Below are 70,449 nucleotides of genomic sequence, written 5' to 3'. Positions count from 1 at the left end.
CACACACACACACACACACACACACACACACACATACACAGATGGGATAGTGCAACACATTACCCAGCGTCGGCTGACAGATAGTTGCAGAACAATAAGTAAATCAATGTCAAAGGACCACTCAGTTAGTTTCTGTCACAAATAAACAAAATGATTCATTGTTGCCTCTTCGTCCATGTCTGCTCCCCTCCCTCCACCCTTTTTCCATGCCCGCCCTCTTTCCCCATTCCCCAGCATCCTCCAAAACATCTTGGAGCATTGCTGAAGCGGTCCGTCTGCTAAATAATTAGCCAACATTGCTGAAAGGTTGAACCTTAGTGCTGATGGCAGATGGAGTGAGAGATGTGTGAGTGGTTCTAAAGAAGTGTCTGTCGTGTTGACATTCTTTTGCCTGCATGGCATTCATATATTCGTTTCTGTTTCTAAGGACATCCCATGCGTCTTTGTTCACAAAGGTTGTATGAATGTGTGTGTGCGTGTGTGTGCGCGCTCGCGCGCGTGTGCGTCCGTGTGCATACATAAAAGTACATCCTGAGACCTTTCCATGGGGAGTTCCCCGGCCTTCAAAACCTACAAAGGAGGGGTGCTTAACCTTCCTCCACAATTCACAATTCCTCCCCTCCCCACTTCTCACCATCACTTCTACCTTTTCTCTTTTATTCCCTTTTCCCTCCTCACTGGCTCCCTTTGTTACACGAAGCTCTAACTAGAGTAGAACTGTCTCCGGGGATGAATGAGGCTTTGCTTTTCAATACTCATGAAATATTAGTCATCCAAATATTGTGCCTTGCCTTCTGCTTTTCCCCCGCGCTTTTGGGGAATCATTTATTTATGATTCATTTCTTTAACAGGCTCACAATTGTGCGCCCCATTTAGATGTTGAGCTGAATCAGCCTCTCTTTTACACAATGTTGCCCCTAAATGAGCTCATCTAACAGCTACAATCTTTTAGTGGCGCTCAAGTGCTATGTGATATGAAAATTAAATGTTTCTTTCTGCTTTTCAGCAATTAATATGGCAATGCAAGGCAAGAACTTGGAATATATGTGTCAAATAATTAATTACAAATGTGCCTTAGTTTGTGTTCCATACAATACTGGATTAGATCTGACCACAGCAAAAAAAGGGGGCTCTAAAATAAATTACATTTTTTTTTATTAAATCTAATTTAGTTACTCAATTGCCGGAACTGAGTTTTTGATGTGTGTGGCGCAAACGGACCCTCTCGGCTGCTCAACAACATGCCTGGCCTAAATTAACGTAACAAAGGACTCCTTCAGCTGCCTAAAAACACACCTTTCTAAAAAATTAAGACTTTCTATTTGTCTGTCTATCTAACGCGCTTTCAAGGTTAACGCGATTCCCAAATTCTGGACATCAAAAATTGCGTAAGATTGAGATTTAGGTGTATTATTTGTCTCAAGCGGGGCATAATTTAATAAAAAAACTAACTTATTTTCATCCATTGACATTAAGCAAGGAACTACCATGACAAATGAACTTCATTGATGTTCATTTAACTCTATGCGTATGTGTCCACCCTGCATGACTTCTTCTCCCTTCAAAACCTCACCCTAAAGCGCCTGTGTCATAGTTAAAATATGATCATGAATACATCACCTCTGTGACTTACTTGGTGAGTACTCATGGCCAAATGTGGTGATGTAGCAAACCAGACCCCCACCTTAACCACTCCCCACTTCCTTTCCTCCTTCCTTTTGTCCTTCCCCTTTGCAACCCACCTCTTCTTCCTCCATCCTTGCTCCTGTTGCAGGGCTGCTCCTGGCTATAGCCTGAAGAGCTCCGCCCATCCCGTCCACCCCTCTCCACCCTGGAGTCATCCCCCAGGATGTTGAGCCCCATCCAGGTGCTGTGCTCCGACATCACTACCCTTTCTCTGGAGCCTGAGCCGTTTGCCTCTTACACTGAAGGTGTGTGCTCTCTCCTCTTCTCTGTCCACATGGACAGTATGTCTAAACAATCGCGACATCAGTCTGAGAAATGCGTGGGCGTGTGCCTCGAGGGAATTATTCACTTTGTGTCTGAGCATCACAAATATTTCATACTTCATTTTGTCAGTCTGCATTATTTCTTTTGTGTGCCTCTATTTCTGTACCAGCCATGTTATTTTTATCTCAGACTGTGATGTAGAATGTGTGTATGTGTGTCTGATTGATTTCTTTAAATAGATTGACCAGTCTTCGCTCAGTCTCCTTTTCAGGCTTCCTCTCCCAAGTCAAAGACGCCCATTTAAGTATTTATAAACTGTTGATAATTAATTACAGTTTTCAATATCATAGGGTGCTAAACTGGGCGCAAATCCCTAAGCTCCACATCTTTTGTCACGGTAGTCTGACAAATCTGTCTGAAGTATTTTTGTTTAACATGATGACTAAATTCAGCACTGAACAATCCAAGCTGTCTGAGCAAAATTTGTTGTTTTTCCAGCACGCTGCTTGTAATTGTTTGTGTCAATGACCATTAGGCTCACACCAGTTCTGCTCCACTGTGTCCCAGACCCCATGCTGTGCCATCCCACAATCACTTCTCTCCATTCATGTGCTCCTCCAATACCCACACATGCCGTTTCTTTTTTTGCCAAATAGCCCCTAAACTGCAGGACAGAGATCAATTGAACCCCAGACAGTTATTCCCTTCCTCTCTCCATCCTGTTTATTTATTTTTCTTGAAAGGGTCATTTGAGTACACACGTGTACACACGTACACCGGAAGATACTACATGCTGAGTGCACATGCTGCACACACGTAATAGCCGACATACACAAACATCTCCTGCTGAGCTACGTCTTGTCCTTGCTCTTAAGGAGTGTGTGTTTTTGGCTGGGCTTTAATGGTCGATGTTTTCCCAAAGCTGACATATCCGTAATTGGGACAGTGGGAAGTCTGCTCCCCTCCCTGTCCCTCTTGTATCTCTTCTCATAAAAAAGGAATTCCCCCTTTTTACACCTCCAACACCCACTCTTTCCCCCAAGCCATTGCTTTTTTTTCTTCTTCAAATTAGCCTCATGAGATCTACAGTGAAGTCCTATTTAATATGGGGATAGATTCCAGACACACCCACAATAGGTGAAAAGCCATTATATAGAGACCATTGAAAAAAACTGTTTAAGTTTTAGATTTTTCATTGAAGGTGAAATTTAACTTTTGATTTTTAAATTCAACTAGTTTTAATTAGTTTTGAGAGTAGGTTTGTTCGTTTTTATTAGTTTCATTTGTTTGAAAATTCGTGGGTTTATTTGGATTTGCATTAGTTTTAGTATTAGCTTTAGTTTTTTTAAATGTAGTATTTAAATGGAGTATTTGTCGTGTACAAGATATCGAAAAAAAATCAATATAATGCATATAGTTACAATTCTCAAACTACTGTCTGACTTTTCTTCTTCAGTATGGATGTACAGCAATGCCAAAATAAATACATTTAAAATGAACCCCGAAGCTCATGTATGATATACTAACTTGACAAAGATTAAAACAAAGGGTCAGGATATTTCACTTGTTTATTCTTGCCTTCCCTCTGTAAAAAAATAAAAGAAAAATTCAGTTGAATTGTAAGTTCAATTGTTATAGGTCACTGTGGAAAAAAAATATTTATCTTGGTTTATTTTTTTCAGATTACAAAAAGCCATCAGTCGATCAGGGGTGTGTAGACTTTTTAGATTTGCCATATGGCGTAATCAAGTTGGTGAAGTTGGTGAACGGCGACCTAACCAGGAAATGTTGTTCATAATTTTCCCAATTCACAATGCAGGCTAAATGATGAATTTGTTTCCATGTTACTGGGTTCGCTAGAGTTTGAGTTGTGCTGCCTGTGTGATGTGTTGCAAGTGTGGACACAGCTGTATGATGGTGAGTCACAATAGCTTGCAGGTGCAAATAACTTGCTTGCAACTACACACACATCCACAGTACTGATAACCTTGCAGATATGCATACACCAACACGCACGCACACACAGTTTGCGATGGATCATTTGTCTTTTCTGCCCCTTGACTGAGAATTGAGAAATGAATGAGGTTAAAAGGTAGAAGGATCTTCACTGAATGGTTTGTCAAACAGGGAAAGATGAGGAGAATGTGTGTTGCATATTTTTATACCGCTACAATTTGTGCCATTCTGTCAGTTTTTGCTGATCTTAGCTCTTCTGTGACAAGATAGTTGTCTCACTCTTACACACTGACACATGTTGACTTCCCAGTCGAGCACAGCAGTATGCAACGCAGCCTGCATTCTAATGATTAGCCGCAATAATTTTGTCTGTCACCTGGAATTAATTAATTTGTGTGTGGGCGAAATTGTAGTGGCTCAATTATTTCCCCCATGCCCCTTCTTCCTGGATTGATTTAATCCCACTTCCTCCTCCGCCAGAGTACGGCAAATCGTGTCGAGTAGCGCTACTACTCGCTGGCTCAGCCTGTTACCAAGGCAACCGCGCTCATCGGAGGGACACCCCTCCTTCCCGGCCACCCTCTCCTCCACCGCCTCCGCCCGAGCCCTTCTTCCCTCTCCATCACTCCCATTTCACCGCTGCCAGCATCTCCACCACCAGTGAGTGTACTGCCGAGCTGCAGAATGCTGTGGGGGAGGGATGAGCGTCGAGATAGAAAGACAACCACAAAGATGAGAAAGGAGTGAAATGTGGCCAAAATGACAATATGTAGAAGAAGGAGCAATTAGCCTGGACAATGGTGTGTGAGAGTCTCAGAAGAAAGGGGGCTGTGGGGTGCTTGTGTCTGGAGATGGAAAGGCACAGAAGCAAAGCTTGCCTTCATCATAAATTCAGTGTGAGTCAAGGCTGCCACAAAATTGGCAGTGCTACAGCTTTGAATCTCAACACTCTCAATAAATGCTCCCACTGCGCTCTGCTTTTATTACAACCACAGCTTATTGAGGACTGCTTTCTTCTTTATCAAAACTCTGAGGACTCCTTTGTTGGAAGCACGGAAAGCTCAGCTATGACCCATTTCAATCCATTGTTGGATCATTTGATAGCTTTGTGCTTGTTTTCTTTTCTTACAAATCTTACTGACGAGAATCCATTTCAATTAATGTAAAGAACCCAGATTAGATTACTGATTTTAAAGAGTATTTAAAATAAACAGGTTTTCACTTAGACCGAAAGAGATGTAATAGTTTTACTCAGAAAATAATTATATGATGCCACCTCTACGATACGTGTACTTTGCAGGCATGGACTATAGCCAGTTCAGAACCGTTTTAAGACACCTGTAAGCTTGTAATTCTCATTTGTAATTCATTTTCAGTGCAGTTATGGAGCAATCTGGAATTTAATACCTGTACTGTAATTTCCACTGGAACTCCCCTTTTTCATCGGCAAAATCGATACGTATGTCTTGGTCAACAAGTCACTGAGAGAACTAGAGAAATTCTTTTTTAGTCCCATTTGCCTCCAAACTAAGAATTGCAAAACATCCATTGCAATGCTTTGTCAAAGAAATATAATTTTACGAGAGCAGCCCCTGTATTGGCTAGTGGAGGCGAATATTAAACCATATTCAAGCCTCAGTTGTTTCTTTTAACAATTGACGACATATTCAGCATATTGTATGACAGAGAACCACTCTGTAAAAGAAGTTTCTAATTACAAACGCACTTCACTCGTTGTGGCAAAGAGAACATTACAAAAAATGCTTATTCAAGTGACACTACTCTGGAGTGTTTGAATCAGTGTGTGAATCATAATGACGCAAATTTGTGGCACGTGTTTCTTCTCCATCCGATTGGTTAAACAGGCTGCAGACAGACTGCTTGTGTATGCTCAAATGATGAATCCTTCTCTTGTGCTTGATGCAACACGCACAATGACACACTCGCTGCCCCACCCCCCCCTCCATCATTGTCTCTCTTTCTGTCCCCATGCAGCCGATATCATCTCCACTGTTGAGTTCAACCAAACGGGAGAGCTGCTGGCCACTGGGGACAAGGGAGGCAGAGTGGTCATCTTTCAGCGAGAACCTGAGGTAGACACACCGTAAAGTCTCTCACACACATTTACAGTAGAGTAGTTTCACCTTATGCGCAAGTGAAGTCTGCCCCCCGTCCAGCGAGCGTCTAGTTTGCTAAATAGTTGATGCGCCTGCTGCGTGCATCGTTATACTTGTGCAAAGTCGGCAGCACACTGCTTCCTCAAGATGCTTGACATGCTGTTGGAGCAATGTAATGCTTCTCCTCAGCTCTCCTCTCTTGGTTTTTACACCCATCAACCACTTTTTTCTGTCCACAGAGCAAAACTGAGCTGTTCTCCCAGGGAGAGTACAACGTCTACAGCACTTTCCAGAGCCATGAGCCCGAGTTTGACTACCTTAAGAGTCTGGAGATTGAGGAGAAGATCAATAAGATCCGATGGCTGCCTCAGCAGAACGCGGCACATTTCCTCCTCTCCACCAATGGTGAGTTTTGCCACTGAATCAGGTGGCACTGAAAAGATGCTATTAATTGGCTAGCTATTGCAGCACACCAGTACAAAAGTGATTTTCCCCGAGATGTTTATATAACCCTGTCACGATCCGTCTCCGTTCGTTTCCTTGTTTTAATGTTGCCATGGTTTCTGTTCGCCTCGCCCCTCCCCTCCTGTGTCTGCTCACAATCTATGTAATTGCCGCCACCTGCCTCGCGTTACCTGTCTTGTATTTAAGTCCTGTCGTCGGATTGTTCTGGTCTCATGTCTTCTTGTTTCTAGTCTCCAGTATGTTCTGTTCTAGTCTTGTCCCTAGTCGAGCCTCTAGTCTATCTTTTGAGTTCTTTACTAAACCTTGGTCCAAGCTGCATTTGGTCGCCCAGCTCCAATCACTTCATGACAAACCCCTGGTAGACGATATCTGAGGTCAGCCTGTGTGGACGTGATGAAGTGAAGCGCATTAGAGGGATAAATGGTATTAAGGTTACATTTGAATCAGAGTTACAAAACCTAAGTAGATTTTCCCCTCAGTTAAAGAGGTTTATTAGGTTTCCGTTGTGCAAGCGGATTTAAGAGCTCCTCATACATTGTATATTTGTGTTTCATTTACCAGATAAAACCATTAAGCTGTGGAAGGTGAGTGAACGAGACAAACGTCCGGAGGGGTACAACCTGAAAGATGAAGAGGGTCGGATCAAGGACATTTCCACTGTGACCTCCCTACAGGTAAGTCTGTCTGTTTTGCTCATGCAGATGTGAGTAAGTGACACAATGTATACGACAACAGGAAGCAAACATCCATTGAGTGAACAGCACTGTGACACCTGCCTGCTCTCTTCGAATTGGTCAAATTATTTCCGGTTGCATTTACGTGTCATGGACATGAGTGTGGTTGTGTAGAAAAGAGGTGTCCAAGCTGTTTGCTTCATGCCGAAAAATCAAGGATGTAAGGGTGTTATCAAGCCCGCCAAAACCAATTGAGCAATTATCGATCGCATTATAGTGCTAGTTATTTTTAACCCTATTAAATTTGACGAGGCAAACAGTTTGGTATTTTTTATGATTTTGGGTTGGCCCACGGCCAGGTATTCCTCTATAATAGATCTGCCGCTGCCCTGAGCAGATGTCCACATTTAGAACCAAAGCAAAGGTAACTGGTACCAAGATAAAAAAATATACATTATAATTAGTATTCCTGTGATATGTTCATACAGCAGAAAGTGTAGGAAAGCATTTTTGCTTCTGAATCTGAACTGTCTGAATATATTGGGCATGATAAAAAAATAAATATTGATACGGTTTTAGTAAATTTCTTTGCATATGTAGAAAATCTCAAAGTCCAATTTATTCTTAGTAGTAGGTTTGGACACTACAAATTGTGTGTTAATTGAAAAGAGCCATATAAGCTTTACATTCAAGCTCAGCACTAGAACTCCATTGCTCCATCTAACAAATGAATTTGGGCTTTAGCTTGAATTATTAATGGCAACGGAGGCAGGCGGTTAAATATTAATTTACAATACGATAAAATTGCTTAAATGGAACTTACTGTCTGTATTCATAGCACTACATGTCACATCTGGTCATAAATGGCTATCGGCTTTACAGGTGCCTGTTTTGAAGCCCATGGATTTAATGGTGGAGGTGAGCCCGAGGCGGGTGTTTGCCAACGCCCACACCTATCACGTCAACTCCATCTCGGTCAACTCCGACCACGAAACCTACATGTCGGCTGACGACCTGAGGATAAACCTCTGGCATCTGGACATCACCGACCGCAGCTTCAGTATCCTTTGTTGATTTTATGAAGAGACAAACAGACGCAACATAAATAGTGAACGGCAGTGCTGTAAATGAATGTTTTACTAATGTACATGCATTGAGTGGCACTTTGCTGGACAAAGAAACAGCATTGGGGGAAGGGGATTATTTTACTTGGGGAGTGAAAATGTATCTTAATGAATAATTCAAAGGCCGTATGAATATTTCAGACGCTTTCTGAGCTTTATTGCAGCTCAATAGGTTTCAGTTGCCACATTCCTGACCCGGAAAGGATTTATTTTATTACAAATGATCTGACTGTCAAATGCATTTTCTCACAATTTATATTGTGTTTGGTTTATTTTTCCTTGAAATTATTTTTGTGGAGGTTTTTGTATTTACATAATACTTCCACTGATTGTTTTTATCATGGACTTGAGTGGATTTGTAATCATTTTCCCGGGGACTCAATTAGTGAGTAAATTCAACGGATTAATAGAAGAAAGTGTCAGTCTCTGTAAGCCGACGGTTGTTTCCTTGAGCGATGCCGCCTTTTCTCTCAGACATTGTGGACATCAAGCCAGCCAATATGGAGGATCTGACAGAGGTGATCACAGCGGCTGAGTTTCACCCCCACCACTGTAACCTGTTTGTGTACAGCAGCAGCAAAGGCACCCTGCGCCTCTGTGACATGAGGGAGGCGGCGCTGTGCGACCGACACTCCAAATGTGAGCAAACCTGCTGAGATGCTCTCCAAGTGTCCTCAAAATGTCAGATAACGTATAATCTCTTGTGAAGGACAAATCAAATTATTTTACTTATGACTAACAAGATTATCTGTCTCAAATTTAACTACAAATGAAGAATGGATTGAGTTAGAAAACGTGTGTTTATGTTCGATATCGTAAAACACAGAGCTTGTAAATTCCTGCTCTTTGATCATTGTGACAGCTGGACCAAAGCACCCAATGATGAGGCTTATTCTTACCTGTGTCTATCAATTAATCTCAATTATTCAGTGTGACAATGCACACATTTATCAGGTTTGTCGTGTTTGCCTCGCCCCTAGTGTTTGAGGAGCCAGAGGACCCCAGTGCTCGTTCCTTCTTCTCCGAGATTATCTCCTCTGTGTCTGACGTCAAATTTAGCCACAGCGGGCGCTACCTGCTCACCAGAGACTATCTGACTGCCAAGGTTTGGGACCTCAACATGGAGAGCAAGCCCTTGGAGACCTACCAGGTGACTCAAATGCTTGCAGCGCTCAAATTATTATTTTGCTTCATCTTTCTTTCCAATGAATTGGAACAAGATGGACTAAAGTGCTATTTGGGAATTCATTACATACACCAGGGCTATTACATTATTTTCCTCAACCATACTGTTTTGTCTATAATTCTTTTTAAAAGAATTGAATATCTATTTTGTCATGTGGGGGTCATCATTCCCTCCAAGGGCGTCTGTGTGTGTCTGAGTGTCCGGGGCCACATGAGGACGATGAGGAGCTATTTACAGTCTCATGAAGATTAACAGGAAGAAGGGATACTTCACCCCAGTGCCTGACACCTAGATCTGCAATGCAGCATGGAGGAGGAGGGGGGGGAGAGGGCTGAGGGGTTGGCAAGGAGAGGAACTGCGAGGAAGACTTTTAGGATGTGGCACAAAGCTGGTAGTAACAGTAGCATGGTGACTTGCGGAAATGGGGAGGTTCATTTAAATTGCACAAGATCCCAAGGAAATACATGATGCATACATAAGAATATATTCAAAACCCTCAATGACACAGTAACCCCCACCATCGAAAGAGACCCTCGGTGGGGGGTAACAAAACCGACAGCAACAATGCAGGCTCAGCTTAAGGGCGACAATTTACCGCTGACTCGTTGAAGAATGAGAAGATAGGGCTCAGGGCAGAACATAGTGGTAAGAGATGGTGGATATTTCAGCCCCTCAGTGCGGACACACACTGCTGACACAGGCAGGTTGCATGAAATCACAGCGGGAGGCGGGGGATTATTACTCAGTCAACGTGTGCGTGCGTGAGTGCGTGCGTGCAATACCACGGCCTTGGTGTGTGATAATAGCCAGACGTTAACGACATTTTAGATTAAAACGTACTCCTGATACCTCATATTGCTGAGAGGGGGTATTGTCTCATTAGCGAAACCTTTGGGGAGGGTTAGTGTTACAACTGTGCACAGTTAATGTTTCCTGCATGTGTGTCCCCCATTTTATTTTCTATTTTTAGTTTACCTGTCTAGTAAAACAGATGTGCATTTGATTCATTTTTAATCTGTGTGCTCCTCCAGGTTCACGATTACCTCCGCAGCAAGTTGTGCTCCCTTTATGAAAACGACTGCATCTTCGACAAATTTGAGTGCGCCTGGAATGGCTCGGACAGGTCTGTCTTATAATAGCCAAAGCGCATTCATGACTTGTATTTGATAATTTTGTATTATGCAAAACATAGTTGTTGTAAATTGGGTTTACAGTTTACAATTGGTTGGGTTCACCGGCATCATGCTCGATGCCGGTGAACTCAACCTAACTCAACTCATTTCAGATAGCAAACATTTAAAAGGACAAAATCTCTTCAAAGCTTTGTAATGCCACTTCAACTTTACTGTCTAACTTAACACAAAACAAATATAAACATGATGTGCAGAAAAAAAATAGATTAACACATAAAAAGATGACATGACAATACTCACAGGCATACTGTATATTCTTTATCGTCCGTAAAAAATGACAAATATTACTGCAGCTTATTGAGTTATTTACGGTCGTTGTGGAACTCTTCTTAGTCCTTTGTGGAATGTAAAGTCAAAGTGCAAGCTCACAATGGCAGTCCAACAAGAGATTCACTACATTTGCTGATTCAAACACAAACCACACTGAAGACTTAAATCAATGGAAACGACATTTTCATGTGGCACATTCTTAAGTCTTGCAGCGTACGAAGAAAAAAAGCAAGTCGATGCTGACTTAATATTGATGATCTTGTCTCAATTTATTCACAAATGTACTTACTCAGTGTGAAATCTGGGCCTGCTAAGTTGAACACAAAGCTAAATCAATGAATGCATGAATGGCAACAGGTCCGTTGTACCTTCTGCCGTCTAGTGGCAGAATATTTAATTGTTCTATCTGCCATGATACATTGCTGGCATAGATAGATGAAGAAAGATACGTTATTTGTTGTGAACGAAGGTTTGGGGACCAATTAAGTGAAATTTGATCATTTCTGTGGTGCACCTGATGGTTTTTCATGATATGAACCTTCAATCAGGTCAGCGCAGGTCCTCCCCCATCAGACTGAACCTCCAAAAAATCCATTGAAAATCAACCTGCATGAAATTCATCTCAATGAACCACATCTCTATTAGCCCCACTAGAATGAGTTTTCTTCCTATAACTGGATCTCTCAACTCCTCTCCCATGTGTAGCGTGATCATGACAGGAGCCTACAACAACTTCTTCCGCATGTTCGACCGCAACACCAAGCGTGACGTGACCTTAGAAGCGTCCCGGGAGAGCAGCAAACCCCGAGCCGTGCTCAAGCCACGTAGAGTGTGTGCCGCAGGGAGCAAGCGGCGCAAGGACGACATCAGCGTGGACAGCCTGGACTTCACCAAGAAGATCCTGCACACGGCCTGGCATCCGACAGAGAACATCATTGCCATCGCCGCCACCAACAACTTGTACATCTTCCAGGACAAACTCAACTCGGAGATGCATTCGTGAGCGCAGATCAAGACACAACAGTGCCAGAATGTACGCAATCATACGCACTCAAGGACGGGCATCATACTTTACATACAAACACATTCACCTCTTCATCAACCTCGGACAAATGGAAGGACCTCAAGTAGGCCATGCTGGGATTATGGAGGTGTAGAAACATCAGACTGGACATATGTTTACATGGTCTTTTTCCACCTCATCCTCTTCTATTTTTAGCCATGGGTATACTGCACTCCAATTCAACCCCCCTTGTGTCTACCAGCACCAGTGATGTTAAATGAGGCATTGATCTTACTGGTCATGTGTTTAATTTAAAGTCACCTCCGCCATTTTCACTTTTCTCCCTTCTCTGTAATGATTTAATTGGCAACACGATGATGGTGATCCAAGATCTCTCCAGTTCAGGAGAGTCTCACATTCCTTCAGACAGAAGCAGAAGTATTACTTCACGTGTGGACGCACAGTTATCTCCTCCACATGTTTGCAAACCTCACGGGTTCTGCTTCTGGTCTGTGGCTGCATTTTGCGCTACTTTAATACAAATAAAGCAAAAAAAAAAAAGTTTTTTTTTTTTTTAAATCAGCAATTAAGCAAGACTATGCTGCATGTCACACAGATTTAGCCTACTGTAGACTGACTAACTGACTTGGCTGCCTTTTTAATCATGTAGACCCAGCTGTACAAAATGCTTACAGCACGAAGAAACCACCGATGACCGAACTCTCGTTACCTTTGCGTCTGTGGATGCTCACGCATGTTTACTGATGTTCGGTTCATACGCTTACATGTACCAATTGGAATGAAGCTGTACGGGAATCTGCCCGGTACAGAGGCAAACGGATACTAAGGTTTTGGGTTATTGTTATACTCTAAAAGGGCCTAAATGGTGTATTAACCCTCTTTTTGGACTTGTATGAGATTTTTTTTTTTCAAAATCCATAAACTGACGTGGACTCAATTTACAAGATTGCCTCCAAAGCGACAGCAGAGAGATGCTACTTTTATCTCTAACGCCTTCCACACTGATTACTTTGCTAATGTCAAGAATTGTTTATTTTTGAAGAACAATTTATTCTTTTATTTCACTTTTTTGAATAAAAGAAAATCCAGTTTACTCCATGTGCTGACCAAACTAATGTAAATTTTTGTGCTCATGTGTGTTGAGGACAAACCTGTCAAACAAGCAGGTATTTTTTTTCGGGGAGAATAAAGATTTCAACAATTGCATCCACTGTTATTTCCTTTGTGTTGCGTTTATTCTCTTTTCGTGGAAGTCAGCGTTACTGCAGGCTAGGACTCCACCTATTGTTGTTAGACCGTACTTCAGCGAAATAAGATACTTTAATCCAAATATCTTTATTAACCCACTCCTTTAGTAAGCACAAACAAATGATCCTACTCCAGTATTCTAAAAATATAAACAATTCACTATGTTTTTCACAAGTTTATCAAATTCTAATTAGGGCTACTCCATTCTGTGTAAAGCTTGGCAATACAAGATATTGTTACTGTCATATTTGTATGGGTCACAGAACAAGAAACACTGATGATCCCAATTCAGACATAATTACTCAGGTTTAACATGTTCAATTCCTGCACAGCAGGCTTATAAACAGACATAAAAGGAACAGAAGGCACAATAAATAACTTTTGAAATGAAAAGGATCCCAGAAATGTTTAATGTATCTAAAATGCAATCAAGGCACTTGAAGACAACTTGCTAATAAACTTGATGGTTAAAGCCTTACATCAACGGACACTCCCGTCATTTACTTTCATTTTCAGCTCTCCACAAATGAGGTGCAACTCGGGCAGTGAGCATGAGTACATCTTGAAAAAGATGAAAACGTTGTTCGCATTAGCAAACAAGCCCAACTTAGGAGGTTTGGAAGGTGTCTTTTAGTGTTCACCAAGGAAAATAATATGGAACAATATATTGCACTGACAGCTCACAAACATGAAACAATACTGAAAATCACTCAAATGTTGAATATTCCTGTTTGTGGGGAGTGTATGTATTCTCAGAACTGTTTCTTTTAGAAGAATAAAGCCACAGCTTGTTTAGATTTAGTGTATACTACACCATCACTTCTGTTCCGGTGTCAGTTTCAGTGTCAGAGAGTTGGCGGAGTTGTGCGGTGAGGAAAGGGTTGAAGAAGAAGTCAAAGCCAAACTGCAGGGCATTCTGGGCTGTGCGCCTCCAATCGTGCTCAATCTTGTACTGTCTGCGGCTGGACAGGCGTGCGTTGCCGCATGACAAGCAGTGGATGGCCTTCAGCTCGAAAACGGGCCATTTGGAGCCCAGACGTCCCTCCAGGATGGTGCTGAACTCCACCGTGCTTCCCGCGTTCAAGTGAAGCAACACTGACTTAAACTCGTTACTGGCACGCAGGACGATGTCCTTGGTGGCGTCTTCGTCTTCCACGATGGTCCCGTTCTTGGTCTTCCTCTCTTGCGGCATGCCCATGGTGACTTCAAACTTGTACCGGTCGAAGCGCTTGACGTGGCATTCGTGCTTGGCAAGCTGTTTGAGTTGACACAGGGGATCTTGCAGCGGCGGGGCCAGGAATGGGTGAGGCCCCACGGCGGGGTCTCCCATTCCCTCACACGCAGGGTATGGCTGACCGTACAGGCAACGCATCCAATTGCCCACCAACACAGGAAGCAGGTTGATGACCGACTGCGCCCCGTTCTCGATGTCCGTCACGCGCACGTATTTGAAGCGGCCCGTCCAGGTGACCCTGTGGCCTTCGAGGTGCGAGCAGAGGATCTGAGTTTGGGCCATGTTGGACTCCTTCCATGCCGACGGGCCGCACATGATGCTGTACTGCGGCCACGTGAGGGTGGAGTTGTACACCTTCATGCCTTCTGACCTGTACACGTACATCCAGCAGAAGAGCAGCACGGCACTGAGCCACACCAAGATGAGTTTGACGATGCTGCTCCTGGACAGCGAGCGAAACACCACGATGGGGTTCAAGCTGAAGCGGGTCCAAAGCCTCAGAACGACCGGCACGAAGCACACAGTAAGCGTGACGGCCATTTTGGTGATTTCCAGGGCCACGAACCACTGCATGAGCTGGATGATGAGCATCGCAGCAAGGCCTAGAGAGAGAACGGGCAGTGCAAACAGGAAGAGGAGGTAGCCGGCGCAAGTCCGTATGAGGCCGATGGCCGTGGCGTGATTGAGGAACACCAAGCAGAGCTCACACCACGTGAAGCAAACTAGATATGGCACCAGGCACAGGTAAGTCCCCTTGAAGCCTCTCAGCTGGGCCATGCGAAACAGGAGGTAGACCAGGTGGCCATAGAGGGCACAGGGCACCCCAATGTTCAACGCCACGATGTCGCCCAGAGGCAGCGAGACAAACGTCCTCCCGAAGATCCGGAGCGCCCAAAGGGAGTCCGGCAGCAGGTGAGAGAGAGAGCAGGCCCCCGAGAGTACTTCTGTGAGCAGGGCCTTGCGAGCAAACAATTTGGCGGAGGCGTGAAGACTGAGAAAGGCGGTGACCGTGAAGAAGAGGGCCACCGCCGCCAGCTCGGAGCACGGGATCCACGACTTGTCGGCCACCGGGAAGGAAAACACCACAAAGACCACGGAGAGCAAGAAGTACCTGAGGTAAAAACAAGTATTTTGTTTGTCAGCGGAACATTGGCGCAGCATTGAATCGAAATATAATGGCTGAGTCATGCGGGAAAACTGAGCGATGAAGAAAAAGTGGGACAAAATGTCCTTGAAATAAGCTGTCCTTACAAATAGGGTTCCAAGTGTGTCCATCCAAAGTTGGTCTCAGCTTGCTCCAGATCGAGACCAGGCTCAAAGTGAGCCAGGAGGTCGGTTAGGGCCCGAAAGTTCTCCCAGGCTTTGGAATTCTAAAAAAACAAACAAACTTTTTGAAGATGCGTTCCAATTATCCTCCTCAGATCATGAGAAAAGCAGAATAGGGTGGTCTGACTGACCTGGAACACCCGCAGCGTACAAATAATCATGGAGAAGAAAGAGAGGTAGAAAACCAGCAAAGGAATGAGGAAGATGAAGAACTCAATGGTGAGGTTGGAGATGATGAAGAAGAAGATGAGCGCGTTGACATGGTGTGTGGGGATGAGGGCGCTGAGCCACTGCATGCCCGCCCGCGACGCCCAGTCGATGAGGTGCTCCTTGATCTCCAGCAAAGCGTGAAGTGGGAACTTCAACAGCTGGTGCCAAGACAAACGGAGAAGATGAAACGCTGCCGCAGGACCTGTCTACCTGCCCCTGTGACGCTCCCTCCTACCTTTTGGTGTAGGGGCAGCTCATCCGGATTCCTCACCACCACGTCGTCGTCGTCATCTTCATCGCTGCCTGACACGCCCACCATGGCAGGAGGCGGTGCGATTCCCTGAGCATATTTCTTTGTCATCTCGACAAATTCGTCCATCCCGATGTAGGAGATGGCTACAAACCACAAATGGGATCACTGCTTAGTAGTTTGTTTATAATGCTCTAATTACAGATAAAATGATTATTGGATTTCACTCTGTGGTTGCGGCAGAGGCTGAATAGTTATATGGGTGAAGTTACTTACACTCGCTGGTCACCATTGTCTGCAGAACTCGCCTCTGTTTCTTAACAGAGCTATTTAGTGGGCTTTGGGAGACTGTTTTTTCTGAAAATGGAGGAAACAGATGACGCAATAGATATTAATTTCATTTTTTCCCCATCACAATATTTCAAAGGTTATAGTGCATTATAGGCTATTCTGGAAATTGTAGCCCAACGTTGCTAGTAAGTACTCCCAGCATCATACCCTGATCTGTGTGCACATGTTCTACGTTCTCCAGCATCTCCGAAACAGCTACCGCCCTCTTCTTCTCCGGGTTCAACTTCCAGTACATGAGCAGAGCCGCTTTCCGAACCCCCCTCTCAAAACGAGTTTCCATGCACAACTTTTTCACTTCCTCATAGTTTTCGAGAGTGATGCCTAGAAAAACAGAACGCACACATTAGCATGTTGCTAAATGAATGGCGGAGGTTTTCCTTGTTACCTTGCCTAGATGATAAACATTGTTGCAGCAGCTTCACGGCTTCCTTGCGACCCTGTTTGGCGGCCAGGAGCAGCCAGGTGACCGCTGTGCAGTGGTTCAGTTCCTCATCTCTTTCAAGGGCCAGAGCCAGGAAAAAGCGGCCCATCTGGGAGGGACACATGACACAAGGGCACTTTAGCTGTCCCGTGTACTTTTCTCATTAATTATGTCCCTAGCACAAAAAATCCACCATCTGTTTGACACCGACCTTGGTCTGCGCTCTAGCGTCACCTGACTTTGCTTTCTCAACCATATCCTCGAGACTGACCTCCTCCTCTGGATCCTCTGAAAGGCGAAAGGCAGGACTTGACAAAAATACATTCATAAACACATCATCTTTCCCCATTACATTACACCTGTGTCAATTCGTTACTATTTTTCTTCCTTTCATTTTGCCACATGACAAAGCAGAAATGAAAATGACCATTTCAAAGACTGTCACCTGGTTCAGGCATTGTAGGCTCTGAGGCCGCGTTGAGTTGGGCTCTCCCCAGCTGAGAAGGGCTTCTGAGGGGTGAGCAGTGTGGCGAAGCAGTCGGCGTGGGGAACGAAGACGAGCGGGAATAAGGACGTGGTCCAGGCTGAGAGGAGGTCGGCGGCGGTGAGGTCCCAGGGGTCGGCATGGTGGGTTTAGGGGAAAATCTTGGAGATGTTTCTATACCTGAAACGAACACAAAGAAGAGAGAAATTTCCTCACAACATATTTTTTTAATATCAAACAAATTCCAAAAGGGAGAGCAGTTATTGTGGTTAGCACTTCTCAAAGTTCTTGGTTAAGTGCTGGAACCCCTCCTCTGTGGAGTTTGCGTGTTCTCCCTGTCTGTGTGTGTGGGGGAATATCATAGATTTTAGTTGAACACTCTTAACTGTCCATAGGTAGAAATGTGAGCGTGAATGGTTTTGGTGACTAGTTCAGTCAGCCACAACTCTTACTGGAAATCAGCTGGGACAGGATCTTGCTCACCAGTTATGGTTCAATCGAAAATGGAATGGATGGAAGTTCCGGTTATGTTTCATCTCAATGCCATGGGCTGATGGGTATTATATTTAATCATTTTACAACATTTCTAGGTGACTGTTAAAAATCATAAAAAATAAATATTTTCTTGCCTGTTCTGCAGAGAGTTTCTATTGTATTTGTTAAGCTCTTGTGTTAGTATGCAATTCGCGTTCATTTGTCACAGCCAAATCCAACACGCACTCTGTTCCATCTGTAAAGTCTGCATCCTGTTATAGAGTGGTATGCTAAATCGAGAAGGTGACATCCTTCAAAGTTCCTAAAGAGGAACCAACCCTGCTTTGTCCTTTTCAGAATCCCCCACTCGAAGAACCTAACGACCTCGGATGTAGTTAACAAGTAGCGTGGACCTGAATGCTACTAAACAATCTCGATCCAGATCCTTTTATGAATATTTGATGCAACTCGGACTAACAATGTGACAATAGATCGTATTAGAAGTTGACTGTTTCGTTGTTAATGCTCCTGTATTTTTTCAATATGTCTCACCTTTATGAGAGGATCAATGTGGTCTCCTTATGTTAGCTTCCCTGAAGCGGAAAAACAACCTTCGAAAAGTATTTCTCGTGGTCAAACAACGTCCCGAGTCATGTTGTCCTTTTGATTTAGTTTAAAACCTCAATCCACTCCAAACCCCGTGAGTCTCTGTTGTCACACGCCAGAGTACACGCAACTCTAGCAGCTGTTTCCGGCTTCTCGGATAAACTCTCTCTTACGATTGGACAGAAGTGATTACTAGATTACGTCAAGGGGTTTTAATTGGCTACTTAAACAGGAAGTTTACAGTTGCTTCTCAGACTTAAGCAATCGATCGTAGATCTAAAGGGGAAACGTCTGACGTTTCCGCTGCGTTTGTTGTTTTATGCATGTAGAAACAAGCCCGCGAAATTTAATTGAAATATTTTCTGGAATGTCTTTTGAGTATTGTGATGTTGTCAGTCTTGCCAGAAGGGTATACTTTGTAGCGAGATTAATGTTTTAGAGAGCTATGCTGAGTCTATAGCCAGGATTTCCAGTGTTAAGGTGGCTCTCTTTTAACCTGGCTAGATCACCACGTTAATTTATGTTTAATTTATGGGAAGAGTTGCTTCCAACAACCCAACTAGAGACGCTATGAAGGTCAGGGAGGCCTTCACTCTTTTTTTCTCAACAGAGGGGACGGTTTTATGGCAAGATTCTGTGTACTCGTGATGCACCCCAAAAGGCTCCATTAAGACACAAAATGAGCAAAGTTTCTGCAATATCACTTTATTGGCTCCAGAAGTGTGTTGTACACTTGTTTGTGCACACGTCAATGATCATGCAATATAATGAATCTTTTTTTGTATTTGTATTATCTCCATGATACAATAAATTTTATTTTATACGTATCTTAATTGATTATGAAGTAATATTGCATTCGGTAGGTAAACAAACCTGGTTGTGCACTGGATAAAGGCTGAAATTGTGACTCCCTTGAACTTTTGACATGACTAAAATCGTGGACCTCTTGGCCTATTCACTCTGACGGCGGTAAACAAAAACTCATTTGTTCTCGCTGAAGCTCGTTTGGCCTTGACCCGGAGGACGTGTTGCAGCGGCGTCTTGCTGCCCCCTAGCGTCTATTTCGAGGCCTGCATTGAATCGGGAAACAAAACTGTAATTTGTTCCCGCTGAAGCTCGTTTGGCCTTGACCCGGAGGATGTGTTGCAGCGGCGTCTTACTGCCCTCTAGCGTCTATTTCGAGGCCTGCATTGGAGTAAAAAAACAAAAAACAACAAATGAAGGTTCTAATATGTCATGGGGAGGCAACCGCCTGATGCAACACACCTGATCAGGCTTGTTATCCAGGTTCTGCAGACCTTGCTGGTTATCTGACCATTTGAATCAGGCGTGTTGCAACAGGGAGACATAGAAAACATGCTGGAATGATAGGCGCTCAACTTTTCTGGCCATGTTTTCTCCTTCCTCTGAGCATTCCACAGCATTTGCTAGGCATCCTTTTTTTTTTTGCAATTTCTTTGTGTGATTTTCTTTCTCCTTATGGAGGGAGTCGATCTTTCTTTCTGCACAACCGTAGTCTCTTCTTTCTGATTCTGAAACCTATTCAACCAGACTGAGACCATTTAAGGTTGAGAAAACCCATTGCAGTTGTTTTGATTTTCTTTCTCCTTATGGAGGGAGTCGATCTTTCTTTCTGCACAACCGTAGTCTCTTCTTTCTGATTCTGAAACCTATTCAACCAGACTGAGACCATTTAAGGTTGAGAAAACCCATTGCAGTTGTTTTGCGTTAACAGTTGAGATTTGCTCAGTGTCAAACTTTGTTATATGTATTCAAATTTTGTGAAACACTGGATTTTTATTTTATTTTTTTTAAATGTTCTGTCATTCTACTACTATCAAAATTGGAAGAAAAAAAAAGATTGAACATTTTAAATATTTCAATTCGAGTGTGGTGACCAAATATAATATACAAGTTGTACTTTTTGAAACAAACAACAACTGAAAAGAAGAACTTTCCCTTAGGAGCCAATTTAATTTTGTGGGAGCAAGCACCTGCATACATCACTAGGAATTAAACTAATGGGGGGTGAAGCAGAAATTAAATGAAGGCAGAGAATTCCTTTAACAAACTATGGACTCTGGGGAAAGAGAAAGATTAAAATCCCAAGATTTAAGTGCATGCATAAAAATGAATTAGGGGCAGGCTTAACTGCAGCTGCCATGAGGCAGTTATGTAAATGTATATCCTTGATTAGTAGATTAGCACGATCCAGTTGAGAGGATAAGGAGAGTCCTTATACTGTTTGTGGGGTCACACAGAGTCACTAAGGCAACCTAGCTTTCAAATGGACAACGTGCTCTCCTCTAAAACGAGTTAAAACTGAATATTTGTAACCATGATCTTATTCACAGTCCAAATATTGTGAATGCGATTATGCAAATATTGGTCACTGTGGCTCACACCTTCTTGTGTGTGTGTTTTTTTTCCATCTACCTTTCACATTCCCAAAACATGCATTTTGGGCTATTGAGGACTAATCTTCAATAAATTTGATATGTGGTCATTGTCTCTCCATGGCTCTGTTTTTTTTTTTTTTTTGCTTGTCTGCATTTTCATGTCTGTGTGTACATCTTGTGGTTATTGACAGACTCAATGTAATTATTGACAACAGATCATTGAAACTAAATTTGGCTTTTGACTGAGCATGACACTTGCTTTTGGCTTTTACAGTTTTTGATTTTTGTGAATCATGTATGGTTTTGACTGTTTGTAGTTGTATGGTGTAATTCTTGCTCCATGTACAGCACTTTGTATGCCACGGTGGTTGTTTTACAGTGGTCTACACAGTTGAGTTGAGTTGAGAAACTAAGTTACACTTGGGATCCTTATACAGAGTGTCCCTAAAGTCACTATACAGTATACACTTCCATATTTCTGTTTTATCACTATTCCTATGCGTATTGTGTAACACAACTTATTCAGAAGGTCACTCAAAACTGGGTCTGTTCTCAAGACACCATGCACAAAACTCCTGGAGCAGGTGTTTGCGCAAAGCCAGGAAGAGTCTACATGCAAAGGGCTGTTCTGGATCGCAGCATCAACAAAAGTTCAATTTAGTGAAAATGCTTTGGAGCATAAAGCTTCACTCGTATTGACTTCTGGTTCAATTGTGTCAAGGTGAAGATGATAGTACTTAAAAACCCAAGCCTGGAATTGTTTTACCCTTTAGAGAAGTGCCATAAACCATCTTAAAATACCACTGAAATGCAGTCAGAACCTCTTGCAGCGTATCAATTATCCAATGCTGTTCAAGCTGTGTATTCTGTTGGAATGAGTATTGAGGAAACAAGTAACTTATAGTTTTTGTTTTGTTTTGAAAACAAATGACGCACATCTACTTGGTTTCACTGTCAAGTTGTGGATTATGGGCAATGAAATGATATGCTTACAAAAACTGCAAAGCATAAGCTGTCAAATGTTAATGGCCTTGCATCTGTATGATACCTGAAACAAAATATAAGGCAGTGCACAGCGACAGTTCCCTGCAGGGTTACTCTAAATTTACTTCACAAAAATGACTACACAGGAAATTAGACTCGACGAGGAAGCGGCATAGTCAGACAGTAACCATAGCAACCAGGGCTGTGTGAAATACACTGAATACGCTTGCATCACTATGCTTGATCAATACATCTTCAGAGAGACACTGAAGTTAGCACTTGGTCTTTTTTATGGTAGAATTTACAATTTTCAGTGGCATGTGTGTGTTCTAATTTCAAGAGAAGTGTGCAAAAATGAAAAGCAAGTGGAGAATTCGGCAGATAGTCATGCAGCTTTGTTTATATAATGCTTTCGGGAATGGACATGGAACATACTACTCAACGTTTTTGAGACTCACAGTCGTGACTCATGCACTGGATAATTATCCTCAGCTGTACAAGAATGTGGGCTTACACAGTAAACAAATACATCTCTTTTAAATCATTTTGGGGAAAAAGTCTTTTTTCAAGTTCCAAGTGTGTACCGTATTTTCCGCCCTAAAAGGCGCACCGGATTATAAGGCGCACCTTCAATGAACGGCCCATTTGAAAACTTTATCCATATATAAGGCGCACCGGATTATAAGGCGCATAAAATAGAAGCTATACTGCAACAAACTGAGGTTGACTAGGGTTGCGGTATGCATCCACTAGCCAATAACCAACGAGCCCTCTGTAAACAATCGCGTTTCTCAAACGATCTCCTATAAAATGATCGGAACTGACTAAAGTTCGATCTAACGCATTGGTACTACTTACCTATGTTTCCCTTCCATATCGATCCGTAGATTTACTCGAAACATTAACAGAGCAGCCTATTTTAACATGAAATAGCCTGGTACGTATAGCAGCTATCGTTATAGCATTAGCCATCCGCAAAGTCCCACGAGCCTCAGCTCGCAATCTCCCATGAGCCTCAGCAAAGTGTAAACAATCGCGTTTCTCAAACGATCTCCTATAAAATGATCGGAACTGACTAAAGTTCGATCTAACGCATTGGTACTACTTACCTATGTTTCCCTTCCATATCGATCCGTAGATTTACTCGAAACATTAACAGAGCAGCCTATTTTGACATGAAATAGCCTGGTACGTATAGCAGCTATCGTTATAGCATTAGCCATCCGCAAAGTCCCACGAGCCTCAGCTCGCAATCTCCCATGAGCCTCAGCAAAGTGTAAACAATCGCGTTTCTCAAACGATCTCCTATAAAATGATCGGAACTGACTAAAGTTCGATCTAACGCATTGGTACTACGTCTCTGTTTCTACATTAATGAACGTTGGTGTACTGATGTCACGGTGTTGAAAGAGTTTTGCAGCCCTCTCCTAGAAACACTTTTCATAAACTGCCGGCCGTTCTATTCACCACGGGAGTTCTCCTCGATCGTCATGGCGGCTGTTTACATCCCACCACACGCACGTGCGAGTGAAGCCACGCAGATGCTGGCTGACCAGGTAACAGACATGGAGAAACTTCTACCAAACTCACTAATCATTGTTCTGGGTGATCTTAACAGGGCGAACCTCGCACACGAACTCCCCAGATACAGACAGCACGTAACGTGTCCCACCAGAGGGGCACAGACTCTGGACCACTGCTACACCGTGATCAAGGATGCATACCACTCTGCGGCTCGTGCAGCTTTAGGACTCTCGGACCACTGTCTAGTTCATCTGATCCCGGCCTACAGGCAGAAACTAAAAACTTCTAAGCCTGTGGTGAGGACTGTGAGGAAGTGGACAGTGGAGTCAAGGCAGGACCTCCAAGCCTGCTTTGACTGCACCGATTGGGGAGCTTTCGAAGCTGCAACTTCAGACTTGCATGAACTCACTGACACTGTCACATCATACATCAGTTTTTGTGAGGATCTGTGTGTGCAGACTAAGACCTTCTGCACGTACAACAACGACAAACCTTGGTTTACACCGAACCTCAGGAGGCTGCGCAAAGTCAAGGAGGAGGCCTACAGGAGCGGCGACCGCGACCTGTTCAGGCAGACCAGAAACACACTGAACCGAGAGGTCAGGAAAGCCAAGAGGTGTTACGGGGAGAACCTGAAGAGACACCTCTCTGCCAATCCTGATCCCTCAACAGTGTGGAAAGGTCTGCAGAGCATCACGGGCTACAAGAAACGAACCCCCCGTCCTGTGGAGAGCCCAAGGCTTGCTAACCAGCTGAATAAGTTCTACTGCAGGTTTGATCGGTCCTCCCACACAACGGGACTTCCTGCAGCACAATCTACATACTCACCTCTCCCCACAACTGCTCTGTCCACACCTCTATCATCGTTGTCACCCACTCTCTCTCTTGCAGAGGCCGCACCCGCACTCCAGGTCCGCGAGGAGGAAGTGCGCCAGATGTTCCGGAGACAAAAGACCAGGAAGGCACCGGGCCCAGACGGCGTGTCACCTTCCTGCTTGAAAGTCTGCGCTGAACAGCTGGCGCCCACCTTTGCACGGATCTTCAACCGTTCTCTGGAGCTGTGTGAGGTGCCCTCGTGCTTCAAGAGCTCCACCATCGTTCCAGTGGCCAAGAAGCCCGCCATCACAGGTTTGAATGACTATAGACCCGTCGCACTGACATCTGTGGTCATGAAATCTTTCGAGAGGTTAGTGCTGAACCACCTGAAGGAGGTCACGGGCCCCCTGCTTGACCCCCTCCAGTTTGCCTACCGGGCAAACAGGTCAGTGGATGATGCGGTCAACATGGGACTGCACTACATCCTGCACCACCTGGACACCCCAGGAACGTACGCCAGGATCCTGTTCGTGGACTTCAGCTCGGCGTTCAACACCATCGCTCCTGACATCCTCCAACAGAAGCTCATCCAGCTTGCGGTGCCTGCCCCCACCTGTCAGTGGATCACCAGCTTCCTGACCAACAGGAGACAGCGTGTGAGGCTGGGGGGCATCACATCTGACACCCGGACCACCAATACTGGAGCCCCTCAGGGGTGCGTCCTCTCCCCACTGCTCTTCTCTCTCTACACCAATGATTTCTCCTCAGATGACTCTCCTGTGAAGCTCCTGAAGTATGCAGACGACACCACTCTCATCGGACTGATCCAGGACGGTGATGAGACTGCGTACAGACAGGAGGTGGAGCGGCTGGTCCACTGGTGCAACCAAAACCATCTGGAGCTGAACCCGCTCAAGACCGTGGAGATGACAGTGGATTTCAGGCGAGACCCTTCACCACTTTTACCCCTCACTATCCGCAGTAATACTATTCTCTCCACAGACACCTTCAAGTTCCTGGGAACCACAATCTCTCGGGACCTGAAATGGACCGGCCACATAGACTCTGTCCGGAAGAAGGCCCAGCAGAGGCTGTACTTCCTGAGACAGCTCAAGAAGTTCAACCTGCCGCGAGAGCTTCTGAAGACTTTCTACACTGCCATCATCCAGTCTGTCCTCTGCACCTCCATCACTGTCTGGTTTGGATCAGCCTCCAAACAAGACAAGCACAGACTGCAACGGACAATCAGGACTGCAGAAAAGATCATTGGAATCAACCTCCCATCTATCCAAGACTTGTACCTGTCCAGGACCAGGAAACGTGCAAGGAACATCTCTACAGACCCTTCTCACCCAGGTTGCAGTCTGTTTGAACTACTCCCCTCCGGACGGCGTTATAGAGCTCGGTACGCCAAAACCAGCAGACACCGAGACAGCTTCTTCCCCCGGGCTGTTGCTCTGATGAACTCACACCACTCATAGAGTCTCAGAGGCATTACTGTGCAATAACATCCTGCTCTTCACACCTTTTGAATTTGTCTACACTGTTTTTGCCATTATTCACATGTCCTGAGTGTTGTTAGTCACCTATATGTTGAACAGAGGGTGTGTTTTACCGAAGTCAAATTCCTTGTTTGGCACGCTCAAACATGGCGAATAAAAACTCTTGAATCTTGAATCTTGAATCTTACCTATGTTTGCCTTCCATATCGATCCGTAGATTTACTTGAAACATTAACGGAGCAGCCTATTTTTAAATGAAATAGCCTCGCGGGTACAACAGCTATTCGGTGACGCCCCCTGACTACAGTTGCCGTAATGTTGGGAAGCGATGCGACCTTGTAATTTACTAGTCGTACTAAAACGTACTGAAACATTTTGGCAGAGCACTGTGTACAACCAGTATGGATCAACAAATTCATCAATTGATCCATATATAAGGCGCACTGGACTATAAGGCGCACTGTCGGCTTTTGAGAAAATTTTAGGTTTTTAGGTACGCCTTATAGTCCGGAAAATACGGTATGTTTTTCCTCCACTACGTGGTATGGATGACAGTATATATCATAATGCCTTCCTCGTTTGATTTCCTGGTCCCCTCTGACTACCAAATGTCATTATGATACCTTTAATCTGCCAGACGTCATGAATATGTTAAGCTTATTATGGCCAGCTCTTATGGAATCGGCCCTCACATTCCAAGGAGCTGGAAAATAGGCTTAGTGACATTATACCAAAGAGAGAATCCAATTTTTTTCCACTGACGACATGTGTGTTCAAGGCCATCAATTTGATACTTGATCCTAGCTCTGCATTTTGTTATTCTTTGCTTAAAGACTGTGACACGCATGAATCGTAAAACGCCACAAAAGAGTTTGAAAGGGCAGGTTTGTCCGAGCCACAAAATAGCAGGAAACCGTAAAAATACCTAAGGCAAAACAATCAAGCGAGTTACTCATTACCGCTCTGACATACATTTGCTCTGAGTCAATACTTCACCAAAATTAAACCACCCCTCGCTGCTTTCCACCTCAGTGATTTTCACATCAGGTCTTCATGTGGGTTGACCTCAGCATGCATGAAAACAAAAATAAAACCCTCCATGGTAACACGATGATGCCAATTTATGAATGACACAAGTTGTGCAACCACGATGTTCCGCAGTTGAATAATCATCCTCCCCTCATTGGGATCTTGCACTTTGTTTTCTGCCCAGTAGCCATCGGCCTCATGTGCTTGTGAATGGCCGACATGCAGACACAGTGTTAGGGAAGGTGAGCAGCTGTGCGGAAGTAATGCAACCACCGGAATCTGGGTCACTCTCACTGCATGCATTTTTACGTTGTTACATTATTTCTACTATGCTACTTTCTACTCTTTTCAGTCATAGTCTTGTAAAGAGAGGGTCCACTGGATCTTGAAGTGCTGTCTTAGTGAGTGTATCATTGTCATGGTGAAGATGGTCTTAAAACCTTATGTCTGATGCTTAAAGCAATGTCTGATCTTATGTGATGACGATGATGATTATGTCTGATGTGATGCTAATTATGTCTGATGGCCACTTAGATGTCTGCCTAGATGTCTTACAAGAGTCATCATAGAAATACAAAGTAGGAGTAGGAACGTGCACAATCTAATGAAAGCCAATAAAATAGACTGCATCAAATGTTGCTGTAAAGTGAATATGTATCAATTTTCTGATTTATATAACTGGCACAGGCACAGAATCGGAGGATAAATTATTATTATTATTATAATTATTATTATTATTATTAGTAGTAGTATGAGTAGTAGTGATAGTAGTATTAGTAGAAGTGGTTGCTAGCAGTAGTTGTACTGCTATTAAAGTGTTGAAATAGACAAAATAAAGCGAGATCTTGTCACGTGGTAGGGGAGGGTCAGGTTGGTGGTTTGAAACAAAGAAATTAAAATAGCTTTTTGACACACACAAAACAAACAAAAACAAACACGGCAAGAACAGGACATAGTTAATAATCTCAAAGTAAATCTAAAAATAATTACATCTTGGTCAAATCTGATGACGTCACCGTCTTCACCGGCGGTGTCATTCTTGAACACGCAGTCAGGTGTCGCGCTTCTATCACGCGAGCGGCGACGCCCGCCCCGCTTCCCCTGCGCATCTTCTTCGCTGAGACGCTTTTATTTTATTTCTCATGTACACGCGTGGATGTGGAAACGCACACTGGAGACTGCTGGCATTGCGTGTACTCTCTTCCGCCCGGAGCTCCAATCTCGATCCCCTTGTGGACGTGAAGCCGATGCACATCAGTGGACGTCTGTTTCAAATTCAGGTGAGTGTAGCCGCTGTGATGCTTGACAACTTGTTTGTGGACGCCGTATTGGGTTTTAGCTGCTAGCGGGCGCCGGTTTATAGTTGCCAAGGGAGGCTGCAGTTGGGGGCTCGCATCGCCGCCAAAGAGTGAACTTGACATGGACAGCCTATCAAATGCACACCGTTGCACCCTGGAGCTGCTGTTGTCCCGAGGCGGAAGAATCATGCTTGATGATGTTTCATTTTTAATATCCTGTCTGTCTACCGCTCTTTCATCGTCCACTTCCTGTGCGGTGCAGTGCAGTCATGCCACCCCCACGCATAGCGAGGACACCATAAGACATGACGAGGTTCACGCAAAGGATTGCATGCATTTCATCAAAAGGAGACCTTGCAGGCTGCAACTGCAAGGACAGCCGACCTGTATGAAGGCTGTTTGGTTGATGCTGCAGTTGTTGCAGACTCATGCATGTGTCTCCATGGGGTGTGGTTGATGTCAGCGGCAGACTTTAATCCCCTAGTTTCACTGCCTTTCTGTCCTTTGCTATGGGAAGCCATTGAAAGAATGCATTACATATCCTTGATATTCATATCAAGCTTTGTTTCCTAGTACCGCTTGTCCGTACTAGTAACATGTACTGATCAAAGTTGTCCTGCTCATAAAGACAAGGAACATTTGAGTTCGTGAACCTTGAGATGGATATCAAGAATACAGGTGGAATAAAATCAATATATTCATGTTGTCCATCTTTGGTCCATGTACATGTAGTAGTATGCTGTTATTGTGCAATAGGAGAATGAATGTTTCTTTCAGGTAATGTTTTTTCCCCATGACTAGTGCTACTTTTGGCTTACTAGTATGAGTACCTATAGTATAGTGTAACCTACTGAACTGCACTAGGAATATTACTAAGAACCTGCTGGAGCCTACTAGCAGAAAATGTCCACTAGTTATTTTGCCTTACAAGTAAAATGTAGTTAGCATGCCAAAGTTGTCATACTACATGTATACTCTTTGTCATCATTGAATGCACCGGCAGAATGTTTAGGGTAGTCTAGTAGAATTTCAGTTTCTGCACACTAACAGGAAAATTTGGCATTCTAGTAGCATGATGTTAAATGTTTGAACAGGCTTTATAGAAAGCTGTTGGAGCGCCGAATTAATGTTTGATACCCATCTTAAGGTCCAGGTACTATTATGGTCAAGTAATCCAACAAAACATGAGTGCAAAACATTACTAGTTAAACACAGTCACTCTACTAGTAAGCCCCAATTGTTCTACGAATGCACTGAACTGTCTCATTTGTGAGGTCAAACGTTAAGACCTTAAGATGTCCAAATTGCTTTGCATACTCTGAAATGCCTGCAGTCAGCCTGTCGTAGTGATCTGGAGTGTTAGAACCTAGCAGACAGCTAACATGTGCTCCACATCCATTTCCTGCTCAGGGCAATGCACTTGTTCTAGCTGATCTGACAGAAAAGCCCACAATGAGTTAGGACACCATTTTTAGAAAGCAGCAGTGTCAAATTTTTAACATCATAGTTATGATTGTGATGAGGGGACCTGTTATAAGACGCATATTCGGGCTGTCACTATTGAATATTTTCAGAATCAATTATTCTATCAATTATTCCATCCATCCATCCATCCATCCATCCATCCATCCATCCATCCATCCATCCATCCATCCATCCATCCATCCATCCATCCATCCGTCCATCCATCCATCCATCCATCCATCATTTAGTAATTAAAAAACAACAACTAAACAACCGTTAAGCAGTATTGATGGTGATTGACTTCTTTTAAGATTAAGATTAAAGATTAAAGTCCCAATGATCGTCACACACACACCTGGGTGTGGTGAAATTTGTCCTCTGCATTTAACCCATCCCCGTGTGATTTTAATCCATCCCCTGGGGGAGAGGGGAGCAGTGAGCAGCAGCGGTGCCGCGCTCGGGAATCAGTTGGTGATCTAACCCCCCAATTCCAACCCTTAATGCTGAGTGCCAAGCAGGGAGGCAATGGGTCCCATTTTTATAGTCTTTGGTATGACCCGGCCGGGGTTTGAACCCACAACCTTCCAGTCTCAGGGCGGACACTCTACCACTAGGCCACTGAGCTAAAAATGAGATTATCATTAAAGTGAGTGTTTTATTGAGTTTAACGTCTCATTGTTAACAGTGGCTGATACTCAGAAGTTCCACTATATACCTGCATAGGCTAAATGCAGATGTGATAAAAAATATTGATATTTCATTTTCTTTGATTGCAACCACATAGCTGAATAAGAGATACTTTGTGTTTACATCTTTAGGTTCACTTGTCATTGAGGTCACCGACATGCATCTTTCTCCTGGTAGAGTACTTTTAGACCTCATGCTCCACTAGCGTTGCACTCAGCTGTAGTACAGACTCCCAATGGGATTCAAATCGTGTCTTTGGAGTATCTTTGCATCAGTGTGTGTATGCGTGTGTGTGTGTTTTGTGTGTGTTTGTGTTTTGTGTGTGTGCACGTGCATGTGTGCGTGTGTGTAGCTGGGTGGCTCTCCACTGGAGAGAGGCCAGACCTGTTCTGGCAGTCTCCACTATGCTGATAGGATTACAGTGATCATGTGTGTCATGCTTGTAAGGAACGTGCAATATAAACAGGACTTCATCCTTGTCTATTATACACACCTCCCTATTGATTTTATGACTCAGTCAAAGAATTTTAATTATTATTTTTATCAATTATCAAGATGATCATTTTAGCATTTTATATTTATACCTTGTCATAATATACAATATAAATATGTGATATACAGTACATTGTTCTTTGATTTGCAGCAAAATATTTGTCTGCATGTGCCACCCCTGCACTCACTTAGTAATGAAGTCACAGAAGGCTGAGTGTGCATAGTGGAGGTTGAAACAGTGGTGACCTGAGTTGTTCAAATATGAAAGTATATATAAAAAGAAAAACAAGTGCCTTTAAGGTTATTTTGTTGAAAAATCTCATCCTTTCTGTTTTTCTGACCTTTAGTTAGCAACATAGTGATGCCTGGTGGTATTTGTATTATTATGTCATCAGTATTCCGCAGAAGAAGTTAAATGATTTCAGGCGGCATACAGAAGGGTGCATTTTATCCATTCTTAATCCTGAGCTTGCCCTTTTCTGTGAGCAACTGATTACATTTAAAGGCTTTCTGGCTCTTCGTTCACTGGATAAGGTAATTGAAGCTCTGTGATGCTGCACTTTTTGTTTGTTTCCATGAACGTTGGATGTTTTTGTGGTGTGCCCCAATAAAATGTTCCAGTTTGCCTCATAACATTCCTGGATGTCCTTAAACCTCAACATTGTCAGCGTAAGCCTCTGTCTGTCATGTAGGCAGCATGTGGCTTGAGAAGTCTTTGATAAAGACCCTTGTTTTTTTGGTTTTGCGGTTTCCAATTTGAGAAGAATGTGAAAATGATACATATGCTAGGATGGAAATCTGTGCCTCTTCCCCAATGTAGATTAAGCAGTGTTACCATCTGGCAGTCATTTCAACTAGCGTACCCCCTCTTTGCAGTTATTAGCAGTTTCCCCTGCACATGCTTGTAAGTCACATCTAACGAATCACTGTAAGTACTTTTAATGAGGATTAGTGCACAGAGCCGCTTCTGGTGCTGGAGTGAATGTGTGTCGCGCACCGATAATTCGCTGTAAAGATTCAAAGAATGTGCGCTTGTGTCGTTGCTCGCTGTGTGACTGAATGAACGAACGCTCCACATCTCTGTGAACAAGCGGGAGATCCCCGGTTGTCTCTGCTTGCCTCTATTTGCCATGGCCGCGTGTGGGGGTCGCCGGAGATGCTTGAAGGTTTGTTTCTCTGCAGGCTTTTTCCACGTCTCTCTATTATTGATTTAAGGCGTAACCTTTGTCTGTCTTGCTTCCATCTCGTGTTGCTTGCCAAGGTTTGACCGTGCATACAGCGCGTGTAGACTTTCTCGCCCTCTAGCATCAGCGGATTTTTGCCTCTCAGTCAACCTCAGCTCAGAGATTTGATGAGATAACAGCGCTTGGATGATTTGTTCTTAGAGGTGCACCCCCTGTTCTGTTTAAGAGTTTCACATCCAATCCGAAACTGTTTCGGCGAGTCACCCCCTACTGTGAAAGCAAAGGACTTTGAAGGAGCAAGGGTTTCCGCGGCAACTGTTGCAGCCATCTGCTTGTGTTGTGCTCATGTTTGCCAATGCCAACATAGCTTAAAGATGGCGCCGCATGTGGTTGTAAATGCTCACTTAGCTTAGATTTTTTTGCAAGGAAGGTATTAGAGAAGTCCACATTCAGCTTGGCAAGTAGACTGTTCTTATTAAAATCCTGCAATCAACTTGGAATTGCCTCTGACTTTTCAACACCTTCTTAGACTCTCCTACTTGGTGATTTGCTTTATCAATTATTTATATGACTTTTACTCCAGATGAATTTTTTCTCAACATTTGAGTCAAAGTTAACATTTTACATTCGAACAATCTCACGCAGTACTCAGTAATGCAAAACGTAGGCTTGTTTTGTAGGACACTAAAGTGTTATGTTGCATGAATAGGCCAACAGGTGGGAAACACGAGGTTAAGTCTTTCTTCTGCCATTGAGTGGAAGTAGCCTGACACTATAGGTCACGGGCATAGATACAGTAGATGAACAAAAATTCATTCTTTTCAGTTGGAAATGAACAAACCAACAAATCACATTGTAATTAACTAAGCATACGGAAAAAAACCAAACAATATGCATGCATGGTTAAAGGTGCAGCAAGTACAAATTTCACAGTACAGCTCAGCTCACTTCTTAATCAGCGGTAATGCCTACAGTCCATGAAAGGGCCTTGTGGGTAGCTTACTAGTACTTCAAGTATCTAAATCTTAATGTTTCTGGACTTTTTCCGCTGCACGGGTAGGCTGATGTGTTTGTGGGGAGGAAACAAATAGGGAATATTACGTCCACCCATGATTGAAGATAAAGAACCAAGTAAATTAGGTCACCTAAATAGAAATGGTACAAATAAACCGCTCCTCTGCAAAAGCCTTTTTGAAATGTACACCAGGTACCATTTGAGTATCAGTACATCCTTTTAGTGAATTGAAATGCTTTTGGATTTACGTTTTACCAACTTCTTACTTTAGTGCATATGAGTAGGTTAACTTACTGATACTATTATAATGCTTGTCTTTTTTTGTGTTTTGTTTGCTCTTCAATAGACTCTCCTTCTCTGCATCCCCCTGCAATGATGTAGAGTCGCTGTAAAGATTATCATCATCATCGTCAGCAGCAGAAGCACCTGATTCTCTTCCTCTAGTACAGCACGCCTGCCTCTCCATGTCTTCCCCGATTGGTTGGAAGTGCTATGTCGTCCGCCACACCCCTCGTGGCTCCGCCCCTTAAGAACATTTGAGAAATTATAGGGGATGGCTGACCCGGTTCAGGCCACCAACGAGGAGCTTAGGAGCAAAATGATGGACGTCCAGATTGAGCTGCAGCAGGAGCGTGGCAAGGTACGGAAGCACAGATGAACATTGAAAGGTTTTGGAATAAATATCATTGACTGGCAACTAGTCTAGCATTTGGTCTGCCTTTTGCCCAAAGTCAGATGGATAGATGTTTAAATGATCTTTTATTGATTGATTGATTGATTGATTGATTGAATATTTATTGATCCCCAGGGGTGGGGAAATTCAGGCCCCAGCAGTATCCATACCACAGAGTGGGTATACAAAAGACACACAGACGGCATGAGCGCAACTCAATAGGCTCTCATAAGGCTGCCACACAACGGCGCCACAAAGAAAGTCAGAAAGTGCACAAGATAAAAGCCATCAAAGCAAATCAAAGCTAAAAGACAAAGGAAAAAAAGTAACAGCGGCCAACCAGCACCCCCAATACAAGAGAACACCCCAAAACACACAAAATAGCCTCCACGGGGTCCATAGACAGGTGTAAGGGCAGTCCAGTTCAACGGACAGAAGAAACCCAAATTATAAGGAAGTTCATCCTCGGAAATGAATACAAAGATGATGCTGACAGAGCATAATAACATCATTTCTTTTCCTCATTACCAGCTCAGAGGCCTAGTGGTAGAGTGTCCGCCCTGAGACTGGAAGGTTGTGGGTTCAAACCCCGGCCGGGTCATACCAAAGACTATAAAAATGGGACCCATTGCCTCCCTGCTTGGCACTCAGCATTAAGGGTTGGAATTGGGGGGTTAGATCACCAACTGATTCCCGAGCGCGGCACCGCTGCTGCTCACTGCTCCCCTCTCCCCCAGGGGATGGATTAAAATCACACGGGGATGGGTTAAATGCAGAGGACAAATTTCACCACACCCAGGTGTGTGTGTGACGATCATTGGGACTTTAATCTTAATTAATCTTAAAATCAGAAGCTTAAGTCATTATTGACTGTTTGAGTTATTGTAATTGTGCAATAATGGTGTTCTTTTGCACCCCATTTTATAGCCACACTGTCACAAATCTTGCCTTTGCTTTGCAATATGAAAACTTATAGGTGAGTTTTTTTTTTTTAAGAATACTCACCAAAGTTTAATGGCTTCGTCATTACAAGGATTTGTGAAGTCGCAAAAAAGGAATACCTTTATACTAAATGCTGTCAACGGTGAGATGGAATTATTAAAAAGTGAATCGACTACTATTTTATTTCTGACATGGAAGAAAATATAATGGCTCAAAGGGCAATTATAATATATCCCACTTTTATACTGATTCTCACAGAATCTAAACTAGTACATTGGCCGTATCTTCTCAAATTTAGTGAATAATGGCCTTGTACTTTTTTTCATAATCTTGCTAAAAAAATAACATAACGACAAGTTCACCTTTGAATGTTTTTTTTAAGCCAAAATTAATATTTTGGAGTTGCCAAGTCAGATCCAATTGAGATGTTGTGGTTTGACTTAGGCACAGTTTACACTCAAAAAAACACCTATACGATGCAATTTAAAATAATTCTGCAAAGATCCAGCCAAAATTCCTGCACACCAATGCGAAAGACATGACACTAGTAGTCATTGCAAAAGCTTCAATTCAGTTATTGCGGCCAAGGGTGGCACAACCACTTATTAGGTTCCGGGGGCAATTACTCTTTTATGTAGGGTCAGAAAAGTTAATAATAGAATAATCTTTGAGAAACTGCATTTTACATTAACTTAGGTTGTCTTTGTGAGATATTCAAATTGGTGTTATGATCTGAAAGATTTAAGTGTGATAAATATGGAAATGCAAATAGCTTTTGCTGGGTCTGTATTGTGTACTAATGAAGTGGTGCAAATTCTAGAATAATGGCTGACAGACTGCGTTTGTTTTTCAGGTGTGTAAGCTGCGTGAGCGGCTCCAGGAGCAGCGTCAGGCTCGGGAGCTAGAGCAGCACAAGCATGCTGTGGCACTCACTGACTTGCGCGCCAAACTCCATGAGGAGAAGCTCCGCGAGACCGCAGCTGCACGCGAAGCTCTGGCACGGCAGCATGAAGCGGAGCTGGCTAGAACTATTAAGATCCGCGACAATGAAGTACAGAGGCTCCAGGGACTTGTGCACGCCCTGAGAGACGGAGCCGCCGACAAGCTCAAAAATGCTCTTCTCGGCGAGGCCCGAGAAGAGGCCAGGAGAGCCTTTGATGGAGAGAGGCTAAAGCTACAACAAGAGGTACGTTTCAGCACGTATACATGGCTACAAGTGCTCAGCTTTGTTGATGAGGAATGTGGCTTTCTATGCGTGCAATAAAAACAGGATGCTGCATGGAAAAGCCTGTTGCCAAGCTATTGTTTCACAGGTCGCCTTTCCAGAGAAACTATGCATGTATCATGACAAAACATCAGTCAAATTGACCTGCTCTTTACAAATTTGTGACCCTTGACCTCCCTTTTAGATTCAAGAATTAAAGGCAGCCAAGAAGCAGGCCGACGAGGCCCTGGCCACTGCATTGCAAGCTGATAAAGCCAAAGCAGCTGATCTGAGGACAGCTTACCAGCAGCACCAGGATGAAGTGCACCGCATAAAACGTGACTGTGAGAAAGACATCCGACGACTGGTAAGGCCACAGTTGGCTGGGAAAAAAATAAAACTGCAATCGCTTGACAAATGCAACATGTTAGTTTAATGTTTGTTGGAACATCACCAGTTGATGCTCTCTTCACCAACCAGCATCTGTTTTCCTGCTTCTGATTCAGTTCAGGGCTTATCTCACCGATGAAGGTTAGAGGCCAAGTGTTGCCGTCTGCATTGCTGTGATTTTGCATCACTGTGTGGTTATAGTCAGTCACAAAAGCTGCTGTGTCTCATTAACATAATAATATAGTCTTTGGTATAGAAGACGTGTGGAAAAAGAATGGTTGAGGTTGTTGAGCCTTAATTGTCTTTTTTAACAAATTAGAAATTCAGATTTTATTGAAGCTTATCATTCTGACTGATGAATATAAATCATTCCCCTTTTCCTTCCTATCTTCTCCCATAGATGGATGAGCTCAAGGCCAAGGACCGTGTGGCGTGTGCCTTGGAGAGAGAGCTGGGGATGCAGGCCGGCTATGCCCAGAAGCTCCAACTCCAGAAGGAAGCCCTGGATGAGCAACTGGTTCACGTACGGGAGGCCGAAAGACACAACCATGGCAGCCCCAAGAGAGAGGTGGTGCCTGGCCTTGGGGATAACTCAGACCTCTTCAACAACCAGGTAGCAACTCAATTCACATGTCCTTTAGGCCGTATTTGAAAGGAATGCATCTGTGCAACATTTATAATATCACAACTAAACAAAGACTAAGTCTTGGTGACAGCTCTCATCTTCCATTTGGTCACGTCCTCCTTCCCGTGCACCTTCACCTGTCTGCCTGCATGCATGCATGTTTTCCCCTTGTTCAGTTATTGTACTCCTCCTCCTCCCCTCTCCCCCCTGCCTCACAGGAGACGGAGGAGCGTGACACTAGGAGGTTCCAGCTGAAGATAGCAGAGCTCCACTCCATCATCAGGAAGCTGGAGGACAGAAATGCACTGCTGGCTGATGAGAGGAATGAACTTGTGAGGACTACTCATTAACAGAGCCATTTTTTAGTACTCATACAGACACAGTGAGAGCAAAAAAAAAAAAAAAAAGACAAACGGCAGACAATTAGGAATGAAGTACCAGTTTCAACATTTTATTTTGTGATATGCATTTTGGAACACGCATGTCGCCAAGAGAACCACTATGAGTGTGTGTTTCGTTTCTGTTCACTTGCCAGCTGAAAAGAGTTCGAGAGGCAGAGAGCCAGATGAAGCCCATGTTTGAAAAGAACAAACGTCTGTCCAAGAAGAATGATGATGTCCTGCAAACACTGCAGCGAATGGAGGAGAAACTGAAAAACTTGAGTCGAGAGAACGCTGAGATGGTTAGAATCAAATTTGCCTTTTTTCCCCTCATTAGAAAAGATGAATTGGATGTTTATGCAACTGAATGGATTGTTATTATTTTTTTTTTGCCCTTAACAGGCAATTGTACGTTTTGTTGTGGTACATTTAGGGCACATAGACGGCCTCTAGTGGACATTTTAGGAAAAACAGGAACTATTTGGTGAGCTTTCATTTTGCTGCCGTTTGCCTCTCTTAGAAAGAAAAAGCTTCCCGTCCTCCGTTGCAGCACCAGACCCATCAAAACCAACTAAAGCGGCCCAGTTCCCTGACAGACTTAAGCCACGCCCACGAGGAGCAGGAAGTAGAGTTTCTCAAGCTCCAGATTGCAGAACAACGCAGTATCATTGACGAACTCACGCAGGTCAACTTTTTTTTCTTTTTTACATAAATGAATAACCTGTTATCAAACCAAACCAAATATGTTTTTATGATTTAAAGTAAAAAATCAACATAGATTTTTTGATTTATTTGGCCAGCTCTGACTGTACAAGTGCAAACGACATGGCTTGAAAATTAACCAATATGTTCAATTACATGTTTGCCTTTAGGAACGTGAGCGTTTGGTGATGGGCAAAAAGACGAGGCGAAAACCTCTCAAACTAACCAAAGTAAGTACAGGATGTCGATCAAGTCACCTCATCTGTGCCTACCCCCGAGTACTGCTGTGTGCATCTGTGTTTGCTTAATTGGGCTCAAGAGACATGATGACAATGCGAGCGTGTCATGTTTAAACTGTCAGAGGAAGATTATATACACTGAAAGTCTTTTTTGTCATATTTGTTGTTGTCTTTAGTGTCAATACAGACTGGATGAATAAATGAGTGTTAACGGGTGTGCATGGTTGAGGAGATTCTGAGATGAAGATGCTTGACTGGATGAAGTAATTGTTGTGATCGCACCCGACATGTTGATGCTAATGCATCGGGGATGTTGCTAAGAGGAGGGGTTAGTTGACGCGTAGGCTGTCCCAAACCCCCACCTGGAAATAATTGCTGGCTTGGCAATGTTTATATGGTATTGGGTGCTGTGACTTGGCTCTTTGCCTTTCTTGGAAGAGACTTGTTTTGACGCAATCTTCAGTAACATTTTGTGCAGTCTGTTTGGGAGTTTTTGATCCAATGGCAACATGACGGAGTACTTTCTTCTCATCCTCTACTTCTCCGCCTTTATTTGTCTTTGCGCACTGGTCTGCCTTTATTTCTCCGGTTGCCAGGAGATGACTTATAAACACGATGGTAAGGACTCACTCTATGAGCTTGACAGAACAAACAAAAAATGCACAGACATAGTGACACAGCCTGGTTTTGATAGTTTTTTGAAAGGTCAGCAAAAATAGAAGGGCATTTGTGGTAATATTTTAATGTATTTTATCGTTTTCTTCCATTTTCCTCCCATAGAGGCATGTTGTGGAGACATATTTTGGATTTGATGAGGAATCCGTTGAGTCTGAAACTTCCTCTCTGACCTCCTTTAACACTGACCTCACTGACCGTACACCTGCCACTCCAGAGGAGGAATTAGAGGAGGTAATGAATTTGCTAAATTTCTTGGTATTGCAAGAAATGGGGCTACTCCAGAGAGCTTTTGGTAACGGTGAACTGAAGGGAGATTATCTTTGTCAATTACGCTGAAGTAAATGCTCTTATTTCACAGAGCGTCTCTCGTGAGGAGTCGGAGCTTCGCTTTCGTCAGCTCACCAGAGAATACCAGGCTCTCCAGCGGGCCTATGCCCTCCTTCAAGAGCAGACTGGAGGTTCTCTCGATGCTGAGAGGGAAGCCAGGGTGTGTAATGTCAATTATCTGTTCAGTATATTTAATATGTTTGGAAGCTTCTGTAATATTGTGCACAACTTAAATGTTTGATAATCAAAATCTGTGCTGAAGTAAAATGTATTACAAGTATTATAAGTTAAATAAATGTTTAGACACACAGTTAAACAAAGTTAAATACAACTAACTACTAACTAACAACTAACTGCACTAGATTGAAAAAATGTCTCGACCACTGTAACATTTAATTCAGTGTTTTCTTCCCCACATACCACAAGAGGGAGTTCTTTGAGGGTCACTCATGTACTCAATACCCCAAAATAATCAGAAGATGTATTTTGAGCTCATACCTTTGTATCCTGTTCTAATTGGATCTTCAACTCTTAGACGCGTGAGCAGCTGCAGGCAGAGCTCAGCGGATGCCAGGCCAAGATCGTGGACCTAGAGAAGGTCCTGGTGGAGCGGGGGCAGGTAAAAAAGACAAGAAAGGGCGAGCGCAGCTCTTGGGTTCTTCTCTCACTGGCCCTCCTGCATGTTTGTCTGGCTGCCGTTCTCCTGGGCTGGCGCTATGCCGACCAGGTTTGCCGCATGTTCCTCTGATGTCACTTTTGTGCATGCGTGGTATCACAACTTGGCAACTGCATGCTGTCTGCTAGCCTTCCAGTTGTGGGTCCTCTTTTCTGTCAGTGTTGCACCCTGGAAAATTATTGATTATAATTTTGAGTTGAATTATATTTTTGTCTTAATCGAAAGACTAGACATTGCTTTTAGCCATTTTAGTATTTGCAAAAAGTAAGACTGCTTTTATATGTTATTTCAAAACCAAAAGCATGTATAGTAAAGTTTTGGTTGTAATGTTGCTGATTTTAGTGTGCACCTTTCATTTTGAATGAAATTCTCAAAGGACATTATCACATGATTTTTATTTTTGGGGGGGGCTTTATGCACTATTAGTAAAAGTCATCTCTTCTGTGTTATCTGTTTTGTGTTGCTGCATGCGTGGATGAGCCAGCTCTGTGTTGTGGTTTGATACTCTGCTGTATTTCTCCTCCGATTGCCTTCTGTCACTGTAAATATCTTTACAAGTGTGGCTTTATCGGCATGCTTTCCCTCATTACCTGAGTAGAAGTCTTCCTTTCTCTGGATCAATAAACGTTTGCTACTGCCTCTCTGTTCTTTTGTCTTTCTGTCTATGTTGCCATTGCATGGGTCGTTAGGAATCGGAAGCACCAGCCACTATCTGGGAGCTTTTTCTGATTCCGCTACATAATCTTGCTTGGCCCAATTTCTCTGCTTACTCTGCCTGTGAGTGCCATTTATTTCTAATGTTGTGTGGTTGCTGTGGCAGGATTCAAAGTGGGTGGAAGAGAAGCAGCACTTGCTCAGGATGAACCAGGATCTTCACGAAAAGGTAGTTTAAATGCTGCTGTGGTATTTCCACTTACCAGCCACGGTATTTTGCTCATCACAATGTAGTAATTGATGAAATGAGTTTGCTACATTATATCAGTAATTCAGCATTTACAAAGCTCTGTCTCTTTGCAAAGTATTTCAGCAGCATCTTGATTATAATGTAGAATTGGACTGTGTAGTACAATGCGACAATGTGTTGCTCAATTCCATCTGTCCATCAATCGATTTTTTTGTACATTGGTTGGTGTCTGTGCATATTGGACATCATACTCTGGTGATGAAACCTCACTTTGTGCCAGTGCCTTTGTTTATTGTTGCACTGAAGCATTGGGATTGAACCCTTAACAGGACAGTAGCGAGACCAACGTTGGGTGTATTTGCTGATATCGGACAGATATTAGTCACGTCATTATTCCCAAGCATTGGTCCGATAATTATCGGTCCCATAGTCATCTGGATTTCTTAGTATTAGGCTTATGCAATACTCTTCTAGACTATTACAAACTGATACCTTTCTGGTAGAAGTTTATGAACATAAGGTATCGTGCTGTACTACTGTTGCATTTTTTTTGTTGGAACATCACTGTACCTGTGCTTCAACTAAACAGTTAAGAATGAATGAAATCTCGACTTGTACATTGAAAACATGACAAAAACACTTAGCAGCCTATTCTAATGACCTACTCTTGTGTGCAGATGTGTGCAATGCAGCAGGCGGAGTCACGGCTGCAGGCCGAGGTTCAGGATGCTCGAGACCAAAACGAGCTGCTGGAATTCCGGGTGCTGGAACTGGAAGTAAGAGAGTGCACCATCGTCAAACTGTCACCAGGAGGCGACAACAACAATCTCAGCTCCAGATATTTACATGCTTACATACAGTGACTCACCAGATTGATGTACCACAGGAAATACTCCACACTTTGAAAGCCATGTTTTGTCCAAGTATGCACCCATGTCTCCTTGTTTTGCATGGCGGTTTTATGCATCCGGAATGTTTGATAAATGATTGTTATATGACTATAATTTTACTTGAATAAATGTTTTTAAGTGTCACCATCCAAACACCATCTTTGTTCACTTTTTCCTCTTGTTTGTGCATGTGTGTCTTAAATTGTCCTTACATATGTTCCTTGAAGCAGGGGTCAATGGATTATATCAATAATCTCAGATGGTTGGTATATTTCATTGGGAGTAATATTGCTTGTACCAACATTCATTTGTTGAGTGTGCAACTATTTATGTTCCAGGTCTTTTACACTGAAGGCAGAGAGCCAGATGTCATTGTCAGTTTTGAGTTTCAGCATGCGTTTATATACTCCTTGTTGCTTTGATTTTTTTTTGGTCCCGCCTCCCTCATTTTGCCCGCTCTAGATCATGTTTCAGTATCGTAAGTAAACCCGTCATACAGTCGACATACTATAGTCACAAAAGGTTCATGATTGTTTTTTTTCCACAGCATCACAAACTAAACTATGACGATGTCAATAATGCAATTTTATTATGCAAGTGTTGACCTTGAATGTACATCTATAGGAAAGAGAGCGAAGGTCTCCGGCCCTCAATCTTCACATGTCTGCATTCCCTGAGAACAGTAGCAGTTCCCTGCAGGTCTACTGCCGCCAGGAGGGAGTCAAGGTCAGCCACACCCACTTAAACATCTATTAAGACCCACTAACGCACTCTAAATGTAACGTCTGGTTTTAATCTGCTCAGGATGTAGTCATTCCCGAACTAATGAAGAAACTGGATATCCTTGGAGATAACGGGGTGTGTGAGCATACTGTTGATTGAAGTGTGCGCCGGGGCTTGACCTTTTATGAATGAGTCATCCTCATTATTTGCCTTTACAGAACCTCCGAAATGAGGAGCAGGTTGCAGTGATCCAAGCTGGCACAGTTATATCTCTGTGTGAAAAGGTGAGAACAAGAAAAGCTGACAATTTAGTGTACTGTATGTACAGTTATTCTATACTGTTTTCATACAATTAAAATGCAGTTATCAGCACCCAAGAAACTATGTTCCCTCACACTCCCTTGCTTTACAGTGGTTAAAACAGGTTGACAACACAGAGGCAGCTCTCACGCAGAAAATGATTGACTTGGAAAACGACAAGGTGAAAAATGGTCTCATTGATTTTATTGGATAGTCTGTAGCATGGTTCTTTTTATTTTAATTATTAAAAGTTTATTTGGAAGACTTAAGAATGTTGCAATACTTAATTTATGAGGGCAAATATAATGCTGAATGATCTTTAGGACAGATGGTTGAATAAATTATACTTAATTTATACTTATACTTTAAACATATATGGAATTAATTTACATTTGTAGTGTTCTTTTTTGCAACATATTGTGTAAATGGCTCAAGCAAACAATCAGTCATTCAGTGGCATTCTACCACAGGAGCTGTTTAGCAAGCAGAAGGGTTTCCTTGAGGAGGAGTTGGACTACAGAAAGCAGGCCTTGGACCAGGCCTACATGGTATGGAACCAGATCAGATATTTACCTGCAGCATATCTTGGATTTAGATTTAACATAGCAGATAGTTGACATTAATATTTAACATTTTCCCTGTTTTAAGGTAGTAGTAATTCATTCAGGAATCCAGGGGTGCACCATTTTCATTTCAGCATGAGACATTTGAATGCAACGCTTTCCATGAAGGTTAAATTTATCACAATGTGTTGGGATACTGCATCTTTTACCACTGAATTCAAAATGATTGCAATAGCACAGAATTAGCTTAAGTTTCTTATCTCAGGTAAATATTAAATTAAAAATTCATCCAAATATGAGTGTGACTGTGAGGTTGTACACATTGAAAATCAATAACACTGTTCAACAGCAAACATTAATGAGACATAGAATGTATTTTGTTGTTATTCATTACAGTTACTGTACATCAAGCATAACAAGTTATGGAAAACTTAGCCATATTGTCATGATCACATTGGTGTGTTTGTGTGCCTCATGTTGATTTCTTTCGCATGCCTTTGTGGTTTTTTTCATCTGCATGTGCATGCCGATATGTTTGCGTGCGCGTGTGTTTGCGTGTGGCTGGCTGTGCAGAGGATCGAGGAGTTGGAGGCTACGCTGTATAGCGCACTGCAGCAGGAGCAGCCGTCATGCCAGGCGGTGGCCGAGTCGCTGACAGACAGGCAGAGGGAGGAGCTGAGGCTTGCTGTGGACAAGCTGCGGCGTCACATTCTCCGGCAGAGCCGGCAGTATGACAGTCAGATCTTACAGGAGCGTATGGAGCTCCTACAGCAGGCCCAACAGGTAAGGCTGAAAACAAACTCCAGTGAGGTTACGGCCCTCCCTCAATCCGAACCATGTGACCTTTCAGACCACCAAACGTCTGGTGCAATGAAAAGATGCAGTATCCCTGTGCGTACGCAACCTGTAAATGTGTCCACAGTGAAACGGTGTCACAGAATGACTGCGTCTGTAGGTGTGAGTGTGTTTGTTCCATTGTGATGATCCCCCCCCCCCCCCCCCCTACAGTGTCGTCCGACTCCTTCAGCATCTGTCCACTCGACAACTCACACAGTACTTTTACTCTGTTGCTCATCAAACACCACAGCACCTTCGAGTTCATTTGAATCACTAACAGCAATCACCCTCCAACCACAAAACACATTAATAATTACCTTCTCATAATTAATCTGATGCATTTTGACTAACATTTAATAAGTCCACAATCAGCAGGTAAAACCTTAGTAAAAGGAGAGTAGCCTGAATGGAAGAGGTATTCACAATGAGAAAAGCAACTTTCACCTAAACTCTGTAAGCCAGTCGATGAAAATGTTTTTAACAAATAAAACATGCTAAATGTTAATCTTCATGTCTAATGAGTCATATAAGGTCAAAGGTGACTCCATGGCTGTCCGATTCCTGTATATTAATATTATACTTACTGGACTTACTGTTTTACATTATTTCACAGACCAGTGTGGGTTTTATTATTTTATTTTTGACATAAGACTACAGACAATTTTTCCTAATAAATAATTTTTCATAATTCCATATTGTGAACTCACTCTGGGAAAACATCAATGGTTGTTGTGGTCAGTGCTAAAATGGTGACTGTCTAACTATACATGTATTTTTGCCATGCAGAGAATTAGAGAACTGGAGGACAGGATCGACTTGCAAAAGAGGCAAATAAAGGAAATAGAAGAAAAGGTATTTCTTATGTCATAGTGAGGCAAACTGTATCTCGTCCAAAAGTACCATCTATTCAACATTTGTTCCTGACGACTGCTTTTCTTCTCTCTCTCTCCTGACATGTTAATGTGCACTCCTTTGTTGTTTTAGTTTTTGTTCCTCTTTTTGTTCTTCTCTTTAGCCTTTATTCTTTGGCCTTAATGAACATGATAGTCGAACCACATCAGGTATACATATTAAGTGTCATATTATTTTTCACCCATGGCCTGTTATTTAAATCACCTTTTTGTTTTCATTTTCAGGTGTTAAGCTGTTGCAGAAGCAAGAAAGGACAAAATGACACAATTGTTTTTTATGCATTTGTAGGACAGCTCATGTTTACCCAATGGCCTTTTTGATAAATGCACTTTTTACAGAAGAAATTACCTGCAAAGACATGAAAAACTATTTATACACAAGATTTATTTATGAATGACTACAAAATGACTGCTATGCTGATATTTGGACCTGGAACAAAAACATTAACGCTGCTGTCTGACACACACAACTTGGATTTATGGAGAAACACTATGGATCAGAATTCCTTCCAGAGGGGTAAAGAACAACAGGAGGAGAAGATTAAAGTGCAGTGACGGAGGGGGCGGCAAGTTGAGGATTCTGGCAAAGTCTCACTTCAGTGGTGTTTCTAAGGAAACAGCAGGGCAACACACGTTTACAAATCCGCTCCAATGAATTTACTGGCTCGAATCCGCATGGAGAAGAGGAAACAGTACAGCGAGGCAAACAAGGTTATCACATTTTCTTTACATTGAGTATAATTGTTGTGATATTTTGTGATTGTGCTATTTTTGTTTGCCTTTAGCTGCAGTTAGGGATGATTGGTGAAAAACATGTTAAGCCTAAAAGAGGAGAGTTGGAGTAACTTGAGAGATAGCGGTCCTGTCCAACTTGCTAGCAAGCTGTTAACAATATCAATAATAGATGAGTGTAATCAATATCCAAAGATGCACAACTGTCTACATTTAGTAAAGAGAATTTATTTTATGGTGTCTACATGGCATACATACTATTATCCCTTCTTTTACAGGGGAAAAAGATATTAAGGGAACACAAGCAAACCAAAAGACGATCACGTGAACCTGCGAGATCTTGGTAGAGAAGCGAAGAGAGTCCTGTTACCATGGATACAGCTGGACGCAACTAGGACATGGATGTTATTAAGCGTGTGGCAAAGTCTCTGAGGAAGCTCCCAAGTTCAACCATCCAGTCAGAAGGCAACCTGAGTAACAGGTGAGAGGGGATCCGGTGATGTCGTACACGCACGTGCACACACACACGCCGTCTCTTCGTATTTGAATGTTGGCACGCTGCCATTTACATCTCTCGAGGAACTAATGTGTCGGTTTAATTCACAGTCTCGCAACCAATTTGCTCCTTTTTGCTAAGTACCAAAGGGAAAGGCTGGGGAGTTAGATGACAGACCCACTGACCTTTTCTTTGCCTTTGTGATGGTTAGATCAGAGAGTAAGAGAGTACAGGGAGGAGCTTTCAGCTAGACTCGCCTGGCTGTGACTCTCACCCACCCAGCATGTAATACTCTCAGAGGCTTGGTCAGAAACACTTCACGCTGAGCTAAGGACCATGGTGAGTCTGAGCTCTGCATGTGTGTCATTTTCTTCTGTTTTTAATGGTAGTTTTAGAATGTGGCAGATAAGATACGACAATCTCTAACATACGATATTCCGTCCAGACTTGTTGTGACGAAGTGGAACGTGTATGGCGAGAGCGACTGCAGCGTTGTCAGAGGCAGTTGAAGGCCAAAGAGGATGAGATGGGTCGACAGTCCCACTACTTTGATAACCTGAAACACCAACTCCACCACAAGCTTAGCCTGGCAAGGGACAGAGAGGAAAGCCTGCAGAGGCGCATTTACACTTTAGAGAAGCAGCTACTGGACATGACTGTGAGTGCGGCCACTGATGTCACAGCATTGAGCGCGGTCCGAATTGCGCCCAAGACCGAAAGTCACTTGCAGGAGCCAGGTGCTAGAGAAGAGTGTGAAGGAGAAGAAGAGAAAAATGAATGCAGAAGGAGGCAATGGCATTCAAACAATGGAGGAGAGCGAGATGGAAGGCAGGAAGAGGACGAGGGAACAACTGAAAATAAAAGGAGTACAGACAACAAACAGAACTCAAATGAGGTCAGGTTGCAAGGTTTCATCGTGACCCTGCAGGAGGATCTCAGGGTGCTGCTGGAGAGAGAGGAAAGTGGCATGACAGAACATAGGAGGCTGATAGAGCAGCTCCAGGAGGCAGAGGAGAACAGCCTTTTCCTGTGCTGCAAGGTGGATGAGGTGAAGGTCGAGCTACAACAGCTGAATTTGTCTGAAAGTGTCCTGACTAAGGAGGTGGAAGACCTCAGAGTGGAAAACCACAGACTCAAACATGACCTGAAGGATGCCGCTAAACAACGAACTCCCAGCCAGTCATCTGCAATCTCTGCTGATGTTTGCTCTGCTGCCTCTGACGCTAGTACAATTGTACATTGTGCCGAGGGAAGCTCTGAAAAGGTGTTTTTTTTTTGGTTTTTTTTGTGTATGATTTTTATTTTTTCATTACATGGGGGTTGAATGTTGTTATGGATAGTAAACACTTAATTGCCATGTTACAGCTGTCCTTTGAGAGTCGCGGTACACCCGTGACTGGTCACCAGCCAATCAGGGCACACACTGTATAGGCAACTAAGCATTCACACTCATGCTGTACAACATAGTCAAACAAACATTTATGTTGACAGCTAAGGACAGTTTTGAGTCTTCGCAAAAATGCATGTTTTTGTTATGTATCAATAGTGGAGCAAGCAAATTGAGATATATTCCGGATCTGAGTGTGAAGAGTTGTTAGTCTACTATGTACCATGATTGAGTGGCGCCCAGTGCAGGGGTTCACCACCTCACCCTAAGTCAATAGGCTCCAGTTCAATGGCAACCCTAAAGAAGACGAACACTATAGGAAGGATGGTTATATAGAGCAAACTTTTTTTTTAAAATTGTATTTAGATAAAACATTTTCATGTGGTCATATTAAAGCTCCACTAATTCTGTGCTCTTTTTGCCCTCCAAGGTATTGGGCTTGCATGATGCAGTTTCAGTTACCCACCACCAGGCTGCAGCAGCGACCTCCAAGAGTGCCACCAAAGCTCCTGCGATTACTGCCAAACATGGCCCTCTGTATACAGCTGAAAACCACGCTCCAAGCATTTTTCCTCACCCGAGCCTCCAAACCTTCAACTTGGCTTCAGAGACCATTGGAGAGTGGGGCTCTCCTGGGGGCTTCAATGTGGAGGCCACCCACAGCGAAGAATCTGAAGCCTTGCGGGAGGCATACAGGAGCTTAGGTTTAGGCGAGGACCTTGAGGGTCTCAGAGAGCAATGTGAACACCTGGAGGTAGCCCTTCAGCAATCAAAGCAGCAGCTGCAGGTAATGGCTCAGGAGAACGCACAACTGAAACTACAACTCAGAAACCAAAGAGAGGAGAAGCAAAAGGTATTGTAGTGTCATACACTCCATGGATTGATCAAATGAACTGACACAAGTAACTCAGTGCGGATTGTTTTGTGTTCAGTTTGGCGCAACTTTAACCAGTACTGAGGCCGAAGCTTGCCAATCTCCTGGTCAAGATGATGTCACCGACCACAACGGCCTTCTCCATGCCCTCAATCAGGAAAACCGAGCCTTGGCTCTCCGCATTGAGGAGCTGCTGGCTCACATTGAGCTCAATCAGGACGAAATGGAGAGAGAGCAATCTCAACTGAGGGCAAGTATTTTGCGTCTGCAGGAAGACAAAGCCAAGCTGGAGCAGGAGAAGCAAGAACACGGCTGTCTTATCAATGAACTCACCAGAAAGACAGAGGATGATCTCAATACAATCATGGAGCTGCAGCAAAAGTTAGAAGAGCGTGTGGATTGTTGTAAACAAAACCACGTGGGAAGGTTTCCAGAAAACCACCCAGAAGAGAGAGTGGCAATAGAGCAAGACGGAGCACAAAGTCATCTCCTGGTGAAGTCACTTAGTGATCAAGTGAAGCAGCTCAACAAGTCCATCCAGAGCCTGAAAGCTGAGCAAGGGCAGCTACGTGGTTGTGTGGTAACTCTTAGAAAGGAACACGGGGAAATCTCTCTGTCAGTCCAAACACAGACTCAGGAGAAACAGCACATAACTCGGACAATATGGGCACTCAAAGGGGAGAAGGACGGGATCGCTGGATCTCTGGATGGTCTTAAGCAGGAGCGAGACCAAATAATCAGGGTGCTCAGCGGGCTGAAGGATGTGCAAGTTCGTCTTTCAAAGTCTGTGAGAGATTTGGAGGAAAAGAAAGCAAAGCTCGCCGAGTCTTGTTTGGTCCTTGAAAGAGAAAAAGAAAAACTGTTCGAGTCGCTGTCAGGTGGAAAAGAGGAGCTCAAACAAATTGCACAGACAGTGCAACATTTGGAGCGAGAGAAGGACCAATTAAGTCAGACGGCAGACAAACTAAGAGATTGTCTTCAAGAGTCAACAGATAAGAATCAACCTCGCCAACATTTACAAGGGGACTATGACAGTCTGCTAAAGTCAATTAGCAGTTTGAAGAACGAAAAAGTAAAAACTGAACATTCAGTCCGATGTTTGAAACAAGAGGAAGCGCAGATAATGAAATTACTTCAGTCTCGAAGAGAACAAATGAGTGGCCAACAAACTGATCGTCACAGTCAGACGCAATACAACAAGATGGAGACTGAAATAGAAAACAAACAAAATGTTGGAACCACTATACAGGTATGACACGGGAAGGCTGCCTTGCATGATAATAACTATGATAACGGTCATTTATTCTCCTCAAAAATATTGTTTAATGGATTAACAGGAATCAAGTGAGCTGGTGAGAGTTATTGAAGTTGTCAGAGAAGAACTAAAAAAGTCACAGCAAGAACTGGACAAAAGACATGCAGAGGTCAGTTTAAATTGTTTTTTTTGCCTTTACACACATCTATATGACTATTAACTTGTGTTTTTGTGTACATTACATATGGGCAGAACACGGCGCTACAAATGCAGTTGAGTCAATCGGAAGCCAGGAAGCAAATTGCTGCGAAGCAAGCATCCCTAGCAGGTGATGAGGTTAAGAGGCTGACAGATCTCGTCAACCAAACAGATACAATCTGTAAGAAAAATGGATACCTTACCACTCAGGTAATTTCTGATCCTCAATAAGATAATTTCCCTCATAGCGTGTGGTGAACCTGATGCCCTGTCAGGCTCGCTTGGAGTGCAGTATTGTTTTTGGTTATTGAAAAGCATCTCCTCCATTTACAAAGTTCTGTCAGCTGAAACTTTTGGTGGTGTCTGTTGCAGGTCAACGAGTTGCAAAGCAAAATCTCTGTCCTCGTCAAGGAAAAGACTGCCACTATGTCACTGAAGTCACAAATTGAAGACCAATACAACATGCTCACAGCTCAGCTTAAAGCCAAGGTGACCGCGTGTTTGCTTTGAAGATTTGTATTTGTGTACATTTGTCAAAGCTGATGTGCGGCCGACCCCATAGACGGTAGCGCTAGAGGAGCTGAACTCTGAGTACATTACTCTGAAAAAAGAGCGGGACAACAACGATGACCTCAGTGCTCTCATGTCTCTCCGCACACGTTACAATGACGTCAAAGCCAAGGTGGGCAACCTACTGTCCGATCCCTTGTGTGACATACATGTTACAGTTTTTGTTTGTGTTTGTAGTATGACGCACTGCAGAAAACAAGGAGCCAGTCCGATGTGGATCTAGTAGTTCCCTTAAAGGTGAGGAAAGTCGTACGAGGCTTTAACAGAATATGCGTCTGTCGTTACGCGATAGTGACTGACAGATGTATCATGACAGGCCAAGCTTTCCTGCCTGGTGCTAAAATGTCAAGAGAGAAACAACTTATTGGCACAGATGATGAGAGCCTTGCACAGGCACAACGTTGTGGATTCCACGCTGACACAGCGGGCTGATGAGCTGCTCAGAGACACGGTACTACTCGAGTACTCTGCTGCATTCGCACCTGGAAGCTTTGCAAAGGACCAGGAATGTGGGCTCACGCCGAGATTTGTTCCCAAATTCCACAACTACATAAATGGACACACTCGGACCGAAAGCAGAGAACTGAAAGAAACAAAACACCCTTCTTTGGAGGAGTCGATGACAAACGTTCCCGATCGCAGTCGCGATGTCCTGTGTATGCCAATTGTGCAAAGGAAGCGAAATGCCAACTCACTTGTGCCAAGTACGCAAGCGGACCACCAGATGCCACCATTAGCTGAACCTCAGAATGCCGAACAAACCTTTGTAAGAAAGCCATGTTTTGTATAACAATATATCTTTGACTCCATCTCTTTGGGAGCTTAGGAAACATGTTTGAAGTTAGGCAAGGAGCTTTGTTTCGTCAGTAATAACATTTGATGCTGACCTACGAACTCCATAGACAATTCTAAACACTTTTGGGTGGGTGTCAATTACTCGCCGATTTTTGCTTTTTGTCTTAAGAAACCAATGACATTTTATTTATTGTTACTCCACTCTGAGAAATGATATTACTGACCATTTATTTTCCTTTAAGAAAATTGTAATGTGTTTTTTAATGTCTTTTACTACACAGCTTTCCCCCTCTGCCACTGGACATGAAAAAAGATCGCTGGATAGTAGACCCAAGTCATGCCCTGGTCCATCTAACACGTGCGACTCAACACCTCCACTCTTTTTCGGTGTGAGCAGGAGGCTGAGCAGTCCTGAGAAGATCATCAACCTCCAAGAGCAGCTTCAACAGACTCTGCTGAGTAGCTGTAAGGTAAGCGGTCAAGCCAGTCTTCATCAGACAAATATTGTCACTGTATGTCTAATATGTCTGTTTCATTCAAAGGCTGTGGTGGGTGGAGGAAGAGTAGACCATTCCAGAAGAATGTCATTCTCAGCTCCTGCATCCCCAAACCCATCTTCTCAGAAAAAGTCGCAAAGGCTCTGTGTCCTTGCTCCATCTAGTGGTCCACTCCCTCTCTGCTCTCCAACAAGCATGGCCAAGCACCTTCCACCAGTGACAACCTCAGCAGTCACAAAAACTCAGCCAACAAAACTTTTCAATGCAGTCACTGCGAGATGTGCTGCTAATGTGTCATTCGCACCTCATTTGTTGGCGAACCGTCATTTTAAAGGAGCTCTGTCTTCCCCAAGCTCTGTTACCAAGTCATTGGTTAGCACTGCTGCCTCAAGCAAAACCAACTCGACCTCAAGCAGTGACTCCAATGTACCAGCGTCCTTAAAACCGAAAAGCCAATTTTCTCCTGACGTGGTTGATGCTGAACATTCAGCTTCCTCTCCTTTGATGGCCTCTAAAACTCCTGACTCCGGTGTCTTCATGTGTTCTGACACAAATCTCCAAATCACTGCCTCGGACACAAGTGCCCCGAGTAAAGCGACTGTCCACAAAGCTGATGTTTTCAGCGCGGTAATAAAACCTAATGGTGCTGATCCTCCTGCGTGCGACGGCCTAGAATTCACTACATTCAATTCACGTTCTTCACAACAATCTCCCGAGGGATCGTCAAATAAGTTCCACGTTGATCCAGACCAGATGAGACCTTCAAGACCCAAGCCAGGTAATATGACAATGCATACAAAAGTAAAATAGAGTGTGCAGAGGCATTATGCTGTCGTTGACTGTGCGACGTGTGATTATCCTTGCTAGGCGCCCCAGCAGAGGTGTGCTCTGTGGAGGTCATCAAACAAGTGGGTCACAGCAGCCTCCTGATTGGCTGGGAAAGGCCTCCTCTAGATGAGCTGGGCTGCAGTCATGGCACCTTTGTGTATGGTTACAGGGTAGGCACAATATATTTATTTCTGACAGAATCCGATTCATCGAATGCAGTTTACACTGAAGTGTGTGCGGGCCCCCATTTATTTTTTAATCAAGGGCAGAACGTTTCAGTTGTTATTACCTTTTAAAGTATCGCCGTGCAGGTGCATTTGTCTCTTAGAAGTCAGCTCTCAAATTCTTGTACTTTCAGGTGTTTGTGGATGGGGAATTCTACAAGTCTGTGATGAGCTCAGCATGCACCAAGGTACATTTATTAAAGTAATCTAGCTACTGTCTCAGTGTGCTAACGTAGTCAGGATTTTGAATTATAAGTCTTTGAAGTGCTACATCATCACTCTGTGTGTCAAAGAACATCTCAGTAACATTATTTGAACTGTATGTTTTACAGTGTGTCCTGGAAAACGTGGAACTGACTTACCCACGTGAGATCGGCATCCAAACACTGGGCTCCAATGGGCTGAGATCAAACAGCGTACACACTGTGTATATGCCATCAGCTTTTGCAGGTCACTGCTGAATTGCACTGTACTCGCTTCATTTCTGGACAATTTAAAAAAAGTTTAAATGTAACTAAATACATCCCGATAAAAAATAAGTGTCACAACTAAATAACACGCAATGGGATATTCTAATTAAAACATTAGTTAGCTGAACTGAATCAAATTACAATATTACATAAATATTCAAAATGATCTTTAATATAGAAATTAGTCAGAAATTGGCCTTGTTGAATGAATTTGTGGAATATTAGTTTTCCTTTCTGAGGTTTGAACATATACCAATTTATTGAGACTCACCTGTATTAGTTATTGTGGTGTAGAACTTAGAATGACTGTTTTATGGTTTCTCTACCTGCAGCCCGCTAACAGCATCCTCGCATCACAAGGATGATTGTCATCACGACTGGACCAACTAAGGTCAACTCACCGCCAAGAAACATGCTCTTGACCATCCGTTGAGGATTTTGGGGACTTGTGCTAAACACTGGACCTTTAGGATTCCTGACATGGTTTGCATAAATGCAGGTGACAGATGTCAGAATATCGTCTTTTTGCACAGCAGTGCCACTTACTGGATTTATCATATTTTACAGCCAATTAGTTAAATCCTCAGAAAATGGATCCGTCCTTGTAAATTCTAAACGTGATCAGCTACCGGGAGATGTTGGTGTCTCCCGCGCATGTTTACACTGTGGTCGACACAGACGGGCATCGTGTGTCTTAGTAATTCACAGAAGAGCTCTGCTGCTGCTGCTGCTGCCGCCTCTGGATGCTGTGACGCTCATGACGCATTTTTTTGTTTTCACCCCTAAGAAAGCAACACAATGCATCATGTGCTGCCGACAAGCTTCGACCAGAGGCTTTTACTTTCATTTTTACTCAACAAGCCAAATATGAGCTAGGAGGACATTGAACTACAAAGACTGTGTTCTGGTGGATATGAAACAGAATCTATTTGAGTTTTTCAGCATTTTGCACACAATCCCGTAGAAAAGATTAATCACGTTCTTTGTTTCCTAAAATTGACTTAACATGTTTTTAATATTTCTATACGGGTGTAGAGTAACAACGGTGCAACAAATGTATTTTTCTATAAGTGAATGATAATATTGATTAGCCATTGACACCTCACAGCTGTACAGAGAATAAATGTCCGGCACTCAAGTGTGTGCAGCTTTATGCGAAACCAACATTTATTGGACTGTGAACTCTACTCATCACATAACGAAGCAGTTTGGCAGATAGTGAACAATTAAAAAAAAAAAAACAGTTGCGATTTACTATACACAGACAATATTGCCATACTGACAGTCATCTAGTCTTTATCCAATGGACAGAACACCTAATCTTATTGCAGCTTACTGAGATGCTGTGACCATCGTCACGTATATCCGACCAATTAATTTATTTTATATATAAATTTGTACCCACACTTTCCACACTGCCTCCCTACCTTGCCAAATGCTATTATGCTGATAAACAAAGAGTGGGCCAGTCGTAAATTGTTCCCCAGGTTTTAGTTTGGAAACCTGGATTAAGATTTTAGATATTAGCCAATTTGTGCAGTTACTATAGCAAAACACTGGATGGCAGTCCTACAAAATCATGTGTGGGTTGCGCAGCAAACAATGGTGCAAATTTAGAATGGAAGAAAAAAAACAACAAACAATTGTTGCCTCAAGATTGAGTGTAAAATTGGTCCAACATCATGAAAAGGGACAGAACCACCACCTCTGGAAAAAAAAAAAGAAGAAAAAAAAACCTGCTTATGAATCACCCGCTGTGCTCGACACTTTTGCCGTGGTCAATGCTGATGCTCAGCAGGAATTGCTCTACTGGGTTTACTAAGTCAAGTTGAGGCAAAAGGTGCTTAGCTCATCTAAACTTCTACCTGTGTGACCTTTCTCTTTCTCTGATGCTCTTTATCATTCCAATAATGTCTTGATTTTCATGATTTGGAAGCTTCATTTTAAACACTCGAAAAAAATCCATCATTCAAATTTGGCAGTGTTAACAACACTCTAGTTTGAGGTGAGTCAACATTTCAAGATATTTTTATTTTCCCTTTAAAGCTCCCTTTGCTGGCTGCATATAGACTTAATGGTGCTATTAACAATGTAGAAACATTTAATTTTGGGAGTTGTTTTACGACATGCATATTTTGTAAGCAAACGGGAATTTGAATGTGTAAAAATAAATAGATATTTTATCATCACAAGAACTGATTTTTAGTTATACAGTAAAAGAAGGTAACATTTCAAAAATAATCTTACAGACTGTGGCCATGAACAAAATGAAAGAGTTGCGAACAATAACCAAGGTAGGTTCATTCTTGATCTGATAATCTAAAAATATCTAACTTGATGTTGTGGCCATTTGTCCTGTATCAGGCCAGAGTGGGTATTCGTCTGTTCGTCCTGCACTGTGCCAATTCAATAGGAGACTACAAATCTACTATACAGCTTCTCATCAGAACGTGGGCCCTTGAAACTCAGCTGCACCCTGCGGGACTCCCATTACACTCACCAGGGACATTCACCTTCATTATTAACACACACTCCATGACATTCATGACACAAGGCTCCGCCCTGCATGTGTGTGTGTGTGTGTGTTTACATAAATTTATGCCTGCGGGTAATTAAGTTTTCATGCTGGGTGTTAATAATGCCATCATGGGAGACGAAGAGTGGTGCAGGCAAGATGTTGAAGATGGAAGGAAAACAGCTCATGATAAAGTGTGAACGTGTATGTGTGTGTATGTGTCGAGATGTTTGATGAACAGTTGTAATCAGCAGGTTTCGTCTAGGGTGGGTAAAGGGGTGTTCTGGAAAAGCACGAGGAGAAGAGAGGGAAACAAAGAGAGAGGAGGTTTTAATTGCGGCTAAAGAGGATGTTAGCAGTCCTCCACTCCCGCTGACACTTGCAGCTCGTAGGTGAGGAGGCATGTGGAGTGGACTCCTCGGACCCCTCCAGGGCACAGCCTCACTTCTACAAGTGGATTTTCTCCAGTGTACTCGAGCAGTGGATTTCTGTATGCTCCTGAAAAGCTTCAAACATTACAGAATAGCCTACTGCGTGTACACACCGTGAGACCCTTGGCCTTCCACCTCAGGAGACCAAAGAATGTATGTTGTAGAGTATTTTGCTTGACTGCCAGTGTAAACAAGAATGTCAGCTGCACTACTTCGCATTAATTACAAAACACTGGTGAAAAATCATATAGAAAGAAATGAAAAGCAATACTGCTGAAACTTACAAGTAAGTGGAGTTACCTACATCACAGTTTCATTCGACACACAAACAGATGCAAATTAGTTCCAAGTGAAAAAAGAGCATTTTTGTCAAGAAAATATCACTTTAAAGTTATGGCTTGCTAGTGTTCCCTGCATATTAAGTTTATTACAGTCGTCGTCGAGATTTATGCATGTTTGAATGTTTGCAGAGCTCCTTGATCTCTGTGAGTAAACGTGATGTTAATACATGCAGAATCCAGACATTTCTTTTAATGCTGTACTGCTAACGAGTATGAAAAATGCGAGCAGCGACCCAACATTTCTGCAAAGTGCGATATTTTCAGGCTACGTTTTAAATTCACATGGTGATAAGTGGTTGTTATCTTCCCTGCAACGATAAAGTGGCACCAATTTATATTCCCCCTATCTTTGCATGGCGTAGCTATATCAGTCCATCTTGAGGAGAGCGCCTTCTATTTAGGGGCCAAGCACTATCTAAGCTTACAGCTGGTCGCCTGGTGATTTAAGTCTGACATCTCCACAGTGTTACCACCATATTTCTCTCTCCACGTCTCCCCAATCCCTCCTCCTCAACCATATATCTCCCTCATTGTTAAATGCCCCCCCCTTTTTTTGCAGCATTGCTATTATTTGAACAGCTTTATCCTAATCGCAAGCAAGGCACTGCATTCAACATGTTTTTTTTATGTGACATTCATTACAAACACTACTTTTACAAAAATAACAATGTTCACTTTTATCAGAGGTACCCATTTAACAATTTTAAAGCTTTGCAGTGGTGTCAAACTGCACTTCATCACCCTGATATTTGTAATGTTTGTGTTATTTTCTTTATTTATTGCAAAAAACAGTCATTCAGTACGATGAGCTCAGTTCTACACCATTTAAACTGCATCACTACCACATTGATGGGCATATTGTTTAATTAATGCCTTGTATTTAACATCGTTAACAGGTGTTCTTAATGTTTCGCTTTAATTTTTTTCCATTTTACCTTGTGCATTGATGCCTTGAGCGACCCAAATTACACCTCACATTTTTTTAGATGTGATTATTTTTGCTTTGATTTGAAAAAAAAGAAAACCAATCCTCACTTAACTACATGCAACACTTTGGTAGATTTTGATGAATTCTTTGTAAAGAGGCTCCAAGCTGTTTATTTGCATTCCCGGTTAACTGCCTAAATAAGTGAAGAGAAGTTCGCCTCATCAAAAAGAAAACACGCAAAGTTGTTTGTTAAGTCCATTAAGCGTGATGCTAACAAACGTTGCAAAGCACCATTACACGCATCCGTGTCACGATTCAATTATCATTTAAGCAAGGATATTTCAACACAAACTGGAGCAGCACATGTCAACAGACACTGTAACACTTGCAGGCATATATCCTTTGTCATCTAGGAAGAACCTTACGAAGCACCAATCAGTTTAATGGGGAAGTATGATTTTACAGTGCTTTGACTTATGTACCTGGCCACGGAGCAAATTAAATTTATTTCTCAAGGCAACGGTCCTGCTCAAAATAATGAAAATAAGAGAGTAATTGATGCCTCTCCAAATATTTAAAATAAGCACTAAATGCCACAAGAAGGTGGTGAAGCATTTCTTGTATTTATTAAGCTCCCCAACTCACGTCGCCATAATTCATTGGCACCAAGATTCCATTGAGTTCCTATCTACCTCTCACACGTGTCCTAAGCAAATGCACTTGAAACCAACCGTGAGACATTTGTAATTTAAGAGGACCCTAGCAATTAGCTGTTACAGCTTTGAATCCATGCGCCTAGGCGATCCTAATCTCATTAATCATAAACAATAGGGGTGGTGATAGAGTTGCATGTTTATGCAAATCACTCACACTCACACACAAACGCTCATATCATCATCTATTCTGTGAAAACAATCTTTTCCACCACTTTTTCCTCCTCCACTTCTTTCTTTCATGTGCTGTTTTGGCCCCACTCCAATGATTGTCCACATGAAGTGTGAGCGTTCACAAGTATTGATCCCAGTTCCTTGCCGAGCCTCACTGTTAGAACCAAACGCCGTGTCAAATTGTATTGGACAATGGGTTTACTTTCCCTCCTCACCTCTAACAACTCTGTGTTTTAGGGGTTTGTTTTCTCCACTTTCATCTGCATTCTTATTGTTTCATTGCTTCTTCCCAGCCCTCGAGTGCCTGTGTTAATCTGCAGCTCCATTCTTCTGTCTATTACCTTTAGCTGCTCTTTTTTCTTGCATTTTTCTGCTTCAGGAAAGGCGGTGATTTCTGAACTAAGAATAGAATAGAAAAACGTTATGAGATGATCTTACTTTTCTGTCCCTCATCACATGGCCTCTTCTCTTTTTGTCTTTCTCCTTTCGATGTCACCTCTCTCGAGTTATGTGCCACTTTCCCCTGAATGAGTGCTCTGGTCAAGGTCAATGGCACGTGAGCCATTGCAAGATGCGTCAAATGTGTGAAGATGCATTGATTGGCATCCTCACTACAGCGTGTTGTTTTATTGATGAGCTGGGATGAAGGCCAACGCAATCAATGAGGTCAAGATGTCTCATGAACTTTAACGTGTATAGTAAATAGCTGCATTTGGTTGAGCACTTACGATTTGAGGTGAGCGTACCTACATTTTTCTCTGCTTTTAGTCTTCAAAATAAAAATGTTTCTGAAATATGGAGCCTGATAACTGCAACTTCAGGGGAGTCCAAACTTGGACCTCAAGGGGCACGTCTTGCTTGTTTTCCATGTCTCCTTTCTACTACAATAAACCTGATTCAAGTGATCAGCCTCTTCATTAAATTTCGTCAGAGCTTGCTGATGTGCTTTATCATTTCAATCAAGTGTGTTAGTTTCGGGAAATATCTAAAACATGCAAGATGGTGGTCCTCGAGGACCAGAGCTGAACATGCCCGGCCAACCATCTCATACATTTTGATTTCAATTATTATGTTCTGACTACATATTTGTGTGTTCATCATTGGGAATCACAGGATAAAAAATGTTGTGATTTTACCGTGCTGTGCCTTGTGCGGAGCTGTCCATTTCCACTGGTGCTGAAAGTAGATAATTGCCTTCTTGTTTTCAAGGGGGTGGCAGCAGAAGGAGGAAAAAGTGCGAAAAGAGAGCGAGAAAACATTTTATGACTTCACCCTGAAGCGGACTGCAGGCTGACTATTGTAAGTTTCTAACAGTACTTTTATCTCCCCTAATCGTACTGCTCTTATGTTTCTGTGGAGCACTCACTTACTCTGCATTTAAATTCCTGCATTTTTTGATCACTTATTTTTTTTTTCCTCACCGCTGACATACAGTTTCTCTAATGTTATCACATTCATGCTAGAGGAGGAGTGGAGGGGAGGAGGCAGGGAAACAGAGGAACATCACTCTCTCTTTTTCTTTTTTTTAACTTCCATTCAGTCGTGCGGTAGGACACATACAGAGAAGAACACCCTCCTCTTTATGTTCGTCATCCTCCACAATAAGTTAATTTCTATATACCACGACTACTTTTTCTACTTTCCCACTGCAAGGGTAGGCTGGTTCTGCTCCGATCAGCATGTCTGGGTGTGCCAAGCGCTGCAAACGGGCTGTTGTCAAGTTTGTTTTGTCCCTTCACAAACTGCTCACGGGGACACTCATTAAAGGTAAGTGCTTAAATTTGTTTTTTTAAAAGCAATGTTTTAAGACCTGTGCACATAATTTCAAACTGTGAAAAATGTTAAACGTGGCTTGGTTGCATGGCATTAGAGAACTGGGCTATTTAAAAGCTGGACTCCAGCAATCCTTTTATCCATTTTTTCCATGCACACCACATGTAACATTTTTTTTTGGGGGGGGTGCTTGACTTCAACCTCCTCTTGTGCATGGTTGACCTTCTTTCTTCCTTTGTACGTTGTTCAGTGATGAAAGCGGCCAACTAATAGAGGAGCAGAGATACGATAAAGTTGATATAGGACACACTTTTGATAAATGTGTGTAATAAAAAAGGAGCCGCACATACGAGATGCTAAGGAAGATGTGAGGCTGTTGTTATTCATTAGTGTGTGGCTTGCGCAGTTGTACATACATATGTATGTGTGCGCACGCGTGTAGTGTGTGTTGTTAACAGGGGGCTTTCATTTATTGCATTGTGGGGCTTTTATTGTGGAAGCAGCAAAAGAGCACACAAAAAGAGTTGCCTTGAGGCACACACACACACACACACACACACTGGACAATGTGGGGATGGGAACATCAAAGATGTGGCACACATGGCATACACGTGCACATATACACAAACATGATTTTCGACAACAAGCAGTATTGAGAGCAGCTCTGCTGTTACTTACATTGCGTAGACATGCAGTTGCCCTCAAGCTCTCTTGTCATCTGTTACTCTCAAGTATGCACGCATGTATGCACATACTCACAGTGGATATGAAAGGTCTACACACCCTGGTCCAAATGTCAGTGTTATAAAGAAATGAGAAGATAAATCATTAAAAAAATTAGATCTGGGGCCTATTCAAGGCAGAAAGAACTATGAAGTTTCAGTAACAGTTTGTGTTAGTACAAAACATTCAGGTTGTGCTAGAAGAAAATATATAAAATATAAATAAAAGTCTCTATTTTTTATTTGTATTTTTTAGAGGTTACTAAATAGCTGACCTCCATTTTTAAATGAACAGAGGAAATCTAAAGGTTGGCCGGAGTGTGGTGACTAGCATGTAACATCCCTTTGAAAGTGATTAGTTATTCTGAGCACAGCCAAGTTCTAAGAGAGTGAGCACACTCTATTGTTCATTGTCACCTCCATTTACAAAAATATTAAAAATAATATATCAGTTTAAGCCTGGTGGAACATGTTTTGTCAGGATTTACCATGACATGACCAAAATATTCCTTTGCATGTATTCAACCTTTTAATGCCAGTGGTGAGAAGATGGTGCTTTTTAAAGGCAGTGTTACAGTGATTTACTTTGAAATGTCGTCTCCAGAGGGACTAATAAAAGGAGTTAGGTCACATACAATTGATGGATGTGAAGACATCCCCAGAGAAAAGTTCGAACCTGAGTCACACATTTAAAAAGATGAACATCTTTCTAACAGGACCTTGCGGTCTCCTCAAGCCAATCAATCAAGCCAGTATGAGTAAATTAGTTAAAATAGTTAAAATTTCAGTAAAGTAAAAATGTCGGCAAATAAAAATATTTCCCAGAATGCGTATAGTAATTGACAACAGCAAGAGCTAGTCAATGGCTGTGATTTGAAAGTGGCTTTGAATTGTCAAAAAAACTCAATGTATGCAAATTAGATGCACTGTTACGTCACAATCAGGCAAATTCTGGATGGCTCGCTAACTTGTTTTCTACATGGGAACATAATTTAACAAGATTAACTTGGTTGCTTGATTTCATAAGTGAAGGGTGGGCAGATACTACTGAGACCCAAGTATTTGTATACAAGCAATTCAAGTCAGTTTTTCATCATATGTCCCCCTTCGAATCCATTTATTTCTTAGTGTCTCCCTAGTTGCTGAGTCTTATTGTCTTCACACAAGGCACCCAAACAGTTGGTTGATTAAGCAATGCTGACCTCTGCTGTTTCTTTTAAGAACATGCAGTTATTTGCAAGAAAAATCTTTCACCATTTCAACCACTTTAATACTCACATCCGAGCATCACCAGTGTCGCTCACACTTCACTTCATTCCTTCTGCAGTCTCCTCGATTCGTTGAAACCTCAGCAAGTTTTGATAGAAACTTCTTTTTGGCCCTTCTCCTCTTCTTTGGTCCACTGGCACACGTCTGCTTTCTTTTGCCCACAGTGAGTTTGTTTTGCTACCAGCTTCCTGAATGAAGTTAAAAAAGAAGGACATAATTTTCATCTTTTGGTAAAGTAAAGAGTGTAAAGAGAGTAAAGAGTAAAGAAAGTACAATAAAATATTCTGTTCTTTCGATTACGGTTTCATATACTACACGTGTGTTCAATTGCATATTCTACAAAGCTCAATATACTGTAGATTTACATAGAAGCAAAAAACAGAATGTTACCAACTATCAAGGCCCTAACCAACCAAGAAATTAAATTTCAAACCTCCTATATAAATAAACCTCCTATATAAATAAATAAATGAATAAATAACTAAACAAATAAATATTGAAAATAGAAAAAAACACAACCAAGCGTTGACACATTTCCACTTCATTTATAGAGTGATTTTTTTTTAAAAACATTTTTGAACAAAGAAAGGGAACCGCACGTTTTCATTTTAGTTTCATAATTATTCCATTGATGAACAAAAGAACGAAAGAAGGTGAAATAGCCATGAGAATAGAGGGAAGCGCTCAAAACGATCATGATTAAATGATGATTTTAATGTTTTCAAGCATGTGGCTAAAACAATAATAATCAAAGAAAACTTAATTAGTGAGTTTTTCATGAGCCATTTGCAAGTCCCTGAAAATCTGGAGGCCTGAGGCAATTGCTTAATACTAAGTCCGCCCCCTGGTTATTAGACGCATTATACATATTCCTCTCATTATATTCAACATATTATCATGACCCATTTTTCTCCTTGGACACCGCGCCCATGTGGGGAATTTGTCAAACTATTGCGGATATCCAGTTTGTGTCTTCTTATAAATGTCATCGATACATTCCATACCTCTGGGAAGAGGAGCCTGCGCTCCCGCACCACCAGACTCACCAACAGCTTCATACTCCAGGCTGTTAGGATCCTGAACTCTCTCCCCCCTTCTGCGTAGCGTCCTGTACTTTTGCGCTCTATTCTGACTGTCTGCTGTATGCACACTTGCTCCATTTTTGCTCCTCTTATTTATTGTTATTTGTTTATTTATTATTTATTCATCACTCTTATTTATTCATTGTTTGTGCCTTCTTGTTTTTATTTTTTTGTGTTGTTTACTTGTATGTATATTGTGTACCATGTCTTGTCACCGTGGGATAGTGGGAACGTAATTTCGATCTCTTGTGTGTCTTGGCATGTGAAGAAATTGACAATGAAGCAGACTTTGACTTTGACCTCCAATTGATTCTGTTCCAGAGATGACCTCCACTATATTACTTGGCCCCCCCTTTTTATAAGAGCCGTCAAAACCAGAAAACACCATATTGCAGCAGAAACCACTTAAGTTGGCTTTAGAGCATGGAGGGTATTTTTTTCCTTAACTTTGCTCATGGTTTCATCAAGCTGCAGGCACCAATTAGACCTAATCCCCATCAACACCTCCTCGGCTTTTTAGTGTCTGTCACACTCCTCATTTCTCTCCCCAAAACCTTTCAGCCCTGAGTGTGTCAACTTCCAGCCTGTTCTCCCATCTGAGAAAACTCTTCTTCCGTCCTCCGGTCTGTCTCGACACTTATTTTTTGTACAGAAATGCATCATTTTTGTCTGCAGGTGGCTTCAGAATGTCCTTGAAATCATTTTGTCATTCTAGTACAAGGGCTGCGAATTCCAATTGATCATTTTATCAACAAGTTATGCAGAAGTTGGATAATGAGCCTCATCATTTGAATCAGATTGGTGGACTCTCAAAGGTCTGTCTCTCTCTCTCTCTCTCTCTCTCTCTCTCTCGCTCGCTCGCTCGCTCGCTCGCTCGCGCGCGCGCGCGCGCGCACGCACGCACGCACGCACGCACACACGCACACACACACACAAAACAGTTCACCCTTATCTGTTGGAAAGCAGTGTAAACACTCATGGAGGTTCTTGAGACGTGATTAAAAACCGGTCCATGATCGAGATATCCTATCCTGAAAGTCATCAAAGGGCTTTTTCATGGAATAAGCCGGAGCCGACGAGTCACTGCCTGGACGATAACAGGATCGCGGCCGACGGCGCGGACTTGTGGGTCTAACTGACAAGACGTGTGTCTCATAAGTGCCACATCAAATATTCATCAGCGTCTTTCTTCATCATTTATTCTCTTTGCGCCCCCCACAGTCCTGTGGGACTGAATTGCACTTTTCGTATTCCGCTAAGAAGGGAAAGTGTGACGGATGTGTGTAAATGAGCATGCGGAGGCAAACAAAGACAAATGAGAGGATTTAAACTGTGTGTTGCATTGCTAATGTGTGTTGGTGCTTTTTTGTGGCTATTAGTATGTATACGTGTACATCTACTGGCGTGTGCTTGGTTTAGGAATGCTGTCGTATCACTTAACAGCCTCATGCTCATGTTAAATCCTAACGCGCAATAATGCATTCAGAAAAGTCACTGAGGAATCAAGATGCGTGTAAACTAGTACAACTAGTTACCAGTGAGGCAAAACTGTGCACCAATAAACATCTGTGTAATGCCAGCACAACTTGTAGGAAAGCCTTAGATTAGGGCTATTCAATTAGCGGCCCACGGGCCACATGCGGCCCAGAACCAACCCCCGAGTGGCCCAGCCTGTGGTTCCAGCTTGTCGCCTGAATTGAATTGCATTCAAGAGATGTAGAGGCTTTCTCGGTTTGCAAGATTTCAATAATTCCGACAGTGTTTGATAGCGTGAATGCAAAACTCATGTAGTTATTTTGAAGCAGTGTGTGTTTTTGTATTAGTATTACCTGTGCACAACATTTGTTTACTAGTAAATTAAAAAAAAAAAAGAATAGTTTGACAATGTGTTTCATTCTTGTTTTACTAGTGCACTGAATTGCCCCACTGGTGAGGAGAAAGCGTGAACTCGTTCCTGAAGTTCAGGCTGGATGGCTTCCCATCCATGCAGTGATTATCACCTCCATCACTCAGCAAGCGACACGGCCACCAGTCAATGGCGGTGTTTATATTCGCTCCACAGAACACAACACAATACTTCACCTGGAAGGATAATGACTTTGTGCCACCTTAACTAAATTGAGCATTTGTTCAGACAAACAGCGGGACTGCAGGAATAACACAAGCAAGGTGATGCTGTGTTTAAACCATTGCGAGCAGGAAACAAAGTGTCACGAAAATATTCGTCTGTAACAGGTTCAACTTCTTCCTTTTTTGCTAGTTATGTTGTTGTACTCTCAGCAAAATGACCTTAAATCACCTTCTACACTCACTCTTTTATGGCGATACTTGATGGTGCGCATGAAATTGAGTTATTTTTTTTCTTTTTCCATTTCCCTGACAGGTGGCATAAAGTATGTAGAAAGTTAATCTGCGTGAGGATTCATTGCCGGACAAAGAGACAGCAGCTGTAGCCTTGATGCGACGAATGGGGCGTTGTTAGCGATGGAGCCCCTCAATCAATTTAATAATGTTGGAACCCGTTACAAGGCTGCTTGCATGCCCCTTGTTTTAGTTGATCACGGTGAATGCAGATATTTTCCTTAATTAAATTTTATTTTTTACTAATAATTCCCAACCCTAAAGTACAGTCAAATAATAATAATAATAATAATACAAAGACTTACGTAAATTGTCTCCTAAGGCGGGAATTTGACTTTGAGCTTACATTTTTACATTGATTGCGGTCTCTCTACTGGGAGCTTGTGCAGGAGACATGAGATGGATTCTTTGCAGAAAGACTTGGCAGGTCTCCGAGTCACCTTCTTCCTGAGTCGTGTCAGGATCACTAAGCTCGCCCCCTCCTCCGTCAACGAATCAATCTGTTGGTTATATGATGACTCAGACGACACAGCAGATTCTTGTTCTTGTCTCTGGATGTTCTCCATCTTCATCTCCTTCTTTTTATCTTTCCCCTCCATTCTCTCCACTCATCCCCCACCTTCAATTTGCCCCCCCATGCCTTCCTTGTCTCACCCCTCCCATCATTACTCTCCTCACCTCTATGTGCTCATCAATATGACTGATTACATCCCCACCTTCGTTTGATAGAATTTGGCAGCAACTAAGCAGACATATTTATTATTCACTGCCTTCTCTCTGCATTTCCCCCTCTAGTCATCCACCTACCACACTCTCACATGTTCTCCTACATTTAAAGTTTATTGTGTTGTAAATATGATGAAAGTGCAAAAGCAAAAACTTCACTCAACGTAGAAAAGATGTGCAGTAAATCAAGAAAGCTAAAGTGGATTGTGGTTGAGATTTTAAATTAAACCAGGAAGCATTGACACTGACGAAGCAACAGATTTGGAAAAGCAAGCTATACCCCATCTGTGGCCTTACTATAGAATTGTTGTCGGCTCCAACTATGGTTTGTGACAAAATGTTGCTTCTGTCGTTAAAAATCATTGTTTAGTCTGAAAAAAAAGGCTGTTCACAGTAATGTTATCAAAAATGATGGGAACATTTTGTTTGGATGGCAGAAAAAACTGCTTGCTAGTTCTTTTCTTCTCAGCATGAACACTGAAATTTAATAAAACTTTCTTTGGTTGCACCAAGTTATCAAAATGGATAGTGTATATTCACTTTTACTATTTCACCACCTCTAGACATGCCTCATCCGACTGTCACAAAACATTTCCGTCGTTCGTCCGTGCTGGTGGATAGCATGAAATTATTGATTCAGCATGTCAGAAGATGAATAAGTTTTCTCTTCATAAAGCAACTGTGATCTCTCGCTCACCCTAATGAAACCCCAGGCCATCAGAACTTTCCGTTGAACTCAACTGTGGATGTGCAAGATTTGAGTCACATGAGATTATACTCAAATTAGATTGAAGTCAAATTTAGGATTTTGGACTTTCTTGGCTAAAACCTAAGGAAAATTGGATTTGACTTTAATTTGGTATTCATGAGACTTTGCTTGACCTAGTTTTGATTGACATGCCTTATATTTGAACATATGCATTTTTAGCAACAACGGCATTTAACTTCAGATGTATGTATAGTACCAACTTTGAAGCATAACTTCACACATGAGCGAATTGATACCTGCTCAAACATTAACTATGAATCATGTCGGTTATGCATTTATGAGAATAAAACAAAGCGAGAGAGACAAGTTTGGGACCATTAAAGAAGGATGTGATTGTGCATGTTAGTACGGATTCTGGTATGTACTTGCTTGAGACTTGTCGATGTGACTTTCATCCACTTCTTGGTGTCTGTACGGAGGACTTCAGAGGAGAAGCTTTGACGTGTTTGCAATCTTCAGTGACTCTCAGATTACAATGATTTGGATATCCCAAGTAAGGTTTTAGTACAGTATAAAATAAATGCTACAAGAAGGAGTCTGGTGAAAGGGATCAGCCTGCAATGACTGCTACACAAGTTTCCTTATCTCAATTCTTCAGCTTATATTTGGAATTGAATCTGTTTATCTGAGTCTCTGCAAGAGTGCAGAAAAGTAGCAAAGTGAATGAAAAAAAGTGTGCGTTTGCAATGACCTGCTGCAAATGGCTGTCGATATGAAGGCTTTCACTTGTTTATCTCCTTGTTTTCCTGCATGCCTTTTTCTCATTTGCATGTAGATGGCCAGCAGCAGCTGCAGCCAATAACGTCTCATATATGGCCCCGGGACGTTATGGCTCCATTACTGGCCTTGATGACCCCTACCTGAATTGCATTTTTAACGACAGCCACGTACGTGATTGAGTTTGATTGTGGGCTGCGTCCCAGTGTTAGTTTTTCTTTAGAGTGGGGATATTGCTTCCTTGTGCATACAAGGTTTGTTTCTTCATCGTGGTGAAAGGTCCACCAAAGGTGTCCTATTTCCTCAACTACATGAGATTTTACAGTTTTGTGTGATTTTATGAGCAAAATACTTGTTGGACAGTGACATTGCTTTCAGCAGAGAAGAGATTGTCTGGTCAACCAGGTGCATCCACGTCATCCTTGCTTTGTTACCATCTACAAAGGAGCAATTTTAGTTGAATAACTTGATCCCCCATTCCACCTCTTTGCTTCCTGTGCAGTCATTCAAACCTTGACCCTTCCCAAGTCCTTACAGATGAGCTGCTGGTCCCTTTTGTAATTCCAAAACTCTGCCACCTTATTATCTCCATTTTTGGCACATTTAACATGTGAATGCTCCTTTCTGCCTTCCTCTTATTTAAAAAGCACGCGCACACACCTTTCGACTAGTCCCCCACCATGTCTGTGCAACAGTGTGCAATGCTTCGTTTTTCACCAGACAGAGCGACTGAGAGCAATAGGAGAGCGAACCGCAGACGGGGAGGGGAAGATACAGAAAGAGGCACTGAGGAATTGAAGATGAATGACAGAGAGAGAGAGGGAAAGCGAGTGAGAGGGGCATGTAAAAGAGGCAGCTTCAGTCACAGCATAGACAAAGGTGGCTTCAGAGTGCATGTGCGTGTGCGCCTCCCATATATTTGACCATCTTACTCACACAAACTCTCATATGCACACACACGCCCGGAGCCCGGAGCGGAAGATCCCAAGCTGTGTGGGTGCGAGGAGGCGGTATGAGAAGTGATAGCTGTACTTACACACATGCAGCTGGCTAATGGACTAACTTAATTAGAGCGCACACATCCACTGTAGATTCACGCTTTGATTACAGACACACAAACACACACTCTTGCACACACACACAGCGCAACCTCTCTGTGACCAGCTGTCACCATGGGTCTTGTGATGGGGACCTTCTCCATGCAGTCCAAGCAAGTCAGCTACCACAGAGGTAAGATTCGATTGGAAGATTTCAATGTCCCATCGAGCTTGTGTTTGTATTAAACGTGCCAGGTTGTGTCTTTGTGGCTGTATGCTTAAAGTTGTTACGTGTCTTTGTGCTCATGCATTTTGCACAAGCGGTGCATTATGGGGAATGACTAAAGTTGGCATAAAATAGTCATTTATTATTGGTTTATGACGAACCCCTCATGAGACCATCTGTCCTCTGTTTGAACTGTGGATTTGGGAGTCTGCGCTTGTGTGTTTTTCAGTGTATGTGTGTGAAGTGGAAGAGCCGTGCCATTGGGCATGTCTATAAAAGGTGATAGTATTTACTTCCGTCTGCTCTCCAAGCCAACCTGTTTCCTGTCGCCTTTGCTTCTGTTTGACAAGTGAAAACTGGCAGTGGCTCTTGCTACATTTCAGTGCGGTGACTTCATACTCTGATGATGTGAAAATATTTAAGAAGCGTGGCAGTTTTAGTTGGTGTGCTGTGAATGCGCACGTGATCGGCTGGCATTTGTTGACCTTGAACCTCATGTTTGTCACTTGGCACTTCATGTTTCATCAAGCGTATCCTAAAATGCAGTTCAGGAACACGCGCCTGTGTGACAGGCTGTGAATGTTATGGAAGTCCCTTATGAGATTTCTTTTCATGTGATCCATATTTACTGTTGTGACTGTCAAACAGTGGACATGCACACAATGTGAGACAGAAGGGGGGATAGACACTTTTATAGACCTTATAAACGCTTGAGTGAAATACAGGCATGTATACTAGCTTCCTGCGTGGGTTGTTTATTTTAATTTCCATCCTGCGCCTCATTTCATTGCATGGCAACAGCTCTCAGCAGATGCTTCAGATGGCTGTCGAATGAGCCACTCGAGGCTCATTTTCAAGGTGGATGTTTTCTCTCTGAAAAAAAAATAAGCGAGAGCCACAAGAAGATAAATGAAGCAACACAGCCGTTGGACGGAAAGTGGGCCGTGTTTTTCCGTGCTGCACTCATGCTTGCAAAGTAAAATAGAGATGTATTTTGGGTGTGTGTGTGTGCATTTGCGGGGAATCTCTCCACTGGCTCTGTCAACCTCCAAACAGCACGTACTTTGAAGTTGCCACTGTGTGCTGGATCAAGGCAATGGATGAGTCAAGGAGGCAAAAATGGAGAAAAGTTGAGAGAGGAAGGTTGTTTCTCGGGGGCTGTGTGTGTGTGTATATATCTGTGTGTATGTGTGTGTTTCACCATCTGCTGCGCTGTTACAAAAAAAGGAGGCCAACACTCATTTTGCATGCCTGGACCCTTCTTGATCAGAACCCAACAACCAGCTGGGATAGACCCAAAAGGAAACTTTTAAACTTATTTCTGGGCGTTAAGAATAATAATTGTGACACATGTGTGTACTCGCATGATCTGCATTGCTCTAAAACCCAATGGAATGACATCACTTTACTCATGTTGA

At 42.7% G+C, this 70,449-nt stretch overlaps 5 protein-coding genes across 8 annotated transcripts in view; 4 read left to right on the top strand and 1 right to left on the bottom strand.

Annotated features, from left to right (window-relative positions):
* The window catches only part of LOC119128851 (serine/threonine-protein phosphatase 2A 55 kDa regulatory subunit B gamma isoform), a 15,832-nt gene extending 2,669 nt beyond the window's left edge, over window positions 1–13,163 (top strand). Inside the window, exons 3-11 of one of the 2 annotated variants that reach the window (XM_037261687.1) lie at window positions 1,775–1,931; window positions 5,902–5,999; window positions 6,263–6,428; window positions 7,050–7,162; window positions 8,045–8,222; window positions 8,761–8,925; window positions 9,267–9,436; window positions 10,504–10,595; window positions 11,641–13,163. In XM_037261687.1, the coding sequence (XP_037117582.1) occupies window positions 1,850–1,931; window positions 5,902–5,999; window positions 6,263–6,428; window positions 7,050–7,162; window positions 8,045–8,222; window positions 8,761–8,925; window positions 9,267–9,436; window positions 10,504–10,595; window positions 11,641–11,938 (1,362 nt within the window). In that variant the 5' untranslated portion in view covers window positions 1,775–1,849 and the 3' untranslated portion in view covers window positions 11,939–13,163. The remainder of the gene's footprint in view (window positions 1–1,774; window positions 1,932–5,901; window positions 6,000–6,262; window positions 6,429–7,049; window positions 7,163–8,044; window positions 8,223–8,760; window positions 8,926–9,266; window positions 9,437–10,503; window positions 10,596–11,640) is intronic. The other variant, XM_037261688.1, reaches the window with a different exon arrangement.
* Window positions 13,164–13,275: 112 nt separating this feature from the next.
* Window positions 13,276–18,705, bottom strand: wfs1b (Wolfram syndrome 1b (wolframin)). Its single transcript, XM_037261686.1, has 10 exons — window positions 18,510–18,705; window positions 17,445–17,663; window positions 17,211–17,287; window positions 16,964–17,108; window positions 16,726–16,899; window positions 16,504–16,584; window positions 16,213–16,373; window positions 15,899–16,135; window positions 15,693–15,811; window positions 13,276–15,552 (listed from the first exon to the last, which is right to left on the bottom strand). The coding sequence occupies exons 2-10, from the start codon at window positions 17,623–17,625 to the stop codon at window positions 14,016–14,018; spliced, it is 2,712 nt and encodes a 903-aa protein (XP_037117581.1). The 5' UTR covers window positions 17,626–17,663; window positions 18,510–18,705; the 3' UTR covers window positions 13,276–14,015.
* An 8,903-nt stretch (window positions 18,706–27,608) lies between these two features.
* On the top strand, window positions 27,609–45,633 carry jakmip1 (janus kinase and microtubule interacting protein 1). Its single transcript, XM_037261713.1, has 23 exons — window positions 27,609–28,097; window positions 33,304–33,597; window positions 35,426–35,758; window positions 35,982–36,143; window positions 36,567–36,779; window positions 37,010–37,123; window positions 37,327–37,473; window positions 37,692–37,856; window positions 38,044–38,103; window positions 38,893–39,021; window positions 39,149–39,277; window positions 39,653–39,736; window positions 40,614–40,676; window positions 41,375–41,473; window positions 42,212–42,313; window positions 42,392–42,445; window positions 42,529–42,594; window positions 42,723–42,791; window positions 43,081–43,158; window positions 43,747–43,956; window positions 44,797–44,862; window positions 44,995–45,071; window positions 45,147–45,633. The coding sequence occupies exons 2-22, from the start codon at window positions 33,511–33,513 to the stop codon at window positions 45,043–45,045; spliced, it is 2,481 nt and encodes an 826-aa protein (XP_037117608.1). The 5' UTR covers window positions 27,609–28,097; window positions 33,304–33,510; the 3' UTR covers window positions 45,046–45,071; window positions 45,147–45,633.
* Window positions 45,502–54,385, top strand: LOC119128863 (GRIP and coiled-coil domain-containing protein 2-like). Of its 2 annotated transcripts, XM_037261711.1 has the most exons (18): window positions 45,502–45,632; window positions 45,932–46,134; window positions 46,361–46,488; window positions 46,595–47,413; window positions 47,967–48,389; window positions 48,469–49,659; window positions 49,748–49,834; window positions 49,918–50,073; window positions 50,236–50,352; window positions 50,426–50,545; window positions 50,611–50,670; window positions 50,750–51,199; window positions 51,510–51,698; window positions 51,771–52,503; window positions 52,593–52,723; window positions 52,912–52,965; window positions 53,110–53,227; window positions 53,580–54,385. In XM_037261711.1, exons 3-18 carry the CDS (start codon window positions 46,486–46,488, stop codon window positions 53,585–53,587), a joined length of 4,659 nt encoding a protein of 1,552 aa, XP_037117606.1. In that variant the 5' UTR covers window positions 45,502–45,632; window positions 45,932–46,134; window positions 46,361–46,485; the 3' UTR covers window positions 53,588–54,385. The 2 variants fall into 2 exon arrangements, with proteins under 2 accessions (XP_037117606.1, XP_037117607.1); XM_037261712.1 differs by lacking the exon at window positions 50,426–50,545.
* Window positions 54,386–59,894: 5,509 nt separating this feature from the next.
* LOC119129041 (Kv channel-interacting protein 1) overlaps window positions 59,895–70,449 on the top strand; it is a 32,495-nt gene continuing 21,940 nt past the window's right edge. Inside the window, exon 1 of one of the 2 annotated variants that reach the window (XM_037262033.1) lies at window positions 59,895–60,116. In XM_037262033.1, coding sequence (XP_037117928.1) covers window positions 60,029–60,116 — 88 coding nt within the window. In that variant the 5' untranslated portion in view covers window positions 59,895–60,028. Of the gene's footprint in view, window positions 60,117–68,512; window positions 68,999–70,449 lie in introns of those variants that run through there. The other variant, XM_037262036.1, reaches the window with a different exon arrangement.

Source organism: Syngnathus acus, chromosome 10, assembly GCF_901709675.1.
Source record: "Syngnathus acus chromosome 10, fSynAcu1.2, whole genome shotgun sequence".
Lineage (NCBI taxonomy): Eukaryota > Metazoa > Chordata > Actinopteri > Syngnathiformes > Syngnathidae > Syngnathus > Syngnathus acus.
Note: the sequence above shows the minus strand (reverse complement) of the source record. Positions and strands in the feature narration are given on the sequence as shown.

Coding starts and splice junctions, on each gene's coding strand:
- wfs1b (XM_037261686.1), bottom strand. CDS start 17,625: ATGCCGACCCCTGGGACCTCACCGCCGCCGACCTCCTCTCAGCCTGGA. Junction 17,109..17,210: donor ACGCTAGAGCGCAGACCAAG/GTCGGTGTCAAA, acceptor TGTCCCTCCCAG/ATGGGCCGCTTTTTCCTGGC. Junction 16,374..16,503: donor GACAATGGTGACCAGCGAGT/GTAAGTAACTTC, acceptor TGTGGTTTGTAG/CCATCTCCTACATCGGGATG.
- jakmip1 (XM_037261713.1), top strand. CDS start 33,511: ATGGCTGACCCGGTTCAGGCCACCAACGAGGAGCTTAGGAGCAAAATG. Junction 42,595..42,722: donor TTATATCTCTGTGTGAAAAG/GTGAGAACAAGA, acceptor CTTGCTTTACAG/TGGTTAAAACAGGTTGACAA. Junction 43,957..44,796: donor TCCTACAGCAGGCCCAACAG/GTAAGGCTGAAA, acceptor TTTGCCATGCAG/AGAATTAGAGAACTGGAGGA.
- LOC119128863 (XM_037261711.1), top strand. Junction 48,390..48,468: donor AAAGAGAGGAGAAGCAAAAG/GTATTGTAGTGT, acceptor TTTTGTGTTCAG/TTTGGCGCAACTTTAACCAG. Junction 50,546..50,610: donor ACAATGACGTCAAAGCCAAG/GTGGGCAACCTA, acceptor TTGTGTTTGTAG/TATGACGCACTGCAGAAAAC.